This window comes from Poromitra crassiceps (genome assembly GCF_964638095.1).
Source record: "Poromitra crassiceps genome assembly, chromosome: 11".
Taxonomy (NCBI): domain Eukaryota; kingdom Metazoa; phylum Chordata; class Actinopteri; order Beryciformes; family Melamphaidae; genus Poromitra; species Poromitra crassiceps.
This window is the reverse complement of record NC_139643.1, coordinates 34,938,923-35,011,011: the sequence shown is the minus strand read 5'-3', so window position 1 is coordinate 35,011,011 and position 72,089 is coordinate 34,938,923. Positions and strand designations below refer to the sequence as shown.

General features: G+C 45.4%; 3 protein-coding genes across 3 annotated transcripts in view; 2 read left to right on the top strand and 1 right to left on the bottom strand.

The window, feature by feature from the left end:
- Positions 1 to 6,404, top strand: part of gabbr2 (gamma-aminobutyric acid (GABA) B receptor, 2) — a gene marked incomplete at both ends in the record, with an annotated part of 258,155 nt that extends 251,751 nt beyond the window's left edge. Inside the window, 2 exons of the mRNA XM_083646683.1 lie at positions 3,715 to 3,832; positions 6,239 to 6,404. Of these exons, the coding sequence (XP_083502809.1) occupies positions 3,715 to 3,832; positions 6,239 to 6,404 (284 nt within the window). The remainder of the gene's footprint in view (positions 1 to 3,714; positions 3,833 to 6,238) is intronic.
- Positions 6,405 to 14,716: 8,312 nt separating this feature from the next.
- elp2 (elongator acetyltransferase complex subunit 2) lies at positions 14,717 to 59,536 on the bottom strand (the record flags this gene model as incomplete). Its single annotated transcript, XM_083646685.1, has 22 exons — positions 14,717 to 16,450; positions 17,966 to 18,079; positions 18,173 to 18,306; positions 19,017 to 19,138; positions 24,427 to 24,619; positions 25,534 to 25,606; positions 28,325 to 28,382; positions 29,806 to 29,901; positions 30,107 to 30,176; positions 30,337 to 30,528; positions 36,251 to 36,400; positions 37,837 to 37,968; positions 51,269 to 51,369; positions 52,283 to 52,378; positions 52,760 to 52,906; positions 55,862 to 55,928; positions 56,071 to 56,135; positions 56,510 to 56,584; positions 58,559 to 58,700; positions 58,801 to 58,871; positions 59,183 to 59,261; positions 59,405 to 59,536. The coding sequence occupies 22 exons, from the start codon at positions 59,534 to 59,536 to the stop codon at positions 16,249 to 16,251; spliced, it is 2,511 nt and encodes an 836-aa protein (XP_083502811.1). The 3' UTR covers positions 14,717 to 16,248.
- Positions 31,559 to 33,939, top strand: LOC310785566 (bactericidal permeability-increasing protein-like). Its single transcript, XM_083646684.1, has one exon. It carries the CDS (start codon positions 31,621 to 31,623, stop codon positions 32,968 to 32,970), a length of 1,350 nt encoding a protein of 449 aa, XP_083502810.1. The 5' UTR covers positions 31,559 to 31,620; the 3' UTR covers positions 32,971 to 33,939.
- Positions 59,537 to 72,089: the final 12,553 nt, after the last annotated feature.

The window sequence follows — 72,089 nt, the reverse complement described above, 5'->3', positions numbered from 1 at the left end:
TATGGTGTTACAAGCTACCACACTACTGCGAGATTTTTGACTCATATTTCTCATTCCAAGGCAAAGCATAATAATATTGGCTCATACCAGATTTTATTAGTTAAGAAATTGTTTCGAGTTTGCGACAGATTTCACAAGCGCTAAAATAGCCGCTCTACTTCAGCACTCAGATTGATTTAGCGTGTGTTCAGAGAGAGAGAGAGACATGGCACTTTAGACACGGTCAATCGGACACACATTATATGGAAATAATAATCACAGGTCATTAAACCTCCTGTAAGGATCAGCAGCAGCATCAACTTGTCGCGGCCTCGGCCTGCTTATGCTTGACAGTCATCAGCATCACGCCGGCTCTTCACTGGACTCATCAGTATTCATGAGAGAGCTGCTCTAAATGTATTGGAGGCCGTGAATGAGTGGCTGTTATAAGAGTAGGACGTCGTGTCAACAGCGATCACAATCACACTCCACCTCTGTCTCTCTCTCTCTGTCTCTGTGTGTGTCTCTCTCTCTGTCTCTGTGTGTGTCTCTCTGTCTCTGTCTCTCTCTCTCTCTCTCTCTCTCTCTCTGTGTCTCTCTCTCTGTCTCTCTCTCTCTCTCTGTGTCTCTCTCTCTCTCTCTGTGTGTCTCTCTCTCTGTCTCTCTCTCTCTCTGTCTCTCTCTCTGTCTCTCTCTCTCTCTCTCTGTGTCTCTCTCTTTCTGTCTGCCTGTCTCTCTGTCTCTCTCTGTCTCTCTCTCTCTGTCTCTCTGGCTGTCTGGCTGTCTTCATGAATATGTACTGTACCAGCACATGGCGGAGCTGGACAACAGCAGAGTCTGACCGACTGGCATCGTGGGGCTGGTCTGCGCACCTGAGGGAGCCCCAACTAACCCCAATGCCCCACAACCCATGTTGCACATCCTGTTCCTTCACACACCTGTCCACATTTTAGATCATCTTTCTATCTCTGCTACAAAGTGTCTACCTGTAGTTGATAGTCGATACAAGGTTCAAAGGTTGAAAAAACGTTAATGTCGCCGAGGGGCAATTTGCTTTGCAGACGGTAGTCCAACACGGCACCTACCGCACGTTCACACCATACGCCGAAGCAACGCTCAACCTAAGCTCAACCTAAGCTCAACCTACGCTGAACCCACAAGTTTCATTTCGGCGTCCTTGTTAACAGGCGAAGCCGTTCACACCAGCCGCGCGCGTGCCTTGCTCAAGACACGCTCACGCCACGCTCAAATGATCGTTCAGGATTCAGTCCTATTTTCCAAGCATGACGCATGAAGCATGAAGCGTGAAGCATGAAGCATGAAGCTGCCAGGCCTGAAGTAAATGGAAGTTGTGGGAGGGTTCAAGGCGCACTGAGCGAGGCGCTGAGGAAAAGAGATGTGGTGTGACCGGTTAAGCGTGAGCTCAACTTCAGCGTGAGCTCAACTTCAGTTCTGCTTATGTTAAGCGCCAGGTGTGAACAAAGGCCTAGGCAACAACAATACATCACGCAGCAGACTCATGATCACAGTCATCACTCATCAGCATACATAGGGGACATTCACACCAAAAACGCTTTTGGTCTGAATGTCCCCTTAAGAACAAATCTAAATGCATGATCGCTCTGAATGTATAAAAGTACACAGCCCTGGGGATCCAGTGGAACAGCGGTTCCCAAAATGCATTGTTATTGTTATCAACTGTTATTGCTAACAATGGCTAACCTGGCTAGAGCTACATGTACCCCTGGCTGGTTTCCCCACTGTTTTACGCGGTCAACTCAGGCATCTGACGTCACACTCTTATGGCCTATAGCCACGTGACCTTTGGAAAATTACACCCATCACTTTCTGTTCTGATAGTCTAATCCCTATAACAAGACTGTATTTTAAAGGCATGCAGATATCTTCTGTGTCTGAATCAAGGATGAAGTGCATATCCGGTAAATATCTATGTCTGTGCTTTTAACACAGCTCTCAGAGCTACAAGGTTAGGCGCTCCCCCCCCCCCCCAAAGTGCACAGAGGGCTGGTTTTGCTCTAAAATAGTTTTGCGGGCTCAGGTGTCCAATGAGGGCACAGAGTACAACGCTGTGATCAGCGAATCAGGTCAGCCGAATGCCAAGTGGTGGGAAATCTGGGACAACTGGAGGCTGGAGGGGAGAAAACTGCAGGAAGAAAGGGATCATTCCACTACTCTCCAGGTGCCATTTTGGAAAACCGATAAGGGGGTTTACTGCAGAACCTCTGATCGTCTTCCATCCTCAGTGTCTGCCTCCCTCTGTGACATCATGCTCTTCCATCCTCAGTGTCTGCCTCCCTCTGTGACATCAAGCTGTTCCATCCTCAGTGTCTGCCTCCCTCTGTGACATCAGGCTGTTCCATCCTCAGTGTCTGCCTCCCTCTGTGACATCAGGCTGTTCCATCCTCAGTGTCTGCCTCCCTCTGTGACATCAGGCTGTTCCATCCTCAGTGTCTGCCTCCCTCTGTGACATCAGGCTCTTCCATCCTCAGTATCTGCCTCCCTCTGTGACATCAGGCTGTTCCATCCTCAGTGTCTGCCTCCCTCTGTGACATCAGGCTGTTCCATCCTCAGTGTCTGCCTCCCTCTGTGACATCAGGCTCTTCCATCCTCAGTGTCTGCCTCCCTCTGTGACATCAGGCTGTTCCATCCTCAGTGTCTGCCTCCCTCTGTGACATCAGGCTCTTCCATCCTCAGTGTCTGCCTCCCTCTGTGACATCAGGCTCTTCCATCCTCAGTGTCTGCCTCCCTCTGTGACATCAGGCTGTTCCATCCTCAGTGTCTGCCTCCCTCTGTGACATCAGGCTGTTCCATCCTCAGTATCTGCCTCCCTCTGTGACATCAGGCTGTTCCATCCTCAGTGTCTGCCTCCCTCTGTGACATCAGGCTGTTCCATCCTCAGTGTCTGCCTCCCTCTGTGACATCAGGCTCTTCCATCCTCAGTATCTGCCTCCCTCTGTGACATCAGGCTGTTCCATCCTCAGTGTCTGCCTCCCTCTGTGACATCAGGCTGTTCCATCCTCAGTGTCTGCCTCCCTCTGTGACATCAGGCTCTTCCATCCTCAGTGTCTGCCTCCCTCTGTGACATCAGGCTGTTCCATCCTCAGTGTCTGCCTCCCTCTGTGACATCAGGCTCTTCCATCCTCAGTGTCTGCCTCCCTCTGTGACATCAGGCTCTTCCATCCTCAGTGTCTGCCTCCCTCTGTGACATCAGGCCAATACAGAAATCATGTCAGCAACTTTTTTCTGTCCCCGCCACCTCCTGACTCTTTGGAGGGAGACACATGAGGCAACTTTTTATTTCATTCTTTCGCTCGTTTGTTCTTTCGTCCTTTTTATTTTTCTCTTTCTTTCTCTACGTCTGTATATTTCTCTCTCTTTCTCTCTCTCAGAGACCGGAGGCTTCTATTTCCATCTGTTGAATTCATCACTTGCAGGTGTTGGTTGTTTTTGTTCGTGCTTATTGAAATAGCTCATGGTGTAACACAGGTGTAACACACAGGTGTGGTGACATTGTGCCATCAGATTCCTTTTTTAACATCATGGCTTACACTCAGTTGAGAGATGTGGTCGACATGAGCGAGTTAAATTCATGTTTCCCCGGCGCTGCAGAGGTGCAGGAAACCACAGTGCAACTTATAAGGGCTCAGTGTGTCGTCTCAGGAACCATCGATCATATGATGTTTGTTTGTGCTGTCTCGCTGTGTGTCCGTGCAGATGGGGAGAAGTCCATACTGAAGAACCACCTGGAGCAGAAGCCTCAGGCACAGTGGGGCTCCGTGGATCCTTCCAGAATAAACAGAGGTCCCCTGGAGGATATCAACTCGCCCGAACAGTGAGATCTCCCTTTCCTTCAGCACCTCTTCCCCCCTGTTCGCTCCTCCTCCTCCTCCTCCTCCTCCTCACAGCCCCCCCTCCCTCCCTCTTCCTCTGTCTTGTCGGTTTTCTGACTAGACGTCAGATGTATCGCAACCACTAGCAGCTCTCAGGCGGTTGCTCTGGCAACCGAGCCCTGCAGAGGACGGACCAGTTCTGAGGCCGCGTACTTTTCTCTCCCACGCACATCAACATGCATAAAAACCACATATGTGTCAAATCTAGCATCATAAGCCTCTGTGAGTAGCTCGCAGCACGCCTGCGCACACGCTCAGGCACACGCATACGTGTGCACACACACACACACACACACACACACACACACGTTAGACATGAAGGCACACACACACACACAGATAGCATGTATGATGTTGTATGTTGCCCCAACTCTTAAAAGATGAGCGTCTTGGACACTCAGAAAACACTCATGTGACTATGTTCACTTATTATTCATAACGTGGCTAGGCTGAGGGATGTCGACTTCATCACCGGGTGGGTGGGTGGGGGGGGAGGTACTTCTTGCATCATTGAGAGCGCTCCCTCCTACACTCGTTTAACTGGGACTATGAGAATGCAGAAGATAGAGGGGCAGAGGGAGAAGGGAGGATGAGCAGACAAGGGGGGAAATACTGTGGAGAGGAGAGAGGATGATCAGTGGAAGGAAGGCAGAGAGAAGGAGATGGTATGAGCAGTGGATTCAGAGAGAAGGCTGTTTAGACAGGAAAGGGGACAGAGAGAGAGAGAGATAGAAAGAGAAGCAGAGACTCACAGAAGCTTATGTAACCAGTGATTTACAGCTGGCATTGGAAGCAGCTCTGAAAATAGACAGGGAGGAGAACAGAAGTAAAGGAACACTCGGAGCTATTCCCATGCCGCATGAATGTTTGATCACATGGAGGGGAGAGAGATGAAGAAGCAGGGAGAGAGGGAGGGAGGAAACAGAAGAGAGGGATGTAGAGGGAGAAGTTAGAGGTATAGGGAGAGTAAAGGTAGAGAATGAAAGAGTGATAATAACACTTGAAACGTGATGAACGGGAAGAGTGCGAGGTGTATGTAGAATGTGTCAATGGTATTAGGTCAGTGTTTCCCAAACTATGGGTCCGGGACCCAATGTGGGTCGCAGAACCGTGGGGGGGGGTGGGTCGCCAAACGGGTCGTCATGGCAACTCAGAGTTTGGGTCCCAGGGAGACACAAAAGGTTATTTTTTCTCAACTGGGATCTCAAAATACACTGCATCAACTCAGAATTCCCTCTTGATGTAGATACATGTACATGTATGTGGGTCATGGGGTGACTGTGTGCACAAGGCAAACTCCAGATAGACCCTTTTTGCGGGGGCCATTTTGTGTCAAAAAGGCAGGGTAAAGCAAAACAGTAATGAGGGTTTCCAACTTCCAATCAAGCCAAATGTTGCTCCCAACAAAAAGAGAACAGGTCAGGATAACTCTGAAGTCCTGAGGACCATGAACATATACAAGTTTGCCTAATTAAGAGATTTCTTCGAGGTCTAATGTTGAATGACCTCAAGTTACTTCCCCATCTTGAATGTTTACATAACTGGCATTTGGTGGCGGCTGGCGGTGGTGGTGGTGGCGGCGGCAATGGTACAGAAGCATGAAATGTTCTTTTTGTCAGATGATTCCAAAAGCCTGGAGAGGACTAGGATGAGGAGAGGAGGGTGCTACCTGGGAGGTACTGTAGCCAAACTGAAGAATGGGAGAGAAAGTCAGAATAATCGCTCGAGGGCAGGTATGAGCCATCCGGTCTCCTGTCAGTCCACAATATCTTTCATGGATGTGATGCCACCATCGATGTAGCAAACTACCGGTATATTATGTCTAATCTGAATAATCGATATTATGTCAAATCTGAATAATCAATAATATTGATTATTCATAATATTATATTATGTCAAATCTGAATAATCAAGTAAGTCCACTGCCTCTGGAGCCGCTCCTGCAGGGCTACGGTCAAATGCTACCAGAACGCTCTCTCCTATGTTTGCCCAATTCTCTCTCCGTCTATGCTTTCCAACTGTTCGAATAAATAAGAAATACGCCTTTTTATTTTATTTTTCATTTTGCTATTTTTTATTCGACATATATAGTGAAGAGATAGGCCTACAGGAAAGATTGGGGAACAGAGAAGGGAATGGCATATGACAGAGGTCCCAGGCCAGACTCGAACCCAGTCACAGTTACATGGTATGCGCCTTAATTAGCCAACTCGACTGAGCTACCAGGATGCTTCTGCTCATTCACCTTAAGAAATAAAGAAAAATAAATAAAGAAGGGAACATAAACCGTGCTGATGTCCACGCTATGAGCGTCCTCTTACAGTAGAACTGTCTCTCTCTCTTTGCAGCATACAGCGTCGACTGTCCTTGCAGCTGCCTATCCTGCACCATGCCTACCTACCCTCCATAGGAGGGGTTGATGCCAGCTGTACCAGCCCCAACGGCAGCCCCGGTTCCAGCCCGCGGCACAGACACATGCCTCCGTCCTACCGGGTAATGGTCTCTGGCCTGTGAGCTTCATTCACTCCCCCACCTGGCACTTTGCAGAGGAGACATCCATGGTTCTTTTTTCTACAACAAATAGACTGATATCATCAGCGTATGTGCGTATTTTGTCTCGGAACAAGGAGGACAGGGGGAGGAGAGAGGGAGGGGGGGTCCAAGATTCACTCTTCATACCTCGACACCCTCCCCCCCACCTCTTTAGAACTGAAGCGCTCGGTCAGGAAGGGGTGGGAGGAGAGAGAGAGAGTGGGCACGGGGTGACCCTTACAAACTCCCATGATTCACCGCGACGTCGTCCTCTTGTTCATCTGCTCCCCTTGCCCACGCACATACACATATGCAGTCAAACACGCAGACACACACACACACACATACAGGCACATGCAAACCCGCACACACAAATACGCAAAACACACACACACACAGACGCCCGAACAGCCGAGCAGCAGTGGACCAGCCCTGACCTGAGGTGTAGCCTTATCTGCTTCAGAGGGGACTGTCTGTTTCTGTTCCTTCTTCGTCGTACGTATGTCTGTGCCCTCGGCGTCGTACGTATGTCTGTGCCCTCGGCTATGTGTGAGCTTGTCATCCAACTTGAGTATTTCACTGCTTCAGCGACTGGATACCAGGTGTGGAAATGTGGAATTCCCACTGCCCAACAAAGGACTCATCCAATTGAACACCACCCCAACCCCAGCTTGTGGAGACATGTAAATATCATCATTTCTGACTTTGATGTACTGTAAGCTTTGTATATGCTGTGAATTAAAGGGGGTATTAAGGGTGGAGCTTGTAATAGGGGCAAGAAGTAAAAAAAAAATCTTAAATTAAAACTTAAAAAAGGGCATCTTTACAAAGAATTAGACGTATATAAGAGATAGAGATTGGTTTGTGTGCTCCACTGCAGTGTGATGATACATGGGCACCAAAAGGGAGATACAGCAAAGCCTGTGAGTCATAAAATGTCAAAAGACACCAGGGGCCAATTCTTCTAACTTGGAGATGCACATGGCTCATTTTCCACGTTGCTAAATTTGCACCACTAGTTTTCCTTCAAGCTTTCACATGAAACTTTGCATAGGCCTTTCATCTTTTACAACGTACTTAATGTCCTCAAAAAAGCATGATATACAGAATATTGATGCTATGCCTTTTAACAGGTCTCCAAGGCTGCAGATGTTAGAAAATGTTAGAGCTAAAAGACACCACAAGAGTAGTTCCACAGTTGTCTTCTTTAATGTGTGTTGGACGCCAAGAAATGCACACATTCAGATAGACACTGAAGTCAGGAGAGAGCACCTTATGAATCCAGGTGCTTTTCAGACGAGGCGTTAGTGAGCGGCCTGGTCGTAGTTGATCCCCACAGCGTGGTCTCCACAGACTGTTAAAATGTCCATCAAGCCTTGGGTTCAATGACTATGAAGCTGAAGAGGGCATGCTGGAGATGATGTAGGTCTGCCAGTTCCACAACGTGTTTGGTGTCGAATGCTTGGCCTGATGGTAAAGGTGATGAATACGTGAAAGCCTCAGCCAGCTGTAGCTTGCAGTCCCAAGATGGTGATGTCACCACTGCTGGTCACAGTGATAGAACATGAAGCACAGACACAGGGCTTTTTGTTCACATATGAATTGTCGTGAAATTCCACTTACACTTACACTTAGCAACAGTGAGCATACCTCGTAGTTGCTATGGAAATGTAATTCTGTGCAGTTGAACTTGGCCCAACAAGGATGCACTGAGCAAAAGGTGCATCGACATAGTGTCGTCATTTCTTTTTAAAACTGTCCTCACACAGGAAAACAAGAAAATAAGGACTCCGAGTGAGGGGAAAACAAGAAAAAAAAGAGCTTTTTATCGAGAGTCTGAATAGGTTTGTTTTTCAACATATGTTTCACCGTTGGTGTCTTGGTTTTTAGTTTTTAAGGCGTTTGTTGAGCGCTGTGCCTGTTGTCTTATATTGTAGCCTACAGGACCCACAGTACACAATAAGGTGAGAATAGTGCTGACCCAGCAAACTACAACATCAGCTACTCATCTGTAAATTGTACAACCTGTCATAGATTTATTTTCATTCAACGCCTCAATGCATGGGACAGTGTAGGAGCACGTGGCGACAGCTCCACTCAAACTGGAGTGGATTTCCTCTGTAAGCTGCTGTCCGATAGTAAATACTGTCAGTCGGCGCTCGCTCAGAGGCCCAGTGGAGGATCCGGAATAGGAGCTGGAGAGGAGCTCGTGGAGACCGAACTGCTATTGGACACATCAGGATGACTTCCTCTGAGAGCTCCTCCCCTCCCCTGCCCCCTGCTGCGCACAGGGGCAGGGAAACCCCGCGCACAGACCTCCCCCTGCTGCGCACAGGGGCAGGGAAACCCCGCGCACAGACCTCCGAGGAGTCCCGGCTTCTCCTCCACCTTTGCCAACTAGAGAATCATGGTCACTTGACAAGTGAGTGAGACACTGTCTGAGGGTTGGTTGTTCCTTCAGGAGAAGAAAAATCAACCACACATTTTATATAGTACATTATATGTGATTGTGTACAATTTGCTGATGCCCTGATGATGGTGTCCATGTATGGAATATTTGGTATTTGGCTTTCTCAAGACGGCATGAAATAAAATGTATAAGTCACATAGAGTTACCTCTGTTTTTGCGACTGTCGTGACAAATCCATCCTGTTGTGTCACTCTCTCACCTACAGTAAAATACAGTTTTACTTTGATTTCCTGACAAAACGTGGCTTTAAGTTCTTTAAACCTGTTGATCGAGTCACACACGTCGATGCCAAGATTCTCAGTGCACAGACTCTCAACACCACCATGTAAATGACAAACATGGATTAGCAGTTCTGGGCACTGAGGGCAATAAAGTGAAGGACGTAGCAAAGTGAACGGTCAGTTCTATTAAACCGCTCCTGGCATTTACAGAATCATAGAGTCACTTTTCTATCATCAGTCCCAAATGCCAAATGCAGATCATCAGGTATTGTTCTTCTATTTATTTATTTTTATGTGCCCTGATTTTATTTTCTCTTTCTAATGATTGATTTAACCTTTTCCTCAACATTTTCTTAAAATTGTTCAAATGCAATGGTGGTAGTTCAAGGGCTCATAATGTCCTGTAATAAACAGCGTCATGTTAATGGTTTTTATTTGCCAGAGGCCCTTGGCTTTGACCTTTTCTTTTCAGTTTGAAGATCAACATAACATATATTCATATCATTGTATGTATCATCATCATCAGGGTTTCTGGAGAACATGAAACGTACATGTCCAAAAATATAAGAATATACCAAGTGGAAAAACACACAGGTCCATACTGTTACTGTTTTTTGTTAGTTTCATATGTGGTATCCCATGGAGTTTTAAGTTCATTTAAGAATTTAAAAAGGCGGAAAAAAACAACCTATGTTGAATGCAACATGTTCAAGAGGGGCAATAACTTGTTTTCTTACATCAGAAAGAAGTAGAGAATTATATATATATACATATATATATATATATATATATATACATATATATATATATATATTCTAATTTTTACATAGGAAATATTGACGTTCACAAATACACCACAATGATACTTGGAAGTAATTTTTTTACAGTATCTGTAACTATGTTATGTACAGATGAGGTATAGATATGAAAAAGTTGTATAAAATAACTATCACACTTGGAACACATGAACATTTTTGGAGCCATTGGTTGTTATGGGGTTTTTTGAATAACGTTCTTCTTTAATTGTCTGAATGTTATGGACAGCCTTTACTTTTCACATCATCGTTAAATAAAGTGAGACTGAAAATAACGCTGTTTGTTTCATCTGCAGAGGGCGGGACTTATTTAATGCCCCTGGTTCTCCATTGTTACGATGGCATCTGCTCCCAAAATGTTGATTCGTGGTAAAGGCATTTACTTGTTGAGGCAATCAGTCCACAATCTGCATTTGGATTCAAAATTCTCATCTCATGATTAAATCACTGCCAGTAAACCCTATTAAACTGCGTTTTGGGCACAAGGTCAGTGCTTAATGTATTCATGAAACACCCTGCCAAATAATGTCGTTTCCTGATTGTCCTTTGACACAAAGTTATGCCACACCACAAAGAATAGTACTGTATATAATCAGTGTTTGGAGTAACTAGTTACTGTAATTCCATTACTTTTTGTGGTAACTAGTAGTAGTCTAGTAGTCTATTTAGTTTTTCAAACTCATTTACAGTTACTGCAATTTAAATGGACAAGAGTTACTTTAGGATGTGAAAATAGCAGACAACCTCAGAGGATTATCTGGTTTATGATCATCAAGTATCCCATCCAGGGACAATGATAGATATAAGTTGAATTGTATTTGAGTTGTATTGTCCCACACAGTAACTTGCCCAACACTGCACATCATGTTTGCTATTATAAATGTTGATCATATAATGCTCTGGAGACATACAACAGAACCCCTATTCACTTCATGTGTATTGTGTAACACACACACACACGCGCATTTGAATTCTTTATTTGCTTCCACAACTTATATTAAAGTGACAGGGAATCAAATATTAGACAGTTCATGGGCACCTAAGGCTACACATAGCACCTTCTCCTCCACACAGCCAGGCTGCCTATGACAGCTGAACCAGAGCAACACACGCACGCACACCCACACCCACACTCTTTGATCAACTTTCAGTGCTCTATATAGCTTTTAAGCTGTCAGAAGTCATGCCACCGAGTTCAAATGTCTTCCTTCTCTCACGCTCGCTCCTCTCATGAAAAAAAAGGCTGAACTTGTAAGCATGATGCAGCACCCAGTGCAGTTTATGCTGCTTTACTGAAATACCAAAAGGCATGCAGAGTGAGGGTTAGCTGTCTACTGTCTTGAGTGTCTTCACACGTAGGTACACACACACGCACGCACACACACACACACACACACACACACACACGCACGCACGCACACACCCCTACACGCACACAGGCAGTGTGAAGGGAGAATAAATATGTAATGAAAAGCCTTGTATGTTGAGGTTCATAAATAATTTGAATTGTTAGGAGGAACCCAGTTGCAAACAGGATGGAGGGTGTGTGTGTGTGTGTGTGTGTGTGTGTGTGTGTGTACACGTCCTCTCGTTAAAGCTAGCCCGTCTTTTCCATCCCCGCTCTCAAATATTTAGCGTGTCTGTGCTAGACGGGGCCGCTCCGGGGCCCCCCGCTCTGTCCCACATGGAGAAGTGGAGCAGTTTGGCCTTGGACTGTGGCAGCTAGGCACACTCGTTTACTGCCGTCCCACTGCAAATAGCACACAGTGCACACACGCTCCATCCTCTTGGCTCTACTGGGGCTAAATTCACAAGGCAAGATGTCTGCGCAGCAGAGAAAAGAGCCAGCACACACACAGACAAACTCTCCTGTGAATATGAAGAGAGCACCTGAACATGCACATGCTTGCATACAAATGAAGAAAGGAGCCAAGGCCAGATTCAAGTACTGTATGGCCCCCGGGTCTACCACTTTTTACAAGGCTGCCTTATATGCACATATTTGGGTCCCCCCCCCCAAGAAAATAAAAAACAAACAAAAAACGGCAAAATGCAATTTCTCGGACAAAACATAACACCGGATTCTTAAAGGGAAAAACTGAAGAACTTTGACAGAAATGACTTGATCATGTAAGACTCAGTGGCCCGCAGAGAATGACAACTTTGTGGAAGTCTAGAGGTTGTGTGTTTGATCCCCAAATTTTGAAGGTTGACACCCAGATGAAAGACTGACAAGCTCTGGGAAAAGCTGTCAGTAGAAGTCTGACCTGGTAGCTCAAACAGTTGGTCGTGGGTTTGAGGCATAGTCAGTTCTGAGGTTGTGGGTTTGAGCCTCAGTGAAAGCTTTTATTTTGAAGAACAACTTCCTAAGTGAAGACTGAAGAGCTTTGACAGAAATGACTTGACCATTTATGACTCAGTGGCGCGCAGAGAATGACAACTGCCTGAAAGTCTGGAGGTTCTGTGTTTGAGCCTCAGTCACTCATAGCTTTTGAAAGCAGACACCCAGTCAGAAGACTGAAAAGCTCTGAGAAAACACATCACAAGCACTCTGACTTGGTAGCTCAGAGAGTTGGTTGTGGGTTTAAGCAATGGGCAGTTTTGAGGTTGTGGGTTCAAGCCTCAGTGGAAGCTTCCATTTTGAAGAACAACAACTTCCCAAGTAAGTCTGAAAAGCTTTGACAGAACAGAAATGACTTGAGCTTGTATGACTCAGTGGTGCACAGAGATTGACAACTGGGTGAAAGTCTAGAGGTTGTGTGTTTGATCCCCGGTCAGTCATAGGTTTTGAAGGTTGACACCCAGACGAAAGACTGAAAAGCTCTGAGAAAAGCTGCCTGGCTAAGTCTGACCTGATAGCTCAAAGAGTTGGTCATGGGTTTGAGCACAGTCTGTTTTGAGGTCGTAGGTTCGAGCCTCAGTCAGTTTTGAATGGTGACAACCAGAGCAAAAAGATAAAAGCGCCTGGAGAAGAGATGTGAGAGTGAAGGGGAGCTGGTGGTGCGATGGATAGGTCGGCTGCACCGCGACGCTGAAGATGCGGGTGGCTGGTTCGATTCCAGCCGTAACACCATCACCTGGAGCCAAGCGGGGGGCCTGGTCTCCCCCCCTGACCCCCACAGGGACATGACCAGGGGGCTATGAGCGACAAAAGCACAGCCAGCTGAGCTTTTACAGTCATGAACTTTTTGTTATGTCATGGGTGGAGTCGGTGCAGCCGCCAGGCGTAGAGTGGAAATGAACACTTCCAGACTCTGTATGGGATCACACAAGGCCAAGGGCGCGGGAAGGTAGGTGCTGAGGGTGGGAAGAAATGGAATTGTCTAACTCTAAATTGTTGTATTTGGCTGTTACTTTATAACGTTCTGGTCAAAGCCTTCTGACCGTAGTCCCAGGGAATGTTGACAGATAATTTCTTCATACAGCAACGAAGCTTGAAACGTTTGCATTGAGGCTGTGTTGTTTTATTACCACTCCGACAGCAATGTCTTTTATGTCAAGCTAGCCAGTCTTAACACAACACTTCCTGTTCTAACAGAAATTTCAAAGTAAAATGCCTTTGGCGTTTCTTTTAACCATATTAATTATTTTAGCTTTGGTATTACATGTATACCAAAGCTAAAATAATTAATACAGTGACATGCTAGACATGTAACAGCTGTCCTGTGTTTATAACACCAATAAAATGCATTAAAAAACAGTTTGTGCTTCCCAGCTCTAATTTTATTTCGAGCTCTCTCTTCAAAAGTGTTTGATTTTCATCATACTCTGGTTTTCAATAATAATAATACGTTTTTATGCCTGTGTTGCTGTCTGTTGTAGTGTAAAACGATCTAAAGGTGGTTACATGAAAGTGAGTGAGAAAAGGAGAAGATACTGAATAGTGACATCACAACAGTATAATCCTAATGTGAATTTAAAATTAAATATTCTTCTAAATATGGCTAAAAGTCCAAAAAACGTCAAATTTCGCAAGGGCACCGGCGAGAGTCCCTTTATTGCAGCACCCCCTTGTCAATAGTAGTTCCAGCGCGCCTGGATTTGGGGCTCAGTGAAAGCTTGGACTTTGAAGAACTTCCCAACTAGTGAAGACTGAAAAGGTGTGACAGAACTGACTTGACCTGGTAAGACTCAGTGGCTCACTCAGTTTGACAGCTGACTGCCAGGTTTGAGCCTCAGTCGGTTAGAGTTTTGAAAGTGGACACGCAGACGAAAGACTGAAAAGCTCTGAGAAAACCTGTCAAAAACGTCTGACCCAGTGGCTCAGAGACTTGCATTACTGCCCAGCAGTATTGAGCTTGTGGGCTCAGTCAGTTTTGAACGGCGACGTCCAGAGGAAGCTGTGAAATGTTCTGTCTTAAGAAGTGTGACTCAGTGGCTCAGAGTGTGATTGCTGCCCAGCAGTACTGAGCTCGTGGGTCAGGCTAGGACTCCCGGGTTGGGAAGACAGCTAGATGTTTACTATTTGTAACTAAATGGTTTTAAAATTCAGCTGTTAACATGTATGTTACATTCTGCCATGATTCAACATTTGTTTGTAATATCAATTTATTTGTTTTCTAAATTCTGAATTTCATCATCAGAAAAATGAATAGTCAGATAGTCACAATAGACAATAAGTCTGGAAAACACAAATATATTTCCATACTCTTCCTTTTCCAGATGTGGAAAATACTAAAATCAAATTCCATACTGGTGTAGGAAGCCCCACAACCCCCGACACACACACACACACACACAGTTGTGGCATTCAAAACATCCCATTTGTATCAAAATGACGACCTTCAAATCTGATCAAGGCTTGAAATGTCACAATTTTAATGCTGCGATAAAATAAACTTTTCAACGGAGAGAGCGCATTGTGCCTTTAAGAAGTGACATTTTGACAGCAGGGAAATATATTCACCTCCAATATTCCCTTTATAGATCTGGTGTTTCTGAGAATATTTTGCTGGATCCCCTCTAAGTGGGATATGACCTGTGCCACGGGTCACCATTTACCCCCATACATCTGCAGAAATCCAGCGTATCCCGACATGACTTGTAATTCCCCCCCGGCTTCAACATTATGGCATTATCCACCCTCATCAGGATGAGTGTTCAAGGGCACACTGGAGGGGACGTTCTAGAAAGGAACATAATGCCTAGAATGTATTAGTATGCTAGTCAGGGCAAAGAGCTGAGAGCGCACTCCTCACTTCAACGTGTTGATGAAATTCCCCCGGCATGACAATCATTCATGTTTAAATTGAAACATCACAGATAATGATTCAATAATTACAGTATGTTATATATGAGGTGTAAAACCCCCTTGATCTATGGTCGTATTGGCCCAAATCCTCATTTGCTTCACCATTTGAAAAACAGCCATTTCCTGGAGGGGCGTGTGTGTGTGGCCTGGCTTGACTGACGCCTCCATACATACAGGGCTATGCGATTAGAGAGAGAGTTATGACTGGTACTTACACACTCCTAAAGCTAGAGTTATGGCTGACGGGTAATGATGGCGCACTCGGCTGAACCCACGGTAAATCCAAAACGTGGACTTCCTCTGTCCTTGCGAATTCTGTTAAGGTCCTCCATGGGCAGCTTGTTACATGAATCTGGGCCTGCGGTGTACAGTACCTGGGCCATCTGTGTCACTCCTTTGTTGTGCATCACTTTTACTCTACTGTACGCTAGTGATCTGTGATTTTGCACCATTTTGCATTTTAAGAGTTCGGCAACTTTGTGATTGCACCGTCATTATAGCTTAATTCAGTCAAAGAACAGTTGGATATAAAAAGAAATTAATGAATTGATCACAAAACACCACATACAGCTAAGCCGTGCTTGTAGATATTGCAGCTGGAGAGAATATATTACATCCAACAGCCAGAGAGCAAACTAATTGGTTTATTGATGGGTCACTGAAGCCACGGAAACAATAGGCTACATTTGACCATGTAATTGTTTGCTTGGACAGTCTAAAACATATGGTCTAAATGTGCCGTCTCAGGCAGCGAAGGGACGTCCAGTGAACACAAGCTGCTTCTCTGACTCGAAAACACTTTGAAGTGTATAAGCAAAATACCACACACTGAGGTCACACAGCGTGTTCACCATCTTGCTTACACCCATCAAATCCGTTCAGATCTGCCCCAACAGACTGCGGGGCTTGTGGGGGCGCGGCCTTGTCCTGGGAGTGACCCGCCCTGTCTTAACTGGCTGCCACTGGGCCTGAACGGCGTGCCAGGGAGCAGCGGTGGCCTGGGTGCCCTAGATAGTGCCCCGTGGCCCTCGGTCCCAGCGTCTTTGTGTGTGTGAGACAGTTGGCGGTGCTAAAGAGCCCTTTTGTTGACGTTGAAGATTTTGACAGAGTGGTCGGCGCTGGCGCTGGCGAGCTGGACCCAGGAGCTCTCCTCTTCGGCAGCTTCCTGCACCCCGACCCCGCTGCTGCTGCTGCTGCGGCGGCTCTCTCCACCCGCCCGGCCCGCCCGGGGCCTCCAGCGCAGCCTCTTCACTGCCAGGGCGTGGCTTTGTCTGCGAGAGGAGCGTGGTGAAGGGAAACGACGGGATAACGCTGCGGATGGCCTACTCAGAATGTATACATAGTTATACATATACTATATACATTCTTTCAGATATACATATTTAAAATAGATATTTTACACCACACTTATTGTGCAAATTTTGTAAATGTTTTAAATGTACCCGTGCCTTGTTTGTTTGTTTTAACTTGGGTGTGAGTACTTTGAGGGCAACGCAAACCGGAGTCAAATTCCTTGTATGTGTATTGGCCAATAAAGCTGATTCTGATTCCAATTCTGGTATTAAGCATTAGCTAAGATGCAACAGAACATCTAACACATTACCGTCTCTCCAGCTCAGACGACTGGTCGCAAACATCTTACTACACTTTTGGCTTGCAGACGCATGCACCCACACATGCACACACACACAAATATTTCAAAAAGTACTTCTAAAAATGCTGATGAGGCACAGACCAACTCATTCATTTTGAAAGTTGTCGAATTGGCAAAAATTGCCAAACACTTCTGTGCAGGCCGTGCGAGGAGCAGGAGCCCTCTGATACAAAGACTCAGTGCAGGCTCCGCTCTTCAATTAATTTCCTGTGCTCTACAGCCTACGACACACACACACACACACACACACACACACACTTACAAAAACACAAAATAAACCGTTGATTGCGCTTCCCATTTAAGTGCTGCACTGATCAAAAGAAGCATAGCCATTCAGCTCCACCCTGGTGCCCTGCGGCCCAGTGCCTTGTGTGGCCCGGTGCCTTGTGCGGCCTGGTGCAGCCCGGTGCCTTGTGCGGCCTGGTGCAGCCTGGTGCCCTGCGGCCTGGTGCAGCCCAGGGCCCTGCAGCCCGGTGCCTTGTGCGGCCTGGTGCAGCCCAGGGCCCTGCAGCCCGGTGCCTTGTGCGGCCTGGTGCAGCCCAGGGCCCTGCAGCCTGGTGCCTTGTGCGGCCTGGTGCCTTGTGCGGCCTGGTGCAGCCCAGGGCCCTGCAGCCCGGTGCCTTGTGCGGCCTGGTGCAGCCTGGTGCCTTGTGCGGCCTGGTGCAGCCTGGTGCCTTGTGCAGCCCGGTGCCCTGTGTGGTGCGGTGCCGTTCTCTCCTGTAATGGGAAACAGAAAGCTGCTGCCTCCCAGCAGACTTGAGGCTGAAGCCACACTACTGTGACGGCCACTCTGTCATTTATATCGACTGCCAGCGGCCAGCAGAGGCCTTTGAAAGTTGCTAATGAATTTGATATAAGCTCTGGTTGTATGCAGGGCTTAAAGCAAAACAACATTGTGAGCGTGAAATGTTCCTGACTGCACTTATTTCTCTATAAAACCAGTCCAGTAACAAGAACAACAAAAACAATTGACCCATTTCTGTCCTGAATCAAAAACAACACAAACACATGGAGTGCTTTTTGTTTTGTTCTGTGGAAAAGAGTTTGTGAATGTAAACGTCCATATGGCAGAAATGCAGCACCTGGCCGGAGGAGTTTATGGCCTGACTCTGTGTGTGTGTTGAAAGGATACGAGGCATCTGTTTCTCCACACCTGGTCCAGTCCAGGCCTCCAGCAGGCTCCTGGCCAGGCCTCCACCTGTACAGCACCATCCTGCCGCACTCCAAGCCCACTGCCAGCAAGTAGCTGTGAAACGCGTACACACACATGTGTAGTCTGAAATGCATCGAGCACAAGGTTTCTTACTTGGATTGGTTCTTCTAGTAAACTTGCTCTTACCTGTGATCAGAGCAGAGTACGGGGCAGAAAGCTACGGCGGTGGCAGAGTCACCCACATCCAAGATGGAGGAACAGGGTTGGATGTCTGGAGGGTTTCCGTTCTCCTCCAAAGTGCATTGACCCCACACTATCACCTGGACACAAACACAGACATGCATTCAGCACATTTTGAATGGTCACCAATGATTGGGCACAGTCACAGTCATTGTTGACCATTCATAAAGGGATGACTGTCCCCAATCGCTGTGGACGATTCATAAAATGAGTGGTCAACAATGATTGGGGACAGTTAAGAATGACAAGTGACTGAGGTTAGGGTTGGTCAGGTGTCTCGTGGACCCCTTGCGTGGGATCTCATGCGCATTGTCTTTTGCAAGCACATAAGCACTTTGTGCGGCTGATAGGCAGCACAGAGTTGTAATTATGAATGTCAATGATGGATGTATTTTTTTCCCTTTTTCCCCTGTGTCTGAGCCTGTTTGTCTTGTTCGTATGTTCTATAAAAATATAAATAAAAATAAAACAATGATTGGGGGCAGTCCTCACAGCTGGAGATGCCCTCAATGTAGAACTGGCAATTTTGTCACTGCCACTCACCACAAAAACATATCTGGCTCTCCAGTGGCACAACAGGCATGAGGTTTGCTCTGCCTTTCAACCAAACTCACAAAAAGGGAGCATAATAATAAACAGTTAGCCTAACAGAATATCGAGCATCTCTCCATGCGTCTCCAGAATTTGTCTGGAAAGTTGACGCTGATGAGTTTACTTGTGTTGTATATGCCATTCCAAAATAAAGTCTAATCTAGTTTATATGAAAATGTGTGTAATATTTGCATGTTACCTTCTTGTCACGGCTGGACGTGACAAAGTATTTGCTGTCTGGGCTCCAGTCACAGGACCAGATGATTCGGCTGTGTACGGCGGTGTCCTTCCCCGTGTGTGCGTACAAGGAGAACTGGGGCTCTGGATGGAAAACCACAAACACATTCCGATTGTGACTTGTGTGGTGAGGAGTCATGGCTTCTAGATCGCCCCATCACTGCTCTACAGGAACAAAGGCTCTCCCAGGCGACAAATAAACAAGCAGACACGACAGAGAACCTCATTCCGGCCCTCCATTTACCAAGCCGACACGACAGAGAACCTCATTCCGGCCCTCCATTTAACAAGCCGACACGACGGAGAACCTCATTCCGGCCCTCCATTTAACAAGCAGACACGACAGAGAACCTCATTCCGGCCCTCCATTTAACAAGCCGACACGACAGAGAACCTCATTCCGGCCCTCCATTTAACAAGCCGACACGACAGAGAACCTCAATCCAGCCCTCCATTTAACAAGCCGACACGACAGAGAACCTCAATCCAGCCCTCCATTTAACAAGCCGACACGACAGAGAACCTCATTCCGGCCGTCCATTTAACAAGCCGACACGACAGAGCACCTCATTCCGGCCGTCCATTTAACAAGCCGACACGACAGAGAACCTCATTCCGGCCGTCCATTTAACAAGCCGACACGACAGAGAACCTCATTCCGGCCGTCCATTTAACAAGCCGACACGACAGAGAACCTCATTCCGGCCGTCCATTTAACAAGCCGACACGACAGAGAACCTCATTCCGGCCGTCCATTTAACAAGCCGACACGACAGAGCACCTCATTCCGGCCGTCCATTTAACAAGCCGACACGACAGAGAACCTCATTCCGGCCGTCCATTTAACAAGCCGACACGACAGAGCACCTCATTCCGGCCGTCCATTTAACAAGCCGACACGACAGAGAACCTCATTCCGGCCGTCCATTTAACAAGCCGACACGACAGAGAACCTCATTCCGGCCGTCCATTTAACAAGCCGACACGACAGAGAACCTCATTCCGGCCGTCCATTTAACAAGCCGACACGACAGAGAACCTCATTCCGGCCCTCCATTTAACAAGCCGACACGACAGAGCACCTCATTCCGGCCGTCCATTTAACAAGCCGACACGACAGAGAACCTCATTCCGGCCGTCCATTTAACAAGCCGACACGACAGAGAACCTCATTCCGGCCCTCCATTTAACAAGCCGACACGACAGAGAACCTCATTCCGGCCCTCCATTTCAGTCAGTTTTGGTTTATGACCTGCTGCTGTTTATTTCCCCAGCCTAAGTCATTTCAGCCCCCAGATTGGTTTTCCCCATAGAGCTTGTTTGTCTGCTGCTGGCAGCTGTCTGTCTGTCTGTCCGCTACACAGGCCGAGTGAATCACCTGGTCCTGTCTGTGTGTGCACACATGCAAAAGTCTCACACAGAGACAGATGGAGACGCGAGATAGACACACGCAGGAGGAGGGGGAGGTGGGAGGAGTTAGGGATTGGGAGAGAGAGGTGCAGACGCAGCAGGAGAGAGAGAGAGAGACATACGTTCAGTGGAGAGACGACAAGCAAAAGACTTTGAGAAGATAAAAACACGGCGTATAAGGAGAGTCCTTAATGAAGAGTTCTTCTGGGTGTTTGCCCCTAGGGGGAGAGTGATAGGACGGCATAACAGTCCAGGTAAGAGCGATGGAAAGGTTATATATATATATAAAGAAGTCTGTTGTATATATATATATATATATATGAGACGAAGGAGAGGCTCGGCCGGGAGAACCACAGTGCCACGACTCTCCATGCACTGATGTTCCGGTCCCTGCGGAGTAGTTCCACAGCAGCGGATTGGGGTTTCTTGGACCCGTCCGCTAGCGACATTGCAGAGGAAGATTAAGTGGTCGGATCCGTGAGTGGCTGCTGCTGGGATACAAGCTGAGGCGTAATTAGCCTCAGCTGGGTCACCTGGGCGAGTGTGTATGATGTTGTGAGACCCGAAACACCCAACGACCCCAGGTTACATCACTGATGATGTATCCCAGTTGCATTTAGAAGATGTAGTGTGTAATATGTCGGGTTAGGGCATATTGCACAGTGAAGCCTGGCCTCCCCTTTGCCAGGCACATCATCAGATGTATGATTGCACTATACATATAAATAGTGGGAAGTCTGTTTTAATAAAGCTTAATGAGCACAAATAAGCACATATGGCTATACTGCATGCTACTTATATTAGCAGTATCTAACATCTTCCTTAAACATTTAACACATTGAGTGCCAGCCATTTTTTCATCCTGTAGGTAAGTTGTGCCAGGTTTTTTTTTGAGGATTCTGGCTCATTTTACAAGAGCCGAGGATTATTTTCTGTTAAGAATTCATGAACACCAATCATCTAAAAATAACTAATAGAATGTGTGCTTTCTCTGTCTAAAAGAGTTAGTTTGCAGAGTTAGTAGTTATGTAGATATTAGCCGTTGAGTACAGCATGGTTTCAGCGTCTGGAAATTTATTCAGAGATAAATGGCTTTTTGTGAAATTCGACAGAACAGTCACTTTAACCATTCATTTTTGGCATCAGTAAGACCGTCAGACATTCTAAACAATAGTTTTGAACAGTAATTTCCTCCATAACAACAGGAAACACCCCTCTCATTCAAACTCCTCCCTCCGTGTGTCTTCTCCTCCTTCCTCCTGGCTCTACAGCGGGCGTGTCAGAAGCGCGTTGCTGCTGCCTGCCTGCCTGCCTGCGTGCCTGCCTGCCTGCTTGCCTGCGTGCGGACGCTCCTTGTGCGAGTCAAGATGGGCCGGGGAATGCGTGGGCGATGGGCAGATGTTGATTCTGGCCTTTCTGAGGTGTTTCAAAGTGTGTTTCACCTATAATCTATTTTGCAAATCGCTCTCCGCTCTCTGTGTGCGGCTGCCTGCGCGGCCGCTCTCGGGCAAGACAAGTGTGGAATGGATTACTGTAAAATTGCCTCGCCATTTCCTTGAATGGCTTGCTCCCGCGGCAGTTTTTTCTTTGATTTCGCTCGTCTGGGGGAGCACTGTCAACACTTAGTGGGTCGGTAAAATAGATTATACACATTCTCTTGCTCCAATAGTGATCTCGAAGATGTAAAAGTTGTTGATTGATGTCCCACCGTCAAAAAAAAAAAATGTTTATGTAAGACGAGATATTTCGGCTCTGGCACTCAAGCGTTGGATTATGTAAGACGAATTATCTCGGCTATGGCACTTAACGTGTTAAGAAAAGTCAACTTAATTTTTTCTCATTCTGTTTTAATGTTGCAATGTTTTCTCTTTTACCTGTATCTTGCATGTAGTTTCACACTTTCATTTTGCTATTTTCTACACCCATGAATATTAACATCACAAACTGCGGAGCGTACCGTTTCTTTAACACTTCCGGGCTTCCCCCTGGTAACCACGGTAACCCCATATTTGGTCACAATGCTATGAACTGTGGGTCATTCCCTCAGGCAAAGTCTGCAGAGATGCGCGGACTTATGGGAAGTGTGCAGAAAGGGTTCAAAATGTGGGCGGGAGAGCCCTCGTGCACTTAACCATTTGACAGTGGGACAGCCCCTAAGCCCGTGTGGACTTCACAGGACCGTGAGTCTGAGAGTGTGGACATCGAGATTGGGCCAGAGAAAGAAAGGAGGGAGGCGTGGAGGGAGGGAGTCCGTTTGTTTGATCAGCTCTGACTTCGATTAACCTTCCCTGGTCTGGCCTGTGAGAATGTGTGTGTGTTCTTCACAATCAGCCTGAGTGATTCAGCAGCCAACCAGAACAGACGGGAACCCCCACTCTCTCTCTCTCTCTCACACACACACACACAGCCCCTCCTGCACTGAACCATACAGGCAAATAGGAGAGCGCTGGGCTGGTTAGCCACTGTCAGTGCCTATTTAGCCCACCGTGAGCTGCCAAAAGGGCCACGGGATTCGTTGCCAGAGGCAGGTGGCATGAAATCCTGTGGGCATAAAGGTTGCGTGTGGACCGCAGGCTCGCTCGGCTGGTCTGTCTGTGGCACGCTGCTGAGATTCTCCTCTTTAGCCAAGCGAGAACACAACACACTCCTGTTTACAGCAGGGGCATCAGCAGAGGAGCTGCATGGAGACGCCCACACACACAGACACACACAGACACACACAGACAGACACACACACACACACACAAGCGCGCACGCATGCGCACACACACACACACACACACACACACACACACACACACACACACACGCACACACGCACACAGACTCTGTCTTGTATTGTTGACAAGTGGGGGTCTGCACCGGAGTATTTAGGGGTCAGCTCCTTTGCTCTAAGGGAGATTAACAGCAGTTACTGAGGGAGGACAGAGGGTTTCTTCATTCACTTGACTCCCCAGAAACCATCCAGGGACTGGAGAGGGTGACCTCCTCCTAGACACATGTGCTTGTGGAACCATTAACGTCGCCAGCAATGAGTCTCAGAGGAAAGTGAAGCAAAGTCTTTAGAGAAAATTGTACAACAGACAAAATGGGTACGAGGAAGGAGCGGACTACTCATCCATGTTCAAAGCGACACTGCAATGTCCACAACTATTCTGTTGGATCAAAACAGCCGTCTCAACATCTGCACACAAGCCCAAAGCATTAATTGCACTAAATGCAGTTCTTTTGAAGGGGCCTTATAATAGGAATTCAGAATTTCCTCCATTTCAGAATGCTTAAATTAAATAATAAAGTAAATAATGTTATTGCATTTTCAAATATGTCATTTTTTACAGGCCATTTTGGACTAATTCCAGGCAATCCATCATAACTGCACTTGGTCTTGATTGGCTCACTGCACTACTAATTAGTAAAATCCTTCCAATCAGCTGCACTTGGTCTTGATTGGTTCACTGCACTACTAATTAGTAAAATCCTTCCAATCAGCTGCACTTGGTCTTGATTGGTTCACTGCACTACTAATTAGTCAAATCCTTCCAATCAGCTGCACTTGGTCTTGATTGGTTCACTGCACTACTAATTAGGAAAATCCTTCCAATCAGCTGCACTTGGTCTTGATTGGTTCACTGCACTACTAATTAGGAAAATCCGTCCAATCAGGCAAGTTTGCAGCATTTGAACTAGAACTTCTCCATCAGCAGGTTTATGTCAGAGGAGCTGGTATTGTCGGCCAATCGGGATCCAGTGTTGTGACTCCTCTGCCTGTGGGGGCTGATTCTTCAAATCTTTAACTCAACTACATTCGCAAAACATCATGAAGAACATTATTCCCATCCTGGGCCATAGCACATTTGAAAACAAAGTCATGAGAACGGAATGATATGGGTCTTTTAAGTTGGATCATTCATCCTGTAACTAAGCCCAGATCCCTCCACAACAAGCGCCCCTCCCCATCTCACCTGAGCTATCAGGCGTGGGCGGGTTCCGTCGCCATAGAGACCAGGTGCGATCTCGGGACACGGCCAATAGGAGCTGTGAGTCGGGGGAGAAGGCCATCTGGGTGACGGTGAGGGTGTGGCAGGGCAGCGCCTGGATCTGACGCCAAGAGACGGCACTCCACAGGAGCACTGACGCATGCTCCGCTTTAGACGCCTAGGAACACAGTGCAGGTTCATTCACAAAAAAGACATGGTACAGACAGCCGACACACACGTCACTTACAGAAGGTGCTGCGTCGCTTGAAAACATGGAGATGCTAAAGAGATAAGAAATAATACAAAGGGGGGAGAGACAGGTGGGAGAAGACAGGGAGATGGATGGAGGATGTCATGTGCGGCGGGAGGAGGAAGGGATGAGAGACGGAGCGAGGGAGGGATGAAAGAGAGAAGGAGGACAGGGCACAGGTAGAAAGAGAGGCAGCTGAAAGTGATGATAAGGACTGCATGCCAGAGATAGGCGAGAAACCACTGTCCATCTCTGACAGCCACCAGCTGTGTGTGTGTGTGTGTGTGTGTGTGTGTGTGTGTGTGTGTGTGTGTGTGTGTGTGTGTGAGAGGACAGCTTGTCCTGCATTGCTCCACCACAGTACTATCAATGGCTGACTGACAACACACTCAATCCTGCTCTGATACAGTATGTGTATAGAGAGATTGTGTGTGTGTGTGTGTGTGTGTGTGTGTGTGTGTGTGTGTGTGTGTGTGTGTGTGTGTGTATGTGTGTGTGTGTGTGTGTGTGTGTGTGTGTGTGTGTGTGTGTGTGTGTGTGTGTGTGTGTGTGTGTGTGTGCGTGCGTGCGTGTGCGTGCACATATGCATGAGCCCATGCAGGCCTCCAGCAGACAATCATTCCTGTATGTATAAGTGTGTGTAGGTGTGGGAGTATGCGCACATACTGTGATGTGACAGATAATGTCTCTTGCTACCTAAAGCCCCAAGTGATGTACTACAGGGGGCCATGTAGTACAGACGTGTGTGTGTGTGTGTGTGTGTGTGTGTGTGTGTGTGTGTGTGTGTGTGTGTGTGTGTGTGTGTGCCACGTGGCCTCTGGCCCCTGTGTTATCACACTCACCTTGCATGCCGAGGCCACCACGGTTCTGCTGCTGTCTGAGGCGAGGCAGAACATCTCAAAGCCGTGGCCGTACCTGGAGGTGAGACAGGAGGGGAAGGGAGCAGACCACAGGCTCCAAGATCAACGCCAGGCTGACTATGTGGAAGGATGGACAGGTTGGGGGGGCAGCTCCTCCAGTCCGACAGTAAATGAAGTATTTTGTTATTCCTAAGCGGTCGTCCTAACACAACAGGCTCCCGGGCTGGAGGCGTGCTCCCTAGCTGACAGGTAAATAAGCAGACAGAGTGTGAAATTAAAAAAACTGATCTGCAATGATCCTTCTCCCTCTGACAGAAATGAACAATGGCGCTCCGGCTAATCATTCAGAAGCTAATTACTTTTTAGCTTTGCCGACTATCACCTTGCTTGTTCTGAAATGTCAACAATCTGAACTCACAGTCGGTTAGAGAGAAAGTCCCACCGAGCTACTAAACTTTCCAACACTGCACCCTGGCAATTTGGCACAATGCTGAGAGGGAGCACTATGTACGCCACAAAAATAACTCATCCACTTACTCATTTCAATGTTTCTATTATGCGCTAAATTATTCAAGCGGGTTGATGCCAAATGGAGGTGGAAAAATGCTATTCAACACACACAATGCCCATTACTCCAGTCAATGCCCCCACCATACGTCATGTTTATGCTGGATTGACTAGTAAATGGATTTAACATTGGACACAAATGGATGCAATATATTCAGCCCGGGGAAAAGGCTCATGGGATAGTAGGAATCTGCATTCTGATTGGCTGCTGAGTGGGAGGGGGGCAGAACTGAGAGCTTCAGGAGCTCCATCATTCTACGATATATTAATCCCTTTGGGGCGAAAAGCAAACAAAAACAATTCCATCTGGTAATTTTGCTTCATTACGTGCGATATGGGAATGTTGTTACAGGCAGGGGAAGTGAACCAAGTGGAAAGAAGTCGGGGTAGAAACTGTGACTGTATGTTGTGTTGAGAGTGTGCTGCACGTTACATTGTGACTGTATGTTGTGTTGAGAGTGTGTGCTGCACGTTACATTGCTCTCTGGGTGTGACTGTATGTTGTGTTGAGAGAGTGTGCTGCACGTTACATTGCTCTCTGGGTGTGATGTGACTGTATGTTGTGTTGAGAGTGTGCTGCACGTTACATTGCTCTCTGGGTGTCATGTGACTGTATGTTGTGTTGAGAGTGTGCTGCACGTTACATTGCTCTCTGGGTGTGACTGTATGTTGTGTTGAGAGTGTGTGCTGCACGTTACATTGCTCTCTGGGTGTCATGTGACTGTATGTTGTGTTAAGAGTGTGCTGCACGTTACATTGCTCTCTGGGTGTCATGTGACTGTATGTTGTGTTGAGAGTGTGCTGCACGTTACATTGCTCTCTGGGTGTCATGTGACTGTATGTTGTGTTGAGAGTGTGCTGCACGTTACATTGCTCTCCTCGGTGTGACTGTATGTTGTGTTGAGAGTGTGCTGCACGTTACATTGCTCTCTGGGTGTCATGTGACTGTATGTTGTGTTGAGAGTGTGTGCTGCACGTTACATTGCTCTCTGGGTGTCATGTGACTGTATGTTGTGTTGAGAGTGTGCTGCACGTTACATTGCTCTCCTCGGTGTGACTGTATGTTGTGTTAAGAGTGTGCTGCACGTTACATTGCTCTCTGGGTGTCATGTGACTGTATGTTGTGTTAAGAGTGTGCTGCACGTTACATTGCTCTCTGGGTGTCATGTGACTGTATGTTGTGTTGAGAGTGTGTGCTGCACGTTACATTGCTCTCTGGGTGTCATGTGACTGTATGTTGTGTTAAGAGTGTGCTGCACGTTACATTGCTCTCTGGGTGTCATGTGACTGTATGTTGTGTTGAGAGTGTGTGCTGCACGTTACATTGCTCTCTGGGTGTCATGTGACTGTATGTTGTGTTAAGAGTGTGCTGCACGTTACATTGCTCTCTGGGTGTCATGTGACTGTATGTTGTGTTGAGAGTGTGCTGCACGTTACATTGCTCTCTGGGTGTCATGTGACTGTATGTTGTGTTAAGAGTGTGCTGCACGTTACATTGCTCTCTGGGTGTCATGTGACTGTATGTTGTGTTGAGAGTGTGTGCTGCACGTTACATTGCTCTCTGGGTGTCATGTAGTGACTGTATGTTGTGTTGAGAGAGTGTGCTGCACGTTACATTGCTCTCTGGGTGTGACTGTATGTTGTGTTGAGTGTGTGCTGCACGTTACATTGCTCTCTGGGTGTCATGTAGTGACTGTATGTTGTGTTGAGAGAGTGTGCTGCACGTTACATTGCTCTCTGGGTGTGACTGTATGTTGTGTTGAGAGTGTGCTGCACGTTACATTGCTCTCTGGGTGTGACTGTATGTTGTGTTAAGAGTGTGCTGCACGTTACATTGCTCTCTGGGTGTCATGTGACTGTATGTTGTGTTGAGAGTGTGCTGCACGTTACATTGCTCTCTGGGTGTCATGTGACTGTATGTTGTGTTGAGAGTGTGCTGCACGTTACATTGCTCTCTGGGTGTCATGTGACTGTATGTTGTGTTGAGAGTGTGCTGCACGTTACATTGCTCTCTGGGTGTCATGTGACTGTATGTTGTGTTGAGAGTGTGTGCTGCACGTTACATTGCTCTCTGGGTGTCATGTGACTGTATGTTGTGTTGAGAGTGTGTGCTGCACGTTACATTGCTCTCTGGGTGTCATGTATAACAATAACGCCAAAGTCAAGTTCAGAAGGATGGATAGGCTGTTAGCCAAGAGATACTCACAGCTTCTGGACCTCAGGCCAGAGTGTGTTCTGGAGGAGATGGTTCTCTGGTGGGGGCTCTGCATATGCACGCGCGCACACACGCACACACACACAGGCAGGCACGCACACGCACACACACACACACACACCATATTTTACCATCCTTACATAACTGCCGTTTGCGAGACCCTAAAAATTGATCGGTTTTAAAATTCAAATACAACCAGTTTCCAATTTACTGAATGAGGATTACATCCGAGCGGATATTATAATTTCCCTCTTTTAAATCCCTTCACTGTTAACCCAAAGAGGGATCGTGAGGGTAAGGAGCATGTGGAAGTGTGTATGTGACAAGAGTACAAGTCCAACAGAGAGGGAGAGAGAGAGAGAGAGAGTAAGCACAAGAGAGTGAGAGAGAGAGAAAGAGAGTAATACATAAGTACAGCCATATGCCAGACAGAGAACATGATTGATCGCCTGGAGACAATGTTCTCTGACATTCACATGCTCCTCTTAGCATTTAGCTCGCATCAAATCCTTAGCCCTTCAACTCGCCGCCTTTCCCAAAAAGCCATTTTGAAATAACCGCAGCTTTATCTCTAATTCTTAGCGGCTGCTAGCTTTGAGGGGGATCACATTATAGATCCTCTCCTGCAGACTCTTGCACAAGGGCTCTTTGCTGTCATTTAGCATGTCATTGAAAGCCACACTCCTGGCTTTCTTACTGGTCATCTGCTTCCCATCTTGCCTACTTACAGTATTCAATTCAGTCAGAGAGGTGGAAATGTGTTGTTAACAACAGTGTGGCCGCTCGGCTGCTCTCTACTGCCCCGGGTCATCCATACTTAAACTTTGCAATCACATAAGCCTGCTTTGTAATTAGCATTGCAGATTAAGGAGCGGCTTCAATCACGTTGACGACGGCCCCTGACACAGTGTATCTAGCCCAGGGCTTTCCAACAGCTCCACCACGACTCTCGTCAATTTCACTTCCCATCTGCCTTCATTCTACAATCTCTCTCTCTCTCTCTCTCTGTTTGTCCCCTTGTTTCTTGCCCTCTCCTGTTTCACTGTGAACTCTAGGCGTCGAGCACAAGGACAGCGAGGACTAATAATTAGCTGTCCTTCATGGCTGCATATCATTGTCTCTTCTAAAGAAGATCCTACGACAGCGAGACACAAAGTCTAAAGTGCGCGCTGGGGACCGCCGTGTCCATCTAGCTAGTGGACGGGTCTGAAAGAGGAACATGAATCAGGCTTTGATATTGCGGAGGGAGGGAGATGGCGACGCGTTATCGTTTAGGCGAGGCGAGGCATTGCTTTTCTCTGCGACAATTATGAGTCTGCTTCATGGCTTCTTGTCTCGGGAGGTTTCATCTGAATGAGAACTTTAACGATGACAAAGACCAAATTGAGGGGGAAAACGACTTGTTCACGGCTCTTTGAGTCTAACTTATGATGCGAACATGTTTTCAGACAGAGTTATCGATCTGAAAGTACCAGTGAGGTTGAGAGGGTGGAAGTAGGACTCGTGGTATTGGTCAGACACACTGCTGAACTGTTCCTCTTCCTCATTAGTCTTCGGACCGAGGTCACCTGCAAGTTAAAATGACATTTGTGAGAAGTGAAGTCGAAGCTACTGAATCAACTTTAAAGGTGAATCATCTCCAAATGGAATGACGCACTGCTGTCCAGGCCCACCGTGTGGAGCTAATGGATATTGATTGCAAAGCAAAAATTGGCCACAAAACCCTGAAAACTAACTGAAATGTTCAAATGCATTTCAGTTTTAAGTTTTTACCTTGAAATACAGCCTTGTTGGACAGACCTAAGGCAGGTGTGCTGGCTCCTTCTGGAAGGTCGGCAGTGTCCTGGCAATGAACAAATACATGAATAAAAAAACAACAACAAGTTTTTTTTAAGGGGACAAAGTTCTGGTGGGATTTGACTCTAGGACAGTGGGGGAACATGGCGTAAGAACAGGCAACAAAAAAAGGTAACTGAAAAATTCTCAATCGCGTATTTACTCACACTGGATGCCAACAGCTTCTCGAGAGGCGTGCCAGAGATGTTAGCGAAGTTCTCCACAAAGTTCCGTGGCGCCTGAAAGACTCGCAGCACCTTCTCATCGGCTCCCGACACAAACTGGAACCTCCCCAGCATGGCCAGACACTGCATGTCATAGCCGTGGATCTGTGGGCGCGAGATCTCGTGCCAGCTCGCCTGCAGATAGAGAGGCAGAGGAGAAGACATAAGAGACAGAGATGGACCCTGTGGTATTGGCCTTGTTAACAGAGCAAGATGGAAAACAAGTCCAAATGAAAACCATACCTTCGCATAAATAGTAATATAAAGCTCTTATGACATCACTGATGATGTCACAAACTGATCATGTCACAACTTCGCATCACTGATGACATCACTACTGCTCTTATGACATGTCGCAATGCCTGACATCATCAGTGATGTCACAATGCACAATTGCTCAAGTGACATCACTTCTGGGACAAGATTCAAACAGATAACATTGCCCACATGCTCCCTTTTATAATAAGAAGATAGATGTGGAAGTTCCCTAGTCATATGGAAACAGGAAGCGTGGTGGATCACATCACAGTCAGCAAACCACACAATGTACTGATACAAAACTGATTTGCTGTGGGACTGCACAGACCACAAAGTGCTCATGTCTTAGTACTGCTGTACTGTATAAGAATATAAAGACTTGGATACTGTCTCCGATTGGGGTGACCCCTCACTTTTATGTATTTACAGTATATACAGTACTAGTCAAACGTTTGGATACACTTTCTCATTTAAGTGAATGGGAAGGTGCGTTCAAACTTTTGACTGGTACTGTATCTATATTATTTTATTGTACAATATTTTGTCTGTTTTTGATGTGTGACATGTCTCCCATCCCCCTATTATTTTGTTGGTTAATGTTTAATATGTTGGTTTATCTTTGTACTGTCTGTTTGTACTGATCTATGTATTTGTTTGCATCAAAGTGTTTTTGATGCCGACTGTACTGCATATAGGGAAGTGCAAAACTACTGTATGACTGTCGGATGGGGATGTGGTCTCTCCCTATGTTTTTTAGTGTGTGATAGTTCCCCTATGATACTGCCTGTCTGCTATATTATGTTGTAATTTGTACTAGAAGGAGAAGTTACAGAAACCCATTGGCTATATATTTTGCACTGCACTGCACTGCACAGTGAGTGTCCACACTCCCCCATCGAGGCAAGAATGCAGGCATCCCTAGTGTTGCTGTTGATCCTTACCGCTCATTCTTATGGAGAAACTCCTGCAATGAAGCTTATTTTGACCAAAAAGGCACTTCAATATGGAAGCCAAGTGGGAACCCAGTGGATGCGGCAAAAGTTGATACAGAGTCCATCTATTCCAGGAGTCCAGGGTTCTGTCAGGCTCGGTCTGCTTGGAAACGTGTACTATGTTCTCAGTGGAATGACAGTCACCGGATACAGCTTACCTGAGCCCTCAGTGCAGTTTGACGAAGGCACTAGACTCCAGACTGTGGTCAATGGATTCAGCATCTGGGTGAGTGGAAGGTGGAATACGCACTATGGACTCATCCATGATGGTGGTTCTTTTGACCTGTCACTGTCAAACATCGATATGAATTCTGCAGTGAAGTTGGGAAACGACCACATGGGACACTTAACCATCTCCAGTGCCTCCTGCTCTGCACAGATCAGTGCTATAACGATACACTTCCAAGGTGGGGGAAGTCCATTGTTCAAGCCCTTTGTAGACAAAAACAAAGGCCAAATAAAAAGCCAAATTGAGAGGAAAATATGCCCAGAGTTTGGACAGCTTGTTGAAGGCCTGACACAACATCTAACTGCGATGGGCGTCTCCGTCAGTGTCGGTCACAATCTGATCATGGAGCTCCCACTCAGTGATCCGCCCAGTGTGCAAAGTTCAAACCTTCATCTTGATTTCAAGGGTGAGTTCTATAATGCCCAGCACCATACAGAACCTACATTCCAAGCCAGACCCTTCACGATGACCCCACAGGGCGACTACATGCTCCACCTCGGCTTGTCAGAGTTCTCGGTCAACTCCGCTTCCTATGCTTTCTTCTCGGCTGGTCTGCTCCAAGCCCAGTTCGATGACAGCATGATCCCACCGAGTTCTCCTTTTCACCTCAACACCAGCTCCTTCGGCATGTTCATCCCTCAGCTTCCCAAGATGTTCCCCAACATGCTCATGGAACTACAGGTTTTTGCCAGGGAGGTTCCAATGTTTGGATTCATCTCTGACAAGGTGGATCTGGGGATCTTGGGCTCAGTCAAGGCGTTTGTAATCCATCCAAACAAAACCTTGGTTCCTCTGTTCAAACTGAACGTCGATTCCAGGTTTACATGCAAAGTGTTCTTCACACAAGGGAAGATGAGGGGCTCCGCTGTGATGGACGCTTTCACTTTGGCACTGGCATCAAGTGAGGTGGGAGTATTCCAAACCAGCACCTTGGAAAACCTTGTGAAGGTTGGAATGGAGACGTTGTTTCTACCCAAACTGAATGCCAAACTGTCAGAGGGCATGCTTTTACCCAGCTTCCACCAGTTTCACCTGAATAATCCTGTGGTGAAGGTAGAGGTGGGCTTCGTAGCCATTTCCTCTGATGTCACAGTTTAATCTACACAATGTCCTCTGGTGTTAGCAGGGGTGAGCAATCAAAGTATCTCAAGTCTTGATTCCTTTATTCTAAAGTTATGCTATGATTACTTCTATGAAACTCTTAATAATCATACAGTATACTGTACCTGTATTACTAAATCACAGTCTAATACAATGGCATGTGAAATATGGTCTGTGACTGAAAGAACCTATGAAATGACCAAGCATATTTTAGAAAATAGTAGCCAGAAGAACATATAAAAAGTGTACTGTTGACTATATCACAAATAAGTCAGTACAACCAGTCAGTGTCAAAGGCATAGAAATATTTTGGGATATTGTTTTGTTACAGGAGAAAAGGAGATACACAGAAGCAAAAACAATGCGAATGGCAAAAATATGCACATCATCTGAAACTCCACAGAACTTTTGTATAACAATAGATAATGTGCAAATTAGTAAATCTTTATTTCAGGATGTATTAACAGCTAAAACTCTTCATGGCCCATAAAATTCTACATGACCATTGTCCAAGCTACTTTACAAAGTATTTTCAATTTGTACGGGATGCTCATGGCCGGAATACAAGAGCCAGTGTAACAGATTTGAAACTACCAAACCTAAAAAGCAAGGTGGGGAGAAGTTTGCTCCTCTGCACGGGGGGAGAGGAGTGGAACAAGCTCCCTAGCGAGGTTAAGACGGCGAGTTCTCTGAGTGGTTTTAAAAACCTCCTGAAGAGATTCTTGCAGAGTAAGCTAGAGTAGTTGGCGAGGGTCTTTTGTCCCCGAAATGTTGTACTTATTGTTTTTCTTTGTATTGTTGATCTCTTAATTGACTTGTAATGTGTGCATTATATGTTAAGTGTACTGTATGTCCTGTTTTTAACAACAGGGACCATGTTGGAAATAAGTGATTGCACTTTCACATGCTATCCCTTGGATTGTGTTGTATTTTGATATCTACAATAAAATAAAATAAAATCATTAATTTTGAAAACATATTCTTTGGAACTAACAAAACAGTTCCCCATTGTGAAAAGTCACTTTCCACTGTACTGTATGAAAGCCAGTAACCTCATGACATTCAATATGAAATATGGAAGGAGAATGATACTACTTCATCTACACATGCAGCAATCCTCAATTAGCGCCCGGGCCAATCGGCTGCCAGCCGGCTGCGCTAAGACCCTTGTATGATTAAACAACGGAAACTTAACTTATATTAAACTTAACTTACAGTAACATAACTTAAATGAATTCAACCTCTTTAAAAAACAGTATAGATATCAATGTCTCCATAGCAACATCCCTTATGGTGTAACATAGTTCAGTGCTTTGGTATGGCAGCCAGCTGGCAGCTGAGAGGCCCTCGGCTGGAAGCACAAAGTGAAGATGTCTGCCACTGTCCTGTACTCTGCAAGCTCATATCATGAGAGAACAGCCACCACCAACAGCAGTGTACATGTACTTAGTATACATGATGTAAAACAAGAGTCAAGTTGGGGTCATTTTCTACTTCAGAGTAACAGTTCCTACCATTCCTTTAAACCTGCCGTGAAGCTTCTTCTGACCAACAACAAAGCTCTTCATTACTGGAAAACCCGAGGACGCCAGTGGCTATAGGAGAAGATTAGCACATGGCAGCCATGTACTCCACACTGCCTCAGAGTCATTTAAACCAAGCAGTCGACTGCTCAATTATCACAGCTACTGACGAGGAGGATGGCGACTGAAGGTGAAGGTGAAGTCTAGGGATGTTTATATTGAAGACTTCCCACGGCAAGATGTTTTTAGTATTTTGTGAAAAATGACCACTTTATTATTACTATATCATCTTATTCCCTTCAGATACTTTTGGCTTCCTAAATTGAAGGGACCAAGTCCAAAAAAGGCTAAATTTGTTTGACTGTTCATCCAATATGGTGCAAAGTTTAGTCTGCGCTTCTTCCACCTTGTTATAATGCCATTTAAGACAGAAGGGGGATAGAAGTTAATACGAGTATGAAGCCAAAACATCAGCAATATGGCTGCAAGCACATCACGACACAGTGAAACAGCTGTGTCCCTGCTGTCATGAGGAACATTTTTACTTTGTCATTTTACAATTGTCTTTTTACTATTGCATTTGACTCTTGCTTGCACTTTACTATCGTTTGTATGATTGTGAAATTGTTTGGAGCCCAGGAAGACTAGCGGTCGTCTTGGCAGCAGCTAATGGGGATCCTTTTAAATAAACAAATCAACAAATCAACATGCAGCATGTCAAACTACTAGTCAGGTCCAAAAAATAAAATAGGTTGAGCAATACAGCAGCCATTAAGGCCAACAGTCTGCGTAGACTTTAAGTTTGAGGTCTATTCGGTATAGACAGTTTCAACTTGACAACATAAACATTGTAAATGTACCCTAGCATATTTCCTGTTGCAGTGTTTGCTAATACAATAGTTGACAGGAAATAAGCTAGATTTCAAGCTGTTCCCTGTCTACAGTTCATATGATGGTTTGTCAAATCAATTCCCTATCATATAAAAACAGGAAGCGTGTTCACCTAAATCTAGAGGAAGCTACAGAAGCCAGAATATATTTTGCACTGCACATTATACACAGTGACAATCCACCATCGAGGCAAGAACGCTGTCATCCATAGTGTTACTGTTGATCCTTAGTTACCACTCATTCCTACGCAGAAACCCAACTGCAACGACGCTCATTTTGAGTCAATTAAGAAGCCGGTTTGAACAGCCCCGTTAAGAAGGCACTTCAATATGGAAGCCAACTGGGAAGCCAGTGGACGGAGCAAAATGGACTGTGGAGTCGGACTGATAGAACATCATCTTCACTGCAAGTTCACATGATGGGAAAGCAGTGTTTAAATGATCCATCTTCTTTCAGGAATCTGAACCCTCCACTCATGCTGTTTGTGATGTACATGTATTAATATTAGCATTCCTTTTTTTAAATATATTTATTTATTAGAGACCAGCAGTATCGACATACATATTAACATACAGTGTGTCTCAAATATTAGCATTCCTAATATTATTACTATGCATAAGTCTAAGAGATATATTCTTTTCCCTTTCATGCAACCAATAAACAAAACCAGCTGTAAAACCGTGTGTGTGTGTGTGTGTGTGTGTGTGTGTGTTGCTCTGTAAGTTGTTGGATTTTGTGAAAACTGATGAAATGTCCTTTAAAAAGGTTGAAATAATGGCACAAAGTATGAGCTACAATCGCTTTCCAAAATGCTCTTATGAACACACATGAAGGTAGTGCAGGACTTCCTGTCTCTACTTTACCTGTCTGCTGCCTGGCTTCCTCCATGGCGTGAAGAGTCTGGTGGTCTGGTCTGAGCCCACGCTGAGGAGGAACTCTCCCTCTGGATCCCAGCTCAGGTCAAGCACCGCGTTGAAGTGTCCCGATATCACGACCCCTGGACTCCACGCTCTCTGGGTAAAGACAGCTAACATTCAATTCACCACTTTCAACCCTATATTTTCAAATCTAGGTCAGACTACAATCCCTCCCTCTGCTGATGAAATGCACTCAGGGGTTGGAACTATATCAGAGTATTCAATTATGATTTACAGTATATGTCTAACAAACAGATTCCCTCTGAAACATACCGGTAACAGAATCTAAGTCAGTTATCAAGACCTTGAGGTTCGTGCTGAACTTTAAAATCGCCTCCCAAGCGGGTGTAATTGAAATGAAGCGATCTTCGAACCCTTGTGACTTCAGACCCCACTCTCTCTCAGGGACAGTCAACAAAGAGACATCCTAAGCCAGGCAAAATGAGTGGCAGTCAGGGGACTCAGTGCAACTAATTACACTAATCACTAGGGATGCACGATATATCGGCAATCATATCGGTATCGGCCAGTATCGGCCGATTTTTTTAACATATCGGTCATATCGGTATCGGTCAGATGTTGCAATGTTAATATCGGTTATCATTATCAGCTAAATTCTTCACATTGATATGAAATAATGCAGTAAATCTATGATTTATGGGCTTTTCCAAAGGCTTTGCAAATAAAGAAATGCATAACTTTTTCAAATTCAGTGTTAACATGTGTTTTTCAGTATGTACAAAATGTGATGATCATAAAAATGTGGTTTTATACAGATCATATCGACATCGGTAAATATCGGTTATCGGCCATAACAGCAATGTTAATATCGGTCATCGGCATCGGCCAAAATTTTCATATCGGTGCATCCCTACTAATCACTGTCTCTCACACAGTGTAGCTGTGTTGCAACTCACTGCCATCTAGTTTCCAACACACCCACATTGGCAATGCTTCAGCAAAAAGTTACACATCTTACAAAAGGGAAAAAAGTTGGATCCCTACTTGTATACAATAACCAACTTTATAATAAATAGATAAAATGTTACCATTAGTTTTATAATTGAATATAGACCTTTTCAAATGGACAACATAAGCATTCTAAATTGACCCCTACTTCCTGTTGCAGTGTTTGCTAATACAATAAAGGTCTTTGCGCACACAGTAAAAAAAAAATCATGTTTTTTTTTTTAATCCGTCACACAGATGGGTCCCAGCTCGCAAATGGCTATTGAATGATGTGGAAAAACGCAGAAAATCAAACCTGTTCCGACAACTTTAATGATGGACAAAAGTTTCGGAGTCAGTGTGTAAACATGAGTGACGCAACATGAGGTCGTATTTATTTTTAAACGTGTGACAATTTCGGACTTGGTGTGCAAAAGCCTTAACTGACAAGAAATCAACTTCAGTCCAAACTGTTCCCTAGCAAGAAAGTTCCGGTGAAACGGTCTTTACAAGATCTACAGAAAAAGGAAATGCGATTTGCGATTTGAAAGTGAAAGTATGACTATGGCCGTGATGACTCCCACCTCGTTGTTTTGGTCCTTGTGCCACAGATGTAGCGCTCCATGAAAAGCATGAGAAACGATCATGGAGCCATCCGGACTCAACTGGCAGCCGTAGAAACCCAGAGTGTTGCCACCAACCTCCCCTACACGCACCTGTGTGTGACAGAAACACAAGGGTTATGGGGGTCGGTCAATACTGATGAAAGCCAACAACTCATCTACATATTTAACACACTTGTATCTGACATCAGGTGTGCAAAGAACAGTTAATTTCCAGGTCAGAATCATGACTTGCTGCAGATGAAAATAAAAGCAATTCACTCTGCTGACAACCCTGGCTGTTCCCCACATCATGAATACTTAGGCATCACCTGCCACACGCGCAGGGAAATCAAGGCCTGCTAGAGTTTCTTCATTCCAACGTAGGCTCTTCAGAAACACAATATCCTACCATTCTGATAGTGATTAGTTTTTAGGCTATTCACCTTATGTTCCAACACAGGGGTGAGCCAGTTACTTCCTATTGTGGTTACACTTCCTGTGACAGTACAGTACTAGTGAGCAGGTAAAACAGACAGGAAGTCATAACACAACTGGGTCAAGTGGGCGGGGCTACATAAGGCGAATACTCTCACATGTAGTCCCGTATTCCATTCAGACATCCAGTATGTTCTACCTGTAGCGTATTTGTTATTCTGGTGTTCTGGTGTTCCTGTCTAACACCAGCGTTTGGTTACCTCAAACTCAGCATTCAGCTACAACCAGTGTTGGGCAAGTTACTTTCAAAATGTAACATACTACATATTACTAGTTACTTTAATTTGAAAGTAATATGTTACTTTACAATATTACTGTCTGTGTAGAGTAACTCGTTACTTATTACACTACTTTTGCATTACTTTCACCAAAATAACAGTAACAGAATGACATCGCCACCCGAAAAATAATTTCACCCGTCTTGAAGTCAATGTAAACCGTGAAAAATTCTAAATGTTATCATTTTCATTTGTTATTGTCATCTATAGTGGTTAATTGCATAACTAAATGTAACTCAATTTGTAACTTGTGTTACTTGACAAAGTAACTGGTATAATATTACTGAAATCCTATTGGTAAATAAGTTATATTACTGAGTTACTACTAAAAGTAATATATTACATGTAATGTGTTACTTTTGTAATGAGTTACCCACAACACTGGCTACAACAGACAGAATGTAGAGAAGAGAAGAGGAATGGAGGACGAAAATGTTCCCCGTCTCCCTCCAAGACAAAGAACTCATTAAGCTGACAAGTCAGATGAGAAATTATGCAAAATTTGACTTATTAGAGTTGAATAAGTTAAGTGTTGTTTTTCTAACAAAATACATTTGTCTAATACCAAGCGAAAGCAGTCGCCGTGCACCATATCGTATTAAACAAACGATAATAAAAAACGGCAAAGCTTGAGAACACTGCGTGGGATTTACATAAATTGGATTTGGGTGAGAGCCTGAGGCTGTGACCTCTGCATAATATTAAGAGGGTAGATCATATATAGACAGTGTAAACCCTCCCTGGCCTCTGTCTACACTCTAAAGGATACGCCTGAATTAAAAAACCCAATCCCAGTTCAAATAGCCCATAATCACTGCCTCAAAGGACAATGTTGGAAACTAAAAAGCGCTTGTTTCGGGATTGTTGCCACCTGTCCACAGTTGAGCACCATGTTGATTGAATGTTATATTTTGTGGATTCAAATCTCCACATGGGGCAGCCAACCCATTTTGATTTAAGCACTTAAGCAAGCAATGTCCTGACAGGCAGTTACCAATTACAATGGCAAATGAGCATGTAACTCTAACTGAACTTAATGTTGCATTAAAAGTTTCCCCAAAGTATTCTTCCAAAGCTGAGGAAAAAAGAAAGGAAATAAAGGAGAACATTTCATGCATGTCCTGCCAGTGAAACTCATCGCTGTCAGGTGAAAAGTATTCTCGCTTGCCAGACTATCTTCGTTTCGTGTAGCAACGCTAGCTTGTGTTGTTGTCGTTTCACAGCGGCGGAGGCATTTGAGAGCGACACGCAGACTGAAATGGTCGGAGCCAATGGCAGAGCTTAGACCCGCAGCCTGCTTCCAGGCAGTCAGACTAGGTGAAAAGAAACGGCTGGCGACTGCACATGTATCAGAGGAAGCATGTGCTAGGCTATGGCTCTCCCCAGATCGGCAGAGGAGGTGGAGCCTTGATTATTAAAAAAAAATACAGAAAAAACACACAAAACAATAACAACAATAATAATCATGTTACAAATACATACTTCAGCATGCGCTGGGACGCGTGCGTCATCAGTGATGTTAACTGGGGTCGTAAGGTGTTTCGGGTCTGTTGAACATCATACACCCTCGCCCAGTAGACCCAGCAGAGGCCGATTAAGACCCCGACCCGCATCCCAGAAGCAGCCGCTCACGGATCAGCCCTCCTACTCTGTCTGCAACGTTGCCCGCGGAAGGTCCGGTCACGCCCAATCCGCTGCAATAGAGCTAGTGCTACATCGCAGCATTGCAAGACCCTTCAGTGCATGGAGGCTCTAAGGCGCTACAGGTTGTCACCCGGCCACTCTCCTCCTTCGTCCCACCAGGCCCTCACTCTCTCATAATAATAATAATAGATATATATATAAAAAAAAGTCAAACTCTGCACCCAAGAACTTTGAGAGTAGTTTTATTGTCTGGACCAAGACTACTTCCTAGTTCCTACTGCCATGAGAAAGTAAAACAATTAAAGACATTATCGGGCCCAGAGGCCTGGGAGGTAAACCGGGTCCAGAGGGGAGATCTAATGTATTGATCAGATGGATAAGTGGCAGAACCCCACCTCCAGAGTGTGGCCTGTGTCCAGCAGCTACGGCAATATTACATCTCTTCCATCTTTCATTACCTTGTGTCTTAAACCATATGGACGTCGGCTCTGAGGGAAGGAAAAGTGCTCAATTCCAGCTCTAATAATGACTCAAATCAGAGAACATGTACAGCTTCTTAGGCTATTCTCCCTGTTGAAGCAGGTAGGTTGATGGCGAGCACGTTCAGCTGCAGCTGTGACCCGAGACAGACTGCAGGAACAGGCAGGCGCACAACAACAATGTGCACTGATACATAGTAACACATCTTCATTAAGGCCAGGCGGTATCCTCAATCACCCGGCAGTGTTAAAAAGCTCGGGGCTGGTCATCGATGACCTTCAGAATAACGCCTGCCCCCACCGGCTCAAACACAGCGGAACTAATGTGAGCAATAAAGGCATCGTTTTACTTTGAATGGCACAGTCATCCACCCATCCAGAGAGAGAGAGAGAGAGAGAGAGGGGGAGAGAGACAGAGAGAGAGAGGGGGAGAGAGACAGAGAGAGAGAGGGGGAGAGAGACAGAGAGAGATGGTGAGATAGAGAGAGAGATGGTGAGATTGAGAGGGAAAGAGAGAAGCAATATTAAGCAGATTGATTTTAAAATTCTGCACACAAGAGCCTGCCGTAAATCATGCAAAAACTCACAGAGGCAAAATGCCCGTCATCAGTCTTGTTTACGAGAGGCGGAACAATACGGATGTGTGGCATGCCTTATCTGGCCACCGGGGGGATAGGGGGGAGGAATGGAACAAGGACAACTAAGAAAGGAGGACATATATCATTCTGGGAGAGTGAGAGAGAGAGAGAGAGAGGGGGGGGTGACAAGGACGGAATGAGCTTCAGTGGGGCAGGAACGCCCGCACGGGTTTTCAAATGTTCTTTATCCGAGAGAGACACTGGCGTTCTGACAGAGACGGACTGACCGACACACAGCGCTCAGCAGTGACCGCCCACTTTTTCGCAGCTCCGGTTCCATCAGAGAATTCCCCGTTCATTCATTTTCTCCACAGATGTTCAGAAACATCCTTATATAATGAGTTTTAAGCCTGGAACCAAGCCAAGCAGCCACCTACTGAATCCTGAGTGACCATCAAACATTTGACACTGAGCAAAAACAAAAAATAAAAAGCGGGGGGGGGAAATTTTGACTTTTGATTTTCTTCCCGCGTTTTTATTTTTTGCTCCAAGTGAAATATTTGATGGTCACGCACGATTGAGTAGCTGGCTGGTTGGCGTGGTTCCAGGCTTAAAACTCTTAATATAAGGATTTTTCGAAACATCCATAGGTTGAGGCGATCATAGACGCTGGGTTAGCTGGCTCGGCCTGGCTGGGGGCGTGGTCAGGGTGGGGTAAATCCCCCGTTCTATCCATTCAACATAGTTCGAATTTAGCTGCTAGCCCAGCCCAGGCAGACATGACCGGGGACTTACTTAACCACCGCAGTAAACGCACATCTGAACAGACGTCTTGTGTTCTGCTCTAGAATCCCCAAACCTGTAGTGTAGAGCTGCAGCACCTTCCTTTGGTGAGTCAGCCCATTGAGATATATGGGCGGTTTTACCCCACTCGCGCGCCAGCTGTATAACATTTTGTGGGCGCTCCCACACATGCCGACTGTCTCTATGGAGAAAATGAATGGGGGAATGCGAAAATGTGGGCGGTCACTGTTGAGCTCCATTCCTGCAAAAATATAACACACATTCACACGTTCACCCACACACACACACAAAAATATTACCACCCTTGGTAATAGCTGCATGACTTAATTTGTCATGGGACTCACTGTAAATTGTCCGGAGTACACAAGAGCTCTGAAAATAGGTTATGTTTTAAAACACACACACACACACACACACACACACACACACACGCTGACAATCCCTCCAGGCATTGTGGTGGCCCGCCGCGGTCAGTCTGGGCTGTTAATTAGCGGTGTGTCTCGTTAGTAAGATGTGCTTTACGCGGCGGTGGCCCACCCTGCTGCTCACCCCGCTCTCCATTAAATCTCACCAATTACTCTAATCAACGTGGAGGAGAGACGGAGCAATTCTTTGTAAAACTCTGCTAATTACTGTAAGTCAGACACACACACACACACACACACACACACACACACACACACGCTCGGTCATTTGCCACTCCGGACTTTGCTTGGCCGAACGTCGCGGTGAAGCATAGCACGGCCTTTGTGAGGCTGATTCAGGGCTGCAGTACGCCCCCGACAAAAACACACACACACACACACACACAAAAGAAGTGTCAAGTGTGGCTTTGTAAAGAGCACCTGGGGCAAAAATGTAAATACAGTTTAATTCAGATATTTCGCTGTTAAAGTGATAATACAGACGATTTTCATCTAAATAAATGTCTGTTAAGTCACTGTCTATCTAGTCTCGACGCCAGACCCATGAGAGTTCATACGCTGATACACTACGTTACTGCATGCTGCAGAGCTCTCTCTGGGTCTGGGACGCTTCCCACCAGCCGGCTGGTAATGGGAGGGAACCGTTCACTTGGCCAGTCATATGCCAGGGATGGATACAGTCCTGCCCAATCAGTAACGACTTTGCGATCAGACTCAGGGAGGCGCAGCCCATTTTTCGAACCACTCTCTCATTGGTGCTACGACCTGTCACTCATTCAATTTCACCCCCCTAGACGCGCCCACCAAACCCCAGCAGTGGCTGTGAAGTGGTACAGACTCATTTATGTAGTATGCGGAGCGCAGCGATTCAACGTAATATTTGAGTCTGGGGAGAGACTACTTACTGTCTATCTGATAGTGAGTTCACACAATGGTGATTGAGCGTATGGCCCGTTGATGGAAGCCTTTGCATTTTCAGTATTGCAGCATTTATGAACTTGGTGTGTGTGGTGACATAGGGTGGGCGGAGCTAACACAATAGACTCACTCTGTAGGTTACTGTAGGTTCCTGACAACTCTTGTGTGGAGTAGGATAACAAGCTACTTTTGTCCGGTCTCTGCTAGCATTATGGGTGGTTACTATGGCCGAACAAACATAATGTAATGTCACATAATAACAGTTTGGATCTCACCTGCAATTACCACTCATCACCAATAGGTGTCACCCAAGAGAACACAAGTGAAAAGTCTCTCCTCAGACTCCTCAAATATTATGTTGAAGCGCTGCGCTCCGCATACTACATAGTGAGTCTGTGCCACTCCTGGGGTTTGAGGGTGTGGGTCTAGGGGGGTTGAAACTGAATGACAGGTCGTAGCACCAATGAAAGAGCGGTTCGAAAAATGGACGGGGCCTCCCGCGTGGTCTGATCGCAAAGTCGTTACTGATTGGGGAAGACTGAATCCACCACTGGCCAAGTGAACGGTTCTCTTCCGACCCCAGCCGGCTGAGGGAAAGTGTCCCAGACCCAGAGAGAGATCTGCAGCATGCAGTAACGTAGTGTATCAGCTAAGAACTCTCATGGATCTGGCGTTGAGACTAGGGGGGAAGGGGGGGGGTGACGGTTCGAAGGGGGTCCCCAGCAAATGGATGAGTTGTTAAACTTCACCATTATTTCATTTACAAGAAGTGAACACAATTAGAGAATGTAGAAGTAAAGGCTGTTCTGATCATAGTTTGACTGTCATCTCTCTACCTACAATACAGATAAGTCATGTGGCACAAAATCATATCTAACGATAAAAATGTGCTCTGGTTAGTCCTTGGATGGGAGACCATGGTGCTGGAAGTGGTGTGTGGGAGGGCCAGTAGGAGGTGCTCTTCTTCCCTATGGTCTCATGATTATATCCCCATCCCCAATGCCGCACATTGTCCTGTGAGTGAGCGCAGGACGTTAAAGCGAGGTTTCTCACTCTGTGCTCGTTAAAGATCCCATCGGCACTATTCGCAGGAGGAGGGGCTGTAACCCTGGTGCCCTGGCTAAAAAAAGTAAAAGTAGAGAGGTAGAGACATGCTCCCAGTAGATTTATTGTATGTATTTACATTTTGTTCATGGTGACCTTCTCATCAGAATGAATCTTTCTGATGAAGGTTGCCATACAATAAATCTACTGGGAGCACGTCTCTACGCAGTGTGTGCAGACTCTACTTTTGTTTTAATCTGTTGCTGATTTGTTTGTCCAGCATCTGCTAACTGAAGAGTGGATGTGCTTGCTCTACGTTTATTTGTAATTTCCCACACAGGCCTTCCTTCTATCATGGCCACCTAATTATCCCTCGTTAGCTAATTGGCATATTCAGTCCTCAACTCTCCGCTGTGATAATTTATGTGTGGTGAGCATTCTGGCGCAAACTGGGTGCTACACATTGGATGAGTCCCCCCCTCACATACTCACACACACGCATGCATGCATGCACACACATGCACACACACACACACACACACACACACACACACACACACAATATGTAAATCGCTTTTGGTGCGTTGAAAAGCACTATAGAAATCCAATAAATTTGTATTACTATTATTATTATTACAGTATTATTATTAAATATTCTCAGATTTGGGTCAGAGCCAAAATCTCATCAAATGGGGGTTTGTGGTCCTAATGTGGACTAAATGAGCAGTCCCTGATAGGAAAAGGGTTGAGGCTCACTGCCCTATTCCAGGCTTCAGGCACTAATCATAACCTCCCTTGTCACAGCCAAGATGGAGGGAGGATGAGGAGGGAGGATGAGGAGGGAGGATGAGGAGGGAGGATGAGGAGGGAGGATGAGGAAGGAGGATGAGGAAGGAGGATGAGGAGGGAGGATGAGGAAGGAGGATGAGGAAGGAGGATGAGGAAGGAGGATGAGGAAGGAGGATGAGGAGGGAGGATGAGGAGGGAGGATGAGGAGGGAGGATGAGGAGGGAGGATGAGGAAGGAGGATGAGGAAGGAGGATGAGGAAGGAGGATGAGGAAGGAGGATGAGGAGGGAGGATGAGGAAGGAGGATGAGGAAGGAGGATGAGGAAGGGGGATGAGGAAGGAGGATGAGGAGGGAGGATGAGGAAGGAGGATGAGGAAGGAGGATGTCACGAGCGCTCCAATCTCTGCTCTTTGTAGCGAGTCAGCAAGCGTGAACGACGAGATCAAAGACGCAGAGATGTCATTGATCAAGTGTGGGATCCCCCTTTGAGTGTGATGACACTCAAGGTGCCTGCCATGGTGAGGTGAGAGGTTTCTGTGCAACGTGAGGCATCACATCTGTGTGTGTGTGTGTGTTGCTCACTAAATGTTATTGCATCAGTTATGTCACAATGCCTCCTTGTGTGTGTGTGTGTGTGTGTGTGTGTGTGTGCCCCATTATATCACTGATGACATCATCAGTGTGTGTGTGTCCCTATGACATCACTGCTCACTAAATGTTATTGCATCAGTCTTGTCACAATGCCTCCTTGTGTGTGTGTGTGTGTGTGTGTGTGTGTGTGTGTGTGTGTGTGACATCACTGATCAGTCTTGTCACAATGCCTCCTTGTGTGTGTGTGTGTGTGTGTGTGTGTGTGTGTGTGTGTGTGTGTGTGTCTGTGCGTGCGCGCCCTTATGACATCACTTTTGACATCATCACTGATGACATCATCACTGATGACATCATCACTGATGACATCACATCATTAGCTAATTAGCCTAATTAGAAAATCCGGCTCCGTCAGGTCACCCGCATGGGTACACACCCTGAATGTTTCAGCCCGATAGCACATAAGTCCACATACTCAATTGTGTATATGTTATGTGTGTGTGTGTGTGTGTGTGTGTGTGTGTGTGTGTGTGTGTGTGTGTGATTGATTGATTGATTGCCTTTATTAATCCCACAGTGGGGAAATTTACTCGTTACAGCAGCTCTCACAGGGAAGACATAAAAAGACATAAAAACAGCTCTCTGTGTGTGTGTGTTGTTTCTTTGCAAACACGTGCCCATGGCATGAGTGAGTGTTTCTGCTAAGTGTGTGGAGAGGTAATGTGAGGTTTGCCTGTGAGAATTTGCCTCACAGAGAAAATGTAAAGAACAAAAAAAGTGTGGGGCAGATGGGCAGGGAACTGCTTCTTCTTCGCCATCCACACTTGTGTTAAATTTAGCCCCGTGCTGGCACAACAGCAGCTGCCGGGAGCGGAGAGAGATGGAGTGTAGGAGAGAGAAAAGTAGGGAAGAAAATGAGAGAGAGAGAGAGAGAGAGAGAGCGAGAGAGAGAGAGAGAGAGAGGATGAGGAGACAGAAAGTGAGGGATGGTGGGTGTGGAGAGGCAGAGAGATGGACAGATCCACGGGGGTAAAAAAAAAGGGCAAAAAATAACGAGCAGGGTGCAGCGGAGGAGGCTCTGGCATTTCTCCCGTTGGCCTCTCCCTCCCTCCCCTGTCGGCTCTGCTGGGGAACGGGCTGCAGAAGAAGAGGGGGTTCGCTGCGTGTGAGTGAGTGATGGAGGGGAAGATGGGGGAGGACAACCTCGGCTTGTCTAAACTCACTGTGGTGCGCCGCGCCGCGCACCGCACGGCCGTCTGTCACTGCTATTCCTGACACCTCAATGTCAGAGAGAGTGGACACCGACGCAGGGCCACTGACGGCTCCCACTCCAGATCATGTCAAAAGCTACCCAAAGCCAAGCTACTAGAGATGGAGAGGGAGTGTGTGTGTGTGTGTGTGTGTGTGTGTGTGTGTGTGTGTGTGTGTGTGTGTGTGTGTGTGTGTGTGTGTGTGTGTGTGTGTGTGCGTGCGTGCGTGCGTGTGCATGTGTGCGAAGAGTGCCAATGGGATTTTTAATGACCACAGAGAGTCAGAACCTCGGTTTAACATCTCATCCGAAGGACGGCGCTCACTCACAAGACATTGGGGATGGGGATATATTCATGAGACCAGAGGGAGGAAGAGTACCTCCTACTGGTATGGTGTCCAACTTTAATGTCCTCCAAGGAGGCAATTTGTGACACAACACAGTACATGAAGACACATATAGACACATTAAAATGACGGACAAATCATCTGTGGTAACGGCAATACAGTAATAATACAACTCATCTGTAACCGCCAGGCATGATTAAAATGCATAATACATAATACTCAATATGAGGGATCAGGTTGTTTGAAAACTAACAGCTTCAGCAGCTTCTGGGGGCAAGTGCGGTTCGTTTTAAACAGAAGTTCAATGTGAAACCATGCCCTCTTTGAACTCTAACTGCTCCTTCATACTTTAAGCTAGACAGGCCATTTAAACTTTGAATGAGTCACCACTTTTAGGACTCTATCACCTTAGTCTCGCTGGCCAGCCTCCCCCCCCCCTCCCCTCCCCTCCGTGAGAGGAGTCTGGCCAGCCTCCCCTCCCCTCCCCTCCCCTCCGTGAGAGGAGTCTGGCGGCGCTGGTCACCATTATGGAATTGCGATGGGCGGCGCTTAGCGTCAGTGCCCTTGGAAAATCGTTTCCAACAATCCAACTTGCCATTTTCAGCGTGTAGCAACGAGCTAGCGTGTAAGTTTCTGCCTAACTAGCTTGCCAGCTAGTTAGCGTTGTTGTTTTCACTGCGGCGGCAGGGGACTATTTACAGCGACACACAGGGAGGAGGGAGCGGAAGCTGCTCTGATTGACATGGCCGGAGCCAATGACAGAGCTTCTTCACTCATTGAGTGCCAAGGACGAGTATGTTCGTCAATTCAGATACTAACGTAGAGTGCCAAGGACGAGTATGTTCGTCAATTGCGTTTTTTGACGGTGGGACGTGGATCAAAGCCTCAGGCATCTCCTGTACAAATATTGTAGCTATTGAAGGTGTATAACCTATTTTATGGACTCATTAGGTGACGACAGTGCTCTCCAGATTAGAGAAAGGTCCGGAAAACAGCAGGAAAAAGCCCCGTGATGAAAGAGAAACCGCTCATGCTGCAGCCAGAGCCATATAGATTGCTCTGTCTGCAGCTGACGCTGGCTGCGAACAGCAGTCAATCCGCGCCGACAACTGAGCCCCTCTGCCTCTGTCTGTCTGTCTGCATAGTTTCTCCACACGATTAGCTGCCAGAAAGGCAGCACCTGACGCCGAAGGGCCAAACCTTTCCCTGCAGTCCGGTTTGGCATTTCCGTGTCGCGCTGGGAGCCGGCGCACAAAAACGGAGCGCTCCGAAAATAGACTGGGTGCGTGTTAGGCTGTGTGTTAGTGTGGGGAGGAGTTTGCAGCTGAGGGGGGGAGAGGGGGGTGGGGCACGCAGGGCACCACACAACTACACCACGTCACTACATCAGAAAATATTAGCTTCAGACTCAGTGAATGTGCTTGAAATGCTTCATTTCACAAAAGGCGGAATAACTCAGCTTCTAATTTGAAACGTGTCTTTTTGCTCAAAACAACCTATCTTCTCCGGCTCATAACTAAAGAACGGAAAATGGTATCAATAAACTTTTTTTTGCAAATGATAGAAGAGAGTCTCATCGTTCTTTGTGCGTGTTCGGTGTTTATATAGTAATATCACACAATATTCTGTGGGGCTTGAGAAATCACTGAAAACGCTCTGAAACTCTGGCACTGGGAGCGTCCGTTCTCCAAAAGTGGCTGGCACTCAATGAGTTAAGCGGGGAGCGGAAATCCGGCAGCGTCTGAAATCGACGCTTCCAATGGGAGAGCAGCTGTAGAGCAGGGGAGGGCTTGCCTGTTTCCATGCAGCCAGACTCCTCTCACGGACGGGAGGGGAGGCTGGCCAGCGAGACTACCACCACCTCAGTTCAGCTTTAATTGATCTTTTGTACCGTTTGAGAAATCGCAGTTTATGTTTTATGCTTTTTTTTAGCCTTTATAATGCGACCAGCCTTGAGTGTGTGTCACTCTAGCAGGCTGTTACTTCTTACTAAATCCACACAAAACTGTGACAGTTCACACAACTTTGACACTACATACATTATACAGTACATCAGACCCTTTTCTGCTCTCACTCACAAAGTCAAAATATAAGCGACGATGTATCGTTTTTGAGATATTAATGTTTGTTTGGCACAACTCATACTACCGTAAATTCCGGACTATAAGGCGCACCGGTGTATAAGCCGCACCTTCAAAGTTGACTATTTTTTTCTTATATAAGCCGCACCGGACTATAAGCCGCGGGTGTTTTAATGGTATTTTTTTTTTTTTTTTACAGTGCACACAGTGTCCGCGGTGTGGTGAAAAGAGGGCAAGAGAGGAAATTAAAACAGAAGTGGATTTATAGTTAGAAAGAGTGCTAAAGAAGAGAGAATTCCGTTTTTTATTTTTTTATTTTAGTTACTCACAGTACTATTGACCAGTCCAACTCAAAAGATATTCGGCAGTTTCACTTTGAGCTCTTGTTCCGCCGCTGTCCATCAATGGTTATGACGAGTCTCGCTGGGTAAAGTACGCCAAAGCGATATCCATTGACTTTAACCTTTTCGATGATGCTGTTGTATGTTGCGCGTTTCTGTTGCACCAACGCGGAGAGGTCCTGCCGGACGAAAAAGCGCGTACCCTCCCAGGTGAGGGGCTTCTTCCCCGCAGCCTGGAGGATGAGTTGACGGTCGGGCCAGCGGAGTAGGCAGATGAAGATGGCCCTCGGTGGCAGGCCGGGGTCTGGACGTGGCCGAGGCGCCCGGTGTGCCCTGTCCACCTCTGGTGGTTTCTCGCCTTCCTTCAGGTCCAGGATGTAACACAGGATTTTGCCACGAAAGCGTCCATGTCACCAATCTCAGCTCCCTCTTTTACATTGATCAGGCGAATGTTATTTCTTTTACTCCTGCTGATTAAGTCATCAACCTGCGTGTGCAGGGTTTCGATTTGTTTTTGCATTTTATCCACTTTCGGACTCACTGTGTTGTTTTTGTCCTCCAGTGCGCTGATGCGCTTTTCCGCATTAGAAACTCTGTTCACGGTTGCCATTTCTTTAGTGAGTGAGTGGATGGACTTCTGCACGTTTTCAAACTTGTTTTCAAGCTGCTCAAACCTCTGAGCGATGTCGGACTTAATCGATAGTGTTTCACGGAGTAAAAGTTTAGCCCAAGCCGTGTATCTCCAGCCTCCAGCAGGTGAGTCATTTCCTCATTCATGGCGGTGATTGCTTCGTCTTTTTCTTTCTGCTTACCTGTGTTGTGTTATGTTATGTTATGTTATGTTGTTAAAAGAGGGCAAGAGAGGAAATTAAAACAGAAGTGGATTTATAGTTAGAAAGAGTGCTAAAAAAGAGAGCTTTTTTTTTTTTTTTTTTTTTAAATCCATAGATAAGCCGCACCGTTATATAAGCCGCAGGGGCCAAAAAAGGCCAAAAAACGGGAAAAAAGCCGCGGCTTATAGTCCGGAATTTACGGTAGTTAACTGCTGCAGTGCTTTTTTGTTGTCGTGATGTCACGCTGATTCGTCCTATAAAAGTGCATTATCTATAATACCATCATGCATATCAGCCAGACATGTAGGCAACTAGGCATGTATGTGTGTGTGTGTGTGTGTGTGTGTGTGTGTGTGTGTGTGTGTGCGTGCGTGCGTGCGTGCGTGCAGATCTGTGTACGCCCCTCTGCTCTCACTTCAGAGAGAGCGAGTGACTCGGAGTGAGTTTCTGTGAATGTGTGTGTGAGGTCTGCCTACGTGCATCCGCCCCCATGTCTTGCAGCAATGCTCCACACTGACCTGCTCCACCCACACTCCAGATCCCTCCTCAGGAGCCCAGAGGATCATGGTCTTGTCCATGGAGGCAGAGAGCAGACTGAGAGGCTGTTGCAGCTTGCCGCCTGTAGGGGGAGACAAAGCAACGCTGGAGAATCAGTACAGGAGCAGCATTCGGCAGTCAACTCAGGAGCTACAATCAATTTTAATTTTTAAATGATGTTTAGTAACTGCACTGAGGATAGTCTGATGGATTGAAACATCTGCTGCCTTTTACCTTCAGACATGAGCACTTTTTTTCACCATGTCGCCTACTAAATGAAGACATTTTTGCATTGATCTCAGCATATTGAGTGCCCTTTGAGGCACTGCTTAGTTGGCGTGCGGGTCGCTCTACCTTTAATCAGCTTTTAAGCCAACCGGACTTCTGAAGGGAAGGTTCAGCATGTTTCCCTTTGAGCATTTCCTTTGAGTCAATCACCTTTCACACACCAGACTGTTTTTCTTTCTCAGACATTTCCATCAATCTCTTGTTGGCATTTGTTAGCAATGCTAGTGCAAACCTATGGGAAAGAAACAGCGTCGCATGCAAGCCATTCCATCTCAAACCATTCCATTTACTTCCCCAGGCTGCAGAAATACATTGAGTGATCAAAGTGTTTGAAGAGGCGATATGTGTATATGGATATATATATACATATATATGGGCGTGTATATGGATATATATATATGTGTGTATATGGATATATGTGTACAGTATATGGATATATATGTGTATATGGATATATATGTGTACAGTATATGTGTATATGGGTATATATATGCGTGTGTGTATATGGATATATGATTCTGAGGGAAAAGGTTTAATTCCCCATTTGACACTAGCACTTGCCAACAAATTCTAGCAACATATTGCTAATTTCTCCAAAACAGTGTGAAACCTTTTGATTATCTAAAAATAGCCTTCATTAGTGATCAGTGGAGCGGCAAAAAAAAAAAAATCCGCCCTGCCCCCCTTTAAAGTTTTGATCAAGGTACCTTTGTAGAACGGAGGTTGCCAGTGGACTCCATAAACCCAGTTCTCATGGCCAGCCAGGACCGTCTCAAGAGACACAGCAAACACTGCAGACACGTCTGGAGCAGGAACACAGGGAGGCAGAAACAGGGTGTTAGTACAGCATATAAAGCGGATATATACGTAGGTTCTGAACACCAGAGATAGGAAATGCAGTTGATAAAAGAGAAAAGCGAGTCTGCACAGATTACACCCGGTTGTGCTTCAGCCTGTCGGAACCTTTTCTATTGTCCCTCTACCTGCTACGACACCGACTTGTGATTCTAAATGCTCCATGAAATATTCATTACACTATGCATCACACTGACACACGGAGACATGGCGTTGCAAAATCTTATGGCGGCAGCGACCGCCGTGCACCATCAGACCGTCAAAAAACAGCATGTCTTCATTTGGTTAATTACCAGGCTTTTATAATCAAGTCTGCACGGTCCGCTCACCTCTCTCCTTCACTTCAAAAACGTCCTCTTTCATTCTGATGAGGGTGTGATCGTCCTCTGCGGGGCCGTCCGTCGCAGACTTGGCACACAGCCGCCACACTCTGATGAGACAGTCCTGTGAACAGCTGGCTAATAACAGCTCTCCACCTGAACAAGTGAACAAGACAGCACCTGAAAACCCATCCTCTACAGAAAGCTATTTTAGATTACCCTACCACCACATTTACCCCCATTGCTTTCCATGTTATATTCATTTATTTATATTTACTTCATTGTGACCCATTGTTTTACTTGTTTTGCTGTTATTTTTATTTGTGGCACTTGAAAAGTATGTTATAATTAAAAATGAGTATTATCACAGAGTGAGGAGAGATGTTTGAGTCCTCAAAATGACTTTCAATAATATATGATCAAATCATATCATTTCCAGGTTGAGAAGTCCCTGATGACCTTGTTTTATAGAGCTTGTATTGATGCTGTGCTGCCTTTTTCAATGATCTGTCAGTACAGTAATCTGGGCATCAGAGAGGAGAGATAGCAGGAGCACCGTTCAGCAGCCTCAGCAACATATACAGTATACGTCAGGTACAGGTAGTAATCAAAGCAAATGCAATTATCTCCGACTTCTTCACATTTTTGTTTTAGTTATGTATGCCAAGAAAAAGAGGCAAACATAATTCCTATATCTCTAGTGCCTTAGGCCTCCCAACTGTTGGCACATGGACGACGGCCATGATTGTTTGTCAACCGTGTCATGATGTCATGATGTTGATGTTGATGATGATGATTTATTCTGCTACTTGCCTGAATCTCTGCCTGGACACCTGCCACTGGCGACCGACTGTAAAACCGTTTTTAATACTGCAAAAATAAATCTGCTATTGTTGACAAATACAGTTGAAACTTCAACTTCAACTGACCCTGCCTCCTGACTTTGCAATTGCCAAATAGATTGAATAAGAGTGGATTTGATGCACAGTAGAGGATTTGCTTCAGACTTACATTCAGACTTATGAGGTTCGCTCATACAAAGGAGACTTGGTTGAATGAGAGACAATCAGCTACAAGTACAAGGCAGTGTAGAATACTGAGATTAGAGGAGGAGAACATTTACTTTTTGAAAATTCAATAAATGAAGACAGAAAAAAGAAGAAGAGGGAAATCGAGTCATGCTCGGAGACGGAACCTCAGTTTTGAACAGCTACAGCTGCTCTAAGCCTGCACTGGCTGGCTCCACAGATATTAGAGAGGAAAGTGACCGTGAAAGTTTCCATCAGCCCGGTCATAAAAAGAAAACAGGAGAATGATTTCAAAAAACGACTATCACAGTGAAGAGGACATTTGTGTGATTGGGATGGTGCATATAAATGAACTTCTCTGTCTCTCTCCTGGCTCGTAGCTGGGCAGTGTGGAGTAGGCCGTACGCTGTGAGTGGGCAGGAGACACTGGTGGAGAGGGCTGGTTAAGGACATGAAATAGCTTTTATACAGCCAGAACAGTGCAGTAATGAAGTGCCCTTGACGAGGGTTACACAATTAGTGGCGCTTGGACGGAATCCACACAATGGCGTGTGCTAGCATCATACCATGGATATCACGCTAGGCGGAACTTGACTTCAGATAGCTGGTTTAAATCGGCTTCCTGCACAGAAACAAATCTTGTTTTTCATTTCGTACCAGAAAATCGATTGTAAAATCCACAATATTGTCTCTCTTTGATCACGGAGATGTTGTGTATATGCATGCCTCATTGATCCACCATCCTGAAGTGGCTTGATGCCATGTATCACGGAGCTCTGCGTTTTCTAACGGGTGATGGTTTTCTCACACACGGCTGTATTCTGTATGAAAAGGTGGGCTGGCCCTCCTTGATGGCTCAAAGAGAGCAACGCTGTCTCTTATTTATTTACAAAGCTCTGATTGGACAGCTTCCCCTGTATCTGTCCTCACTTCTCAATCACAATAATGCTAGTTGTTATCATACACGCTCACGGTCTCACATCAGACTGTCTATCCCGCGCGTGAGGTCAGAACAGGGCGAACTGCTTTTTCTTTCTGTGCCTCTGATAAATGGAATAAGCTCCAAGACACTTTAAAATTGGAGCAATTGATTATAAATATTTTCCTGTAGTATTTTCCTTCCTCTTGCAAATGAGAGCTCGCTCTCAAGGGCCACCCCTGTATAAATAAAGGCAAAATAAAAAATAAATAAATAAAGATATCCGATAACCTTTTTTTTTTTACTGCAGGTTTGCTTTTTCTTTAAATACATGAAAGATAAGGGAAAAGGAAGGAATATATTGCATGCTTTCTGTCCAGAAATGATGGGGGAAATGGGAGCACCTACTGGGTGGGGAGGGTATAGCAGCGTTACACCGTTTTGCCTAAATAAAATAAGCCTCTGGCAGAAGAGAGAGAAACGTCTGAATATCAGACACTCTGATTCACTCCCAGCCGAAAACACAAGCAGTCTAGTCCGCCTAATGGTATTTTCTGGGTTAGCCCTCAAGGTCATCCTACCTAATAACACACCGCAGCAAAGGGAATTGTGCTCATGGAATTGTGCTCATGGAATGCCTAATCTGTTAGCAATCATTGGTGCTAAAACCCACCCAGTTAAATGTGTCACATGGGGCCCTCGTCCTCTTCCATGGTTTTAAACTGTGTGTGGTATAAAAAAAAAGTTCTGGGCGACCCCATTGAAATTCCAAGCGACCCCGCTTAGGGCCGCGACCCCAAGGTTGGGAACCACTCTTGTAGGAGATGGTGCATATGACTGCTCTGAAAAAACCTGTAAATACCAATCTGGTTGAAGGAATCTCTTAATTCCAGTTGAAAGTATCCATGCTTCTCGGTCTTTCTTCCTTTCTCATTCTCTTTCTCTCTGTTTTTATCGTACACTCAATGTTATACTGAGTATTGTGATTGCAAGTAGTATCTGAATACTGGGGCAAGATCGTGCAGATATGCAGGATCCTCATGTTATGTGATGCCATAGATGGACGATTATTATTGTTTTCATTATTGCTTAATTTGTTTTTGTTGTTTGTGCTGCTTGTGTCTGAAATGCAGAAAAAAAAACGAAGTAAACATTGGCACTCACCTATGGACGCCCACTCCACCCCACGAACCCAGTCCTCATGTCCTTGCAATGACATGGCTTTCTGGAGCTGGTAGAAAGCAATAGAAAATAGAGGTCAAATGCTGCTCCCCCCCCCCCCCCCCCCCTTCAAGCCTTAGAAATTCAAATGACAAGAGTTGGCACAGAATACATGAATGAGTTCCCCCCAAGAACCATCGATCTGAGATTACCTGTCCACTGAACTGCACGTACAGATGCACCCGAGAGTCATCACCCCCGCAGGCCAGTATGGGAACTGCGAGAAACAGGGATTAGTTTAGCACACTGTCACAAGGGCACGCTCGCCGATATATATTTACATCCACTATCTATTTGATAAAACGGGGAGAGGGGTGGAGAGGAGAAGGCAGGGATGAGATGAAGTGCAGCATCAAACAGAGGACAGGCTTGTAAAAGAGAAAGGCAAAATGACATGAGATACTTCAAACGCACACTGCATTTGAATATATGACATTCGGTTACAGGCAGTGAAGAAGTGCTGCAGATTGAGATGGATGACATGAGCACGCAGACGTATGCGCGGCGTGCCTCTGTGTGTGTGTGTGTGTGTGTGCGTGTGCGTGTGTGTGTAAATTGAAGCATGTCTGTGCGGGGGCAGCTTAGGCTTACCTCTGCTGCCTGGCAACAGTGCCAGAGAGACATCCATCATGAAGCCGCTGAACGTTAAGGTGTGCAGGCACTCGGCTGTGGAACACACGCACGCACGTGGAAATTAGCCTTCGTAATGTGCCATGAGTAATCTTGCTACACAATAAAATATGTAATTATGCTCAACTCTGTGGCTCTGCACACTTGATCAACCAGCGTTGTGCTAAACCGATAGGCTCCCATGAGCTCTTTTAACGCTTCTTTGAGGAAGCAACGGTGTAATTGCGGTTTGGTCCGTATAACAACGGCACATGTGGGCAACATTTGTCCAAAGGTTAATTTGTTCCATTTTCTTTTATGTAGAGACACACAGGAACTAACATAGCATAGCTCATATTTTCATCTGGAAAAACACCCCCCCCCCACACACATACACACACACACACTTAATCTCCATAACTGCCAAGTAGCATCAGTGTTCATCTGCTCACTTGTACAGAAAATGCAGCAAGGGAGGGTTTTAATGGCTGACAGCCTGAAACAACACTGCAATATGACTACATGAAAAACACCATCATTGTGTGAGCCTAGTAATATATTCTAATTGTAATATAACAATATTAAACTGAATAGTTGCTATGATCTGTCAGTTTACATCATTTCGGCAAACGTACACATGCATTATTATTACTGAGGGAGATTACATACATGGTCAAGCATTTGTACTGTAGCATATTAATTTCTCTCTCACACCATTGACTGTAACTGGCAGTTTACCTTGCCTCCTACACATTAAACCATTTTAATAACTTAGTTGGAACTAAGCCAGCCTACTTAAAATGTACATCCAAAATAAAACTACAACAACAGCAACACGCCTAGTGGAAGACCAACCAATTTCCCAATTCCTACAAAGAAGTTGACTTTCAGATAGCAGGTGACAAACGAAAACCCACCTGCAGTACCATTTCAAAACACTGTCGTGATCCTTTATAGACGGTTTTAACTTGACAACAAAAACATTCTAAATTGAACCCCCGCTCACTTCCTGTTGCAGTGTTTGCTATGGACATAAAAGAAAAAAAAACATTCAAGTGCAGGACTGACCATTCCGTGAAAACCGTCTATACAGCTGAGCGGCGAAAACAAAAGTAACGATGTCGAGTGAATATTTCTGCAGTTTGCCGAATGCTGAGAAAAAGGAAGTGCTGTGGGGTTGCGCTCTGGTGAAAACCGTCTATAAACAAACTTTATAATGGCCTTAAATGTCTCACTTCATGTAAAACAGGATTTCCCTTGCCTGATTATGAAGGACTTGGGCGTGCTATATAAACATCATGGAAGTCTCAAAAGTCAAAACACATGGTGCCCACACCAGCCATGTACACCAGCCATGTAAGGGGGAAAATGCCTGTGTTATAGGAGCCCAGTCTAACTGTAAGCTACTGAGACTGATGTTTAACCGCGGGTGACGCGCTTGCTTTATTGTGGTAAAAAATACGATACTGTCTTGTTGTGTGCTGCATTGAGAAATGATCAAGGCTGTTTCTCGGTTGCGGAAACAATCCATTTATTGCTCAAGTGCACAAATGCGAATAAAGTCAATTTCCTTGTCCCCAAAATAAAAGAATTACAGCCGCACCACACAAACTTTACCGCCAGCAAAGTGGTCAAAAACCCTTTGCCCTTCCGGGGTCAAACACCTATTGAACCATAGTGAAGACGCTACCTATATAGATCACCTGAGCCCAGGTAATATGACATAGCGACACCCCATGGACACATAAAGTAATACACATCAATAATCACACAGGAAATAATACCACACCAAATGTGGCTCCTACAGCCTGCAAATGAGCTGTTTTGACTTCCGCTATCCTGACAGATCAACTTATAAGAAGTCCCGCCACCTCAACACAGTGCATAGTTAACGCGGGGAGAGACAGACAGGGATAGAGAAGTCCGACAGAGGCAAAACTGCAAAACAAAATAGAAAAAATATATATATACCTTTATTTACATTAATCTGACACTAAATATTTTTCCTATAAATCGCTTTCTGTCTCTTACCTTTGGCCCCATCGCTGAGCCACAGTCTGACAGTGGAGTCTGATGCTGAGGAGGCCACCAGGATCTTTGAGTCTTCCGTGTGGATGCCATCCACAGCACACACCGGAGCAGTGTGGCCCTTACACTCCACTGACTGGCTAAACTGGGGGGTAGCAGAGCAAACATACATTTTCAAGGTATTTAGACAAGTGAGATATCCTGGGTCAGACAGTTTATTTGAGATGACAGGTGGCATACCTTACCTTGCCATTTTGTAGCTCCCAGACAATGACTTGATTGTCTGAGCCTCCTGACACAAGGTGACTTTCTGGACCTGTGACAGTAGGAGCAACACAGGTAGAACAGATATTACTTCCACAGCAAGCCACAATGAAGCAGTCTAGTTTTCATCTGCATCCATTTAAACCACTTCTTAAAGCCCTGGGCAAAGACTAATTCAACGTATGGCTCATTAAGACATCCAACATTCTCCTTCACGTCTCACAAATCCGCAGAACATTCTAGTACTGTAGAGGCTGACAATGTGATTGTGATAGTAGACACAGGAACCCACTACAAACAGACTCACAACCCATTTTGAGACAAGTCCATCAGAGTGTCAAGTGCCAGCCTCAGCCCACTCACCACAGTCTTCTCTGTGAACCCACTGGACTGTGTTGACTCTGCCCGTGTGGCCATTCACTACAGCGACAACACGTCTCACCTACAACAATAACAAGGTACGTGTTTACCGAGGTGCAGATATAGATGAATACGGAGTGTCATAAGTGCCACTGCCAATTAACGTTAGCGTTATTTAGCTGACTTGTAACTAGCGTTAGGTGCCATTTGAACGCATTTTCCTACCTGTGGGTCGTAGAGAGCCACTGAGTTACATGTCCCAAAAGCAATGGTCCCTCCACGACTCCAAGAAAGAACATTCGGTGTCCTGTTTGCACAGCAAGCAACATGGCATGTTTCTATCCTGGACGCGGCCATCTTGGAAATTAAAGTTGTTGCGTCACCGTAAATGTGGCTGTAGCTGAACTGCCACATGCCGAACAAAGGTTCCCCGCTCAGCAACAACCTGCACTAGATTAAAATGTGATTCGTCGTATTTTCAAGTACGAAATACTACATAATTTGTATTAACGCTACATTTATAATATGGGACACATGTAGGGATTTATTGTATACAATACAGTGCACATTCACTCACTAAAGTGCATTGTCGAGTAAAGTCCACTAGATGGGGTAAGACTCACAAAATCTAGAGACCGGGCCATATTATGCCCCGGTCATTATAAAGGTTTATATTATAAAGAAAACAATGACAAAAATGCAGCTGGCGAGTGGAAAAAGGGAATCTAACCATTTAAGGGGAATACCAAGTGAATAGTTTTAATGTCATTTTGAGCCACTCCGTGAAATGAGGCATAATAATAATAATATAATAATAATATACTTTATTGACTCCTGTAGTAGGTTAATTATATTTTTGCTTGTCCCATATTGAGTAGGTCTCACATCTCACCACCCCACCCTGCTGTCTAATGCAGTGGTTCTCAGTGGTCCAGGGGTCCTTGAGGGGGTTCCAGGCGGTCCACTCCCCAGAAAAAAGGATAATAATTTATTTTCACTAGAATTCCAACCATAAGTAACACAATGTATGACTATTTGGTCATGGGTTTCATACACTTTCTGTAAGAAAACATCTAAAAGTGCGACAAAACTGCTAGATCTAAGGGTATCGAACAGATTTTCACTAAAATATGGAAACCTTTACTTGATTATCTCCCACAGGATGTAGCCACCTTTTGTACATAGATTTAGGCCCGTGTCAGGTCTGTTTGCTATTGATTGCTCACACAGTGTCTCCTCTCACTGATGTTATCACTGATGATGACATCACTCTTTGATGACATCACTGATGTGATGGCGTCACAATTGCTCCGGTATGACTGACGTAATCGGTGATTTATCTACATCCCTGTTAGTGATGTCATCAGTGATTTATATGCCCTTATTACAGCACCGGTGATTTAAGACATCTTTTGTGATATGTGACATTGCATCGTGGGGCCCCACTAAAGTGTGAGCCACGGTGATGGGAAGATGGGAAAGAATAATCATCTTTGCAATTATCACCTTTATTATGCAATTATGCACCTTTTGTTCTCTTTGTTTGTTTAATAATGTAGTTTGTGTTGTCTAGTTATTTTCCCTTAGTTTTACTTACAAAAAATAATTAACTAAAACTGAGGGAAAATAACTAGACAACACAAACTACTAGTTTTAGTTAATACATTATTGTTTTAACTTTTAAGTCAAAACAACTAAGGGGAGAGACTGACCCCAACACCAGGGCCAGGAGAGTGTCGTCATAAAAGCAAAAATCTTATCAGATGGGGGACCCTTGGACAAAATCCTATCAAATGGGGGTCCGTGGTCTAATTTGTGTCAGTTTAGGGGTCCTTGATGTACGGAAATACTACATAATAATTTATTTGTCTAGCAAGTCAGGCAGTGCAAATCAAACACATCTTAACCAAACCCAAAATGTTTGGTGAAGCATCTCTCCCGGTGCAGGCAGATAGCCTGGCAAACGAGACGTGAGGTGAAGCCTGACACCTAATGGTGAAAAATAGGGTGCTGAACTGGCCATCTCTTATTGGCTGGTCTCTTTCATCTGTGAGGAAAGAGACCAGCCAATAACAGAAGGCCAGTTAAGTACCATATTTTTCACCATTACTGTAGGTATCATCAGCCTTTTGGGTTTTGGTGCGGTTACAATGTAACTCAGAAATATTTGAAGCTTTAACTTTTTTCTTTTTTCTTTCTCTTTTTTTGCCCAGACCCCATCAAGGCAAAGGTTGTCAAAACTAAAATATACGGATCAGCAGTAATTTAAAAAGCAAATGACTCATGGCATTTTACATTTCTGCTCCTTCCCTGAATTTGCTGCACTGCAAATGAAAACACTCCAATATCCACAGTGTGTTGTGTGTGTGTGTGTGTGTGTGTGTGTGTGTGTGTGTGTGTGTGTGTGTGTGTGTGTGTGTGTGTGTGTGTGTGTGTGTGTGTGTGTGTGTGTGTGTGTGTGTGTGTGTGTGTGTGTGGGACTGTTTGTTATCCCCTCGCCAAGTGTTGACTGAGGGTGATTGGTCGCAGCTGAGCTAGCTGCCAGCCAGACAGCCCTGCTGCTTGTTAGAAGAAGCCCCGATGGACCGCTTGGATTTCAAAGGTTCAGGCCACACATTTGTCACAAGGAGTTTCCGGGCTCCCACTTGACATGAGAGGGGGCAGAAAATGTGATGGTGTCTGTGAACCCTTGAGACGATATGATAAATGACAATGTGGCAAAGACAGAGAGAGATAGTGTGTGTGTGTCGTGTGTGCGTGTGCGTGTGCGCGTGGAGGAGGAGCATCGTTAGCAACACATTGGGTAGAAAATAGCATAGGTTGTGCTCCTCTTGATGTTGCTGTCTCTCCTCACTCAGCCGGAGTGAGACAGCATCCAGACCGGCGTGGCAGGGTGAGACGACCTCTCAGGCATCCGTGGGTCTCATCTCGGGAAGGGAAGACCAGGGCAGGGAGGGAGGCAGCCAAACAGCTGCATCTGTGGAGAAAATGGTCCTATATTCTCTCGCTTTGACTGTGCAGTTCATGTAATTATACGTTTGCTCGAATCATATGACTGGCTGCAGGTGCACCTTTGTGTGAGATGAATGAGAATGTGCTTCAATGGGGGGAGATTCAATATTCCTCAAATATACGACTCTACTCTACAGCGGTGTTTTTCAACCACTGTGTCGTGGGAAATTGTCCAATTGCACATAATTGGTCCATAAAAATTAAAAATTAATCTCACATTGTGCCAAACCAAAGGATTTATTTCATACAGCTCTTGTTGAGTGCTACCACCAGTCCGCCACCCACAGGCATAGAAGAGTAGCACAACCATAACTCTTCTATGCCTGTGAGTGGTGCGATTAATAGCCTAATAATGGCCTGGTTGATTTCAAACAATACAAGAGAAAGATGCAGGTAGTTAGAACAAGTGACAATGCAACACTCTTGATCCTCCTGATCCAAGTCCTTGCAGACCTAACTAACCCAGATGAAGAGCCCACTACACGCGGGGGTCAAAAGAAAGCAAAAACGTACTATGATGCTACTATGTTTCATTCTGTAACATTTGGGATGGTGTTGTGCTGTGGGATTTGTTTTCAATGTCAAAAGTGTGCCTCGGCAGCAAAAAGGTTGAGAAACACTGCTCTACAGAGAGTATTTCTCCTGGCCAGGTAAGGATGGCATCATCCGTGGAGAACACTTTGTATTCTGCGTCTCTGATACAGCCAGTGGACGCACTCTGCATCAGGTATCAGCTCATTATCTGGCTCCAGCGACAGACAGATTGAGGAACAGGTCCCTGCTAATTACAAAGTCCCGGAGAGGTCAAATCCATAACACACCCCTCACTGCAAAGCAGGCAGCAGTGTATGGATTTGTGATCATCACTGCAGCAGCTCAGCTGCAGCGTGTGTGTGTGTGTGTGTGTGTGTGTGTGTGTGTGTGTGTGTGTGTGTGTGTGTGTGTGTTTCTGTTCACTTGGATGATATTCTGTCACTCTGGGCCTGTGTACATTTAAGAAACGGTGTATTAAAAGATAAACAGAGTCTGTCCATCAGTATTTCTACAGCTATAAAGTTCATTATGTTAGTTCCTTAAATTACTATCCAGTCTCCCATGAAGCCTTCAGGCTTCCCACGCAGATCCAAAGTTACTGAGGTTTGGTTGGCAACATATGGCATAATGCAACCCATGAATAAAACATTTATGGACCTCTTAACTCTTCAACATTTTATGTTCTGCATTTATAAATAATTGATGTATACAGCAATGAAGTAGATTTCATCTGACAGCATATGCTTGATTTAATTTGCGCGCACGATTCCGCGAGCTCGATTCCTAGGCTCGCCCGCTGCGCGGGCTCGACCGCCCTACAGCTGGCCTTGCAACATCACTGATGATGTCATAGACATTGTGACATCATCAGTGGGACAAAGATTTAAACAGTGGCCACTTGAAACTAACAGTGCCCACTTGCTCGACCGCTGTGCGGGCTCACTTGCTCTTATGACATCACTGATGATGTCACAACTTCGCATCACTGATGCCATCACAATTGCTCTTATGCCACCTCTGATGATGTCACAATGCCTGATGACATAACTTCCAGTTGAGTGACATCACTTCCGGGACAAAAATCACAGACTATTGCCCACTTGCTCCCTTTTATAGATGCATTGTAGGCTAGGCTGTGTAGGCTGTGGACCCCAGGAAGAGTAGTTGCTACCTTGGTAGTGGCTAACGGGGATACAACAAAAAATTGATGCAACTTTTATTGTAATTTCAAAGTATTCAATATGGATGTTATTCTAAGTAGGTAGAACAGACTGGAAGAAGTTCCCTCTCTGTTGCTGTCCTCCTCTCTCCCCCCCCATGCGCCTGTTGAGATTGGGCTGAGCACCATGACCTGCTGACCGGGAGAAGTGCGAGCTCTTCCCTCCATGATAGCCAGAGAATGAAGACTAACTGCTGCTGGTATAGATGGACTTTCACTTGGAAGTATGGAGCAGCAGCGGAGCCACCAGGGATTAAAGCAGGAAGGAAGGAAGGAAGGAAGATGAAGATGAGGAAGAAGAGGAAGGTAGTAGGGAAAGCTATAAGGAAAGGCTGAGGCTGATGCAGAGGAACAGCAGTGGGGAAACACCCCTGTCACTATATCTTCTTCAGAAGCTACTGCTGTCTATGGCTCGGTCTGTTTGCAGGCTTTTGCAGACAAATTGAAAATTTATTTTATTTAGAGGTTACACTTGTTAGATCTACTTAAAACAAACTTTAGAATACTGGTCAAACTAACTACTGTATATGGATGCCCTGGTGTCTCTCCTGGTAGTGTGTGTGTGTGTGTGTGTGTGTGTGTGTGTGTGTGTGTGTCTAATTAATGTAGCGCAGGTTTGTGTGTCCCTGTGTGTGTTTGTGTGCACTGTTGTTTTCACCTGCACGAAGCATCGCAGCATCTCAGCCAGACGAGGCAGCCTTCAGACAACAAAGCGCTGGATGGAAACAGAGCGATAATGAGTTTGTGCAAGGAAGATTATGTAACAACGGAAACCCGGACACAGAACCGGGCTTTGGTGCTGTCTGTGTGGCACTTTGCTCCCGCCTGTTGCATGCAATTAAATTAGCCTCGTACCCGAGGCCGAGGGCGCCTGGCTGGCAGCAGGGGGCAGCAGCGGGAGAGCGGCAAATGACAGACAGACAGATGAGACTCCTTATTAGTGCTGCTGCTTTTCTGTGCTGCTTTTCACTTGAAAAATCCTAAAGGCCTCCATTTTCCTGCCACTAGGCTCATTATTTGGACCATAAACAGTGTCATCTTTCCATATTATCACAAACATTGACTTCAGGACAGTACAACTAAAGTCAATGGGGACTGGTTTTCTCTCTCGAGTTGTGCTGGCAACCTTCCTGGGTGCTATATGGACAAACAACTGGGGGAGTATGAGGGGGAGTAGGCTAGATGAGAGAATTTTCAATTTTGGGTGAACTGTTCCTTTAAGTCTTAAGCAGCTCCCCTTCCATGTTAGATCAGCTTGACCCTGGCTACCTCAGGTGTTTATTTTCATATGAAAATATTACACTGTTTATGGTCAATGGTAAATGTCCTGCATTTATATAGCGCCTTTATCCAAAGCACTTTACAATGAGTACATTCACCCATTCACACAGACATTTATACACCGATGGGCCTGGCGGCAAGCTACCACGCAGGGTGCTGCTGGCACAGCCATTGGGAGCAATTTGGGGTTCAGTATCTTGCCCAAGGACACTTCGACATGCACACTGGAGGAGGTGGGAATCGAACCACCGACCTCTTTTATTCAAAGTGATTAGTGGACGACGACTAGTGGACGACCCACTCTGTTTATGGTCCAAATAATGATCAAATAGTCCCCACTGCATCAGAAAATGGAGACTTTTTGGACTTTAAACTGGTCTTCTGGGTCAGTCAACAAGAAAAGTGCAGTGGCCCAGCGGGACGCTTCACCTCGGTTTGACCCCCCCCCCCCCCCCCCCCCCCCCTCACAGAGGTCCGTCCAGCCACAGCATCATCAGTGAGTGGGTTCAACTGGAGGTCTCTTCCAAGGCCATGCTAGCCTGAAGTGCTAGAGAGTGATCTTTGTATTTATATATTAATCTATGTAATCGGGTCAGCAGGTCCAGGACTTATCATCGCTTTAGAAGCATTGTATGAATGCATGAGTTGTGGTAACAGTTCTGCCATCTGGCACATGAATTGTTTCCCTGAAGTGCAAACTTTGCAGCTAAACTTATTTTAGAATAGCTATGCAGAAAAAGAAATCATTTTCAAATCCTCCAAAATCCCACCACAATCCCACCTCTAAATCCTGCCTTTGAATAGCCATCAGGGGGATGTCACGTTGTACCTCTCGCAGGCAGTGTGCAAAATCACCATCTCTTCATAGAGATTTACATTGGGCTCAGCACTTCCTGTCCCAGGAGCATGTACAGTACAGCCAGGAGGAGGAACGATGCAGCGAGAGGGGAAGAATTAAAAAGTCAGCATTTCTGAAGCGTGCACAAAGACAGTAGCAGCTGTTAGCAAGACAATCATACAATGCATAAGCATCTTTTATTTCACGAGTAATCACCACCTCATCCTCCACTACCGGGGAGGATGAGCGCGCACAAAAGGCTGCCTTGCTGCTTGTATGGCTTTTCAGGCAAATTGTCCAAATGCAATGTGCCTAAAAGCGATTAGGAGTTGGAGGAGCAAATATTGAATATTCAAGAACAAATGAGAAAATCAGAAAAACAAGTCTTTTCTCAGTCAGGGGCGTCGTTATGACAAACTCTTGTCGGTGTGCGCACACTTTTGTTTCTGGAAACAATGTCTCGAGGTGATAATCGCTTGATAATATTAACATTGTAACAAGGCAAGAACATTGCGTATTTCTCACCTTATCCTGTCTCTTAGAACCCGTCGTCCATGAACAGAATAATTGGGGCCAAACACGAGTTGGAACAATGCGAGTAGCCCGAGAAAGAAAGCAGTGCATGTTTTCATGTTAACACTTGGTTGTGATGGTGAGCCTCAGAGCAGATTAAAAGCCATATAGATGTTATCTAGTTAGTGGTAGAAGAACCATTCATCAAAGCAGAACACACAAACTTGCTTGCCTGCCGACCACATGTGTGTGTGTGTGTGTGTGTGTGTGTGTGTGTGTGTGTGTGTGTGTGTGTGTGTGTGTGTGTGTGTGTGTGTGTGTGAGTGAGTGAGTGTGAGAGAGAGAGAGAGAGAGAGAGAGAGAGAGAGAGAGAGAGAGAGAGAGAGAGACCTATGTAAACAGGGAGGGTTAAACTAAAGCATAGCTCTGGGGTTTTAAATAAACACAGGCTGGGGCTGTGAGTGGCAGGCATCCTTACACACACACACACACACATACACACACACACACACACACACACACACACACACACACACACACATATATACACACATATATACACACACACTGTAACACACACACACACACACTGCCATTGCCTCCGCTGCCGACACAGAAAAGTGCTAGGCACCATAGTTGATGATAAAGCAGGCAGCATGCAGCCCTCGGTCCTTCCAGTGCCACAGTGTTTATAAGGCCTCTCTGCTATGTGGTAATATGAAGTGTTGCACTTGTCATGCAGTGGCTGCACTTGTAAAGTTTGTAGCTATTGGGGCCGATGAAGGATACTGGGTATTTGGCAGCAGTTAAGTCAGGCTCTGATACACATGAACAGACACAGTGTATATTGGATCCCAATATGGATGCAAGTCTTGCTGGGGGGGCCGGGGGCCACAGAATGACAAGAGGAGCAATGTGTTCTAAGCATGGGCGGATGAGGAGTGTGTTTTTTCTCTCTACCATTTTGGTCCGGGGCTGTGATATGTAAGAGCCTCTGGTGCACACAAAACAAACATGCACAACTCAAAACCTCCACATATTGATTTACGGCTCAATAATCGGACACGTTCCTAATTGAAACAATAGTTTTTGGTCATTGATATGCTATTCAGCTCAGCTGTCATAACCAGTAGCCTAGTATCTGTCTAGGGAGGAGAGTTTTGTTTTCTGCACTGAAAAACAATGCCTTTATTACTGCTTGTTCCATGTTTGTCTCTATAACACTGCCATTCAATCACAACAATCACTGCCCATCTAAAACTAAAAACATACCTTTTCAGGCTCCACCTGGGCCCATCTTGAACTAACATCTTTCTTTTTCTTCTAAAAGAAATCCAACTAATGTTACTTCCTTCTCAAACTACTTTCTACAAGTGATTTTTTTTTTTTTTTTTTTTTTTTTTTATTCAAACAGACAAGAGAACATTGAATATTGGAACAGACATGTGCTCATTACAGAAAATAAATTAAGATGGACAAGTATGATGGTACAAATTACAGTCGAGAATCAAGTAGCAATGACAAAAGTGAAAACAAAAACAAATTATTCCTCTTTAAATAGTTCACAATATAATTTGACAGTTTTATTACTCTTATTACCATCTATACGTTTAAGAGTCCTAATGTAATCATTAAACTCACAAAGAAACCTTATGAAATTGGGGGAAGATTTTAGCAATCTGGCCTTATGTATATGAAATTTACCATATAAAATCCACAGGTTAACAATGAATTCAATTACACTATTCTCATGATCAAAGTAGGTAATGACATGTATACATTCAATCCTGATGTTATATTTAGTTTTCCTTAGAATGTAATCCTGCATTTGAGTCCAGAACGCAAGTGAGTGCAAACAATGGTAAAATAAATGAACAAAAGTTTCAGGGTCAACACTGCAAAAATTACATTTGTTATCTACTTCTAAAAATTTTGAAAAATACAGGTTTGTTGGATACATACTGTGCAAAATTTTGATGTGTACTTCTTTAATCTTATTATTGATACAGAATCTATGTGGTGAAAGCCATGCTCTCTGCCAGTCAATGTCAGCAAAAATACTGTTCCAGTAAGCCTTCCCTCTAGGAGTAATTTTCTTTTTTTCATAGAAAGCATTACGGATATGTTTATTGTTACATTTAGCATTCAAAATGTCAATACCATTTATCTTCAAAAGGGTTTCCAATCGCAATGCTTCTTGATATTGAAGATGAGTTTTCATTAGATGGGAAAGACCGTTAGGGATGGCTTTCATCACATAGTTGAATTCCTTGCTTGTTACTGGAAAAGCTTTACGCAGGAGGAAATGCTCATAGCTAAATAATAAACCGTTTGCATCAAAAAGATCACTTACAAAAATAATATCTTTATCAATCCAGCTTTGCTTAAAGATTGATTTTTTCCTCACAAGAATGTCTCCATTATTCCATATGATGGTTTTGTGTGGGGAGAAGTTATGTACATAACATAATTTCCATGCTAGGAGGGCCTGTTGGTAAAACTTAGACAACTTTATAGGTAGTTTTGTGATGTTAAAGTTACAGGAAAGTAGAAAATAGAGACCACCAACATTTTTGAAAATCTTGTTTGGAATAAAATACCAAATAGACTCAGGGGCTTGCAGACATTGCTTAATCCATTTCACTTTAAATGTATTATTCAAATCAATAAAATCTATCAGTTCAAATCCACCCTCCTTCCTGTTTCCAGAAAGTATTTCTTTTTTTAAGTGGTGGTGTTTATTTTTCCAAGCAAAATTTGTGAGTATGCTGTTGATTTCCTTAGATGTTGAGTCTTGGACAAACAATGAAAGGGCTGGATAAACAAGTCTTGAAATACCTTCCGCCTTGGTTAAAAGAACTCTACCAAAAATAGATAGATCACGTTGAAGCCACATATTCATAATATTTTTTGTCTTTTTGATTCTAGGAAGAAAGTTTAGTTGTTGTCTAGTTAACATATCTTTAGTTACATCAATACCCAAATATTTAACTGTTTTTTTCACTGGAATGTTGGATATGCTTACCTCATCTGTATCATATAAGGTCAAGATTTCACATTTCCCTATATTAAGGTGCAACCCCGAAGCCTTCGAAAATTCTTTAATAAGTTGAATAGATGGTTGAATTTGGTGTTTATCTCTCAGAAATAAGGCCGTATCATCTGCTAGTTGTGTAATTCGAATTTCCCTCTGAAATATAGATAAACCATTTATATTGGGACTGTTCAAAATCTTTAAAGAAAGTAATTCTGTGACGATTAAAAATAAAAATGGAGAAATTGGACAACCTTGACGCACCGATCTATTAACAGAAAATCTTTTTGAGGTATTGGGATAGATCATTACACTACTATTGATGTCCTTGTATAACATTTTGACTACTGAAATAAATTTTCGCCCAAACCCAAACAAATCTAAAACCTTATATATAAATGAGTGTTCTACTGTATCAAACGCTTTATAAAAGTCAAGAAATACAATGACCGCCTGTGATTCTACATACTCTGAGTAGTCAAGTATATCCATAACCAATCTTATATTGTTACTTATATGACGATTAGCCATGAAACCCGTTTGGGTTTCATTTATAATTTCTCCAAGGTTTTTTTTCAGGCGTCTGGCAAATACAAGTGCAAATAATTTATAATCCACATTTAGAAGTGTGATCGGTCTCCAGTTTTCAATAGAAAGAGAGTCTTTGTTTGGTTTAGGAATTAAACTAATTAATCCCTGTTTCATTGTCGATGTCATTTCCTCCTTGTCAATACATTCTTTATACTTTCTACAAGTGATACTCTATTCCTTCAAAAATTGTAGCTGTCATAGATTGTGTTGCATAGTTGATTTCTCTACTGTTGACAACATGTGATATTGTAAGTGATGTCATTTGTGCATTAATGACATTACTGGTCCACAACTTTACTCAAATCAACTCTCAATAACTGTCAAACTAAATGAATGACTTCAAAACAGTTTACAGTTTTCTGATATACTACTGATGTTCTAATGATACAAAGCTGGTTGAAAATCGGCGGAGTGTCCCTTTAACATATTGCATTCAAGTCAATGGAGATGTCCCATGTGTCTCAGTGCAGCTGGGTTTAATTAGCATTATCCTCTGTTTTGTGAGGATCATATTGTAACGAGGTGGGTTTGTGTGCTACTGTAAGTGTGTGGGATTGACATGTCTGTGGGGAATTACGGGGGTCTGTGAAGGCGACATGTGTGTGATTGGCTGGGGGGAGGGGAGCTGTGAGAGCGGGGGACAGCTCGGTGAGTTGGTGTGTGGAACCTGAGAGGGAGGTTGGGTGTGTGAAGAGCGGAGAAGCTAGGAGGAAGCGAGCGGGGGTTTTGGTGTGTGTTGTGGGTTGTTTTGGCGTGGGCTACGGCTGACAGTAGCCCCGGACCTGTGTGTGAAACAGAATAAAGTGCGGTGACTAGATCCTGACTCTCGCCTCGTTCCTGACAATGCTACACTGGCGTCAGAAGAAAAACTAACGACTGGAAGGCTCGGGCGCGACCTGGCGTTAGCAGTTAGCTGTTTGTGTGCTAGCTGCTACAAGGACCACGTGGAATGGTGCGCAGAGAAGAATGCCTGTCGGTGGACGGGGGGGAAAAGGAACTACCGACCCCGGAGTTTAGCTCGGTGCTTGCTGGCATGGAGGGCCGCCTGAAGCAGGAGCTCAGCGCGGTACTTGCCGGCGTGGAGGCCCGCTTGATGCAGGAGGTCAGACGGCTGTTGGAAGCGACGCCTGCCTGGGCGGAGGGGCTTATGGAGCTACTATGGGAAGTCGCGCAGCGCGGAGAGAAGCGGACGGAGGAGCCGCAAAGAGTGTGTTGGACCTGTGGTGAACCGGGCCACGTGGCGAGGTGGTGCCGCAGCGGTTCCGGGGGACAGACGGGGTACGCGGAGCAACGATACTGGGGACGGCCAGGTGTCTGCTGGTCGTGCGGAGCCTTCGGGCATCTCGCCAGGGGGTGTCCGGAGGCTGTCGGGGAGCAGAAGACGGCGGGAGAGGAGAGACGTGCAGGCGGCTGGCAGGTGAGACTCTGCTGGTCGTGTAAGAGGCCTGGACATTTGGCCAGAGACTGCACTGAGACAGTGGAGGTCAGGGAAGAGACACGGGTTGGGGAGAGTGTGGAAAGCCGGGGGGAAGAGAACGTTGTGAAGATCGGGAGAGCGAGGCTCATATTTCCAGGTGAGCAGGTGTCGCTACTAACGCCGGAGGGACCGGCACAGCCGAGCTGCGCTACGCCCCCCACGGTTGCTGTACGGGAAGCCGAGGTGGTGGTCGCGGCCGTTTGTGTTCTCCCTGCTGTCCTGGGCACGCCGCCCCCTGGGGGAGGGGGACGGGAGGACGGGCGAGTGCGAGAGGCGGAGGAAGAGGAGTACTGTTCAGATGAAGAGGAGTTCTGTTCAGATGTGGACCTGGAGGACGACAACATGACCATCATGGATGTCGACGCGGATGAGTGGCAATACAGGCAGGTGGAGGACGCGGATATCGGTCCC

Bases quoted from the DNA above. Each gene is read 5' to 3' on its own strand.
- LOC310785566 (XM_083646684.1), top strand. From the start codon at position 31,621: ATGAAGCTTATTTTGACCAAAAAGGCACTTCAATATGGAAGCCAAGTG.